Here is a 68,030-nt window from a genome sequence, read left to right as displayed (position 1 = left end):
CCTTTTAGAATTGTGCCCATCATTAAATGCAATGTTTCCCACTGTTTGAAAATGATAAGTTGTCACGGGCCTCTGATCCCAACAACTTCAAGCTTGCCGCTAAATCTCCTTGGGGTCACACTTATATACAGTCGCAAAGGTTGTTGTAGATTGGACAAATGTTTCTTGAAATGTAAAGAACACACATCCACGGACAAAGCAAGATTATTTGCATATATTAGTGAAATTGGTAACAACATTTTTACTATCTGTGCTTTTCTTTCAACATTTTTGTTTATGGCACACATTTTTCAATGGAATGCAGAAAGACATATGTTAGGGCTGAAATATGTTCTTGCTAAAGTGATACAGGCCCAAACGTGAGCCGTAACAACATGTACTGCACACAGGCTGAGGCTGCATTACACTTTGCATGCTGGGAATTTGTTTGAAACACATACTGAAACTTGACATGCTTTTGTTTAGAAATCAGCAGAAGGTTCAATGTGGCTGGCTTTGATTTGTCTCCTCCATAGTTACCGAATGAGTAACAGTTCATTCATTCAGCAGGAAGTTTCTAAAGCTTCCACAGCACTAATTCAATCATCTGTTGTTTAATAGTTAAACTTCCATTTCCAATCAATTTCGCCTGTGTTTCACATTTAAAGTCGATCAATCTTCCTCCTCGTTTTAGATGTTTAAGACAAACAATCTGTAAGAAAAGTTTGAATATCAGTGGTAAATGAAAGTAATAATTCTGTTACTGTAACATTTTGAGAGGCAGAGGAATGTGTATGGGCTGAATTTATTGGTCTACAGATGGAGTTAGTGTGAATTAAATGCACCTCATGTTAGTTTGACAAGACAAGCTGCTGTAGTGCAGGCACTTCTCAAGGCTTTACCCATGTACTGTTAGCACCTAATCTATCTGTTCATGTTATTTCGTATGTGAGCCATCATTTAATGTATTTTAAGATCAACCAAGTGAGGTTTTATTGCTTGAAAATGCTCTAAATATTACTGTGATTTTTCATTGCCATCCATTCATCTATTGCTCTTGAGTTCTGTTTTTGCAGCACAAGAAAATTAATTTAGCTGGAAACTTTCATTATCAGAGAAAGAATTCTGGCTTTGATGAGGAAAAAAAAGCATTTGTACAGAGTCATGTATTGTCCTGGAAATGTATTGATTGTTGTACATTTTGGAGTCTGCCAGCTGTGCCTTTAACATATCCATTAGCCAATAAAATCTTTTTCTTGATCCATTTTTATCCCAGAGTTATCAGGTAATGTGGCTTTGTTGAGATTATGATAACAACCAAGATCAAAAATAAATTTCAAGCGCAGACTTGTACCAAAGGGTATGGAATTGCATAGGACGGTAAACAAAATAACAAAGATGACTATATGCAAAACAGTTCCCCCAAAGATAGCGAGAGAGACTTTCACAAAGTCAAAGACAGGGTTTTCTACTGAGGCTCATTCTATTCCCAAGTTATATCCTTTTTAGGCTTAGAAAGAGTCCTTCCCTGTATTTGAAAACAAGTAATGGAATATTCCTAACTAGTTGGCAATCATCATGACAACAGCCCCACCATCAGTGACTCCCACACACTGACAGCTGAAAAATGAAGACGGATAATACATAGCTGGTAACACATGACAATGCAAACAACTTTATGGTGACAGCAGCTACAGTGAAAATACATTTAGTTGAACTTAAATCCATAGTGCATTGACATTGAGACATCTTCCATTTGTGGAATCTCAGACGTGCACAATGGATTGAGGGTGTGCTGAGAATGCAGAGGATACACCGAAGCACCCTTAATGATTAACAAGAAAGGATTCAGTCCTGTAAAAGACCCTTTACCATGAAACAGCCCTTTCGGAAGATTTGGTCAAGTGCCTCCTTAGAAACCATAGGATCCTTAGGATAGCACCCAGTTGAAAATAACTTCCTTTTAATTGGAAGAACCTGTCAGAGCCTGACCAAGGAAGGCACCCATCTTCCTCTGCAAGTTGGGTTGAGGGGACAGCAAGCAAGAAAGAGAAAAAATGAAAATTCCCAAGCAGATGTTTAGTGACTCTGGCTTCATTTGGTCTCATTGAGAACAGCACCCAGGTGCACATGGTACTTTTCTGTGTGGGTGCTGTTGTCTGGGCTGCCTTTTCCTTTCTGAAACATGTTTATCAAATGTAATGTCACACATGGAGGCTCTGAAACTGACAGCAACAATCTTCACCAACCCGCAAGACAACAGGCCAGTCCCACTTCATATGGCTGACATCAAGTGCGAAATAATGTCTGAAAGTCAGCTTATCAGAAGCCATCAGTTTTAGCATCCAGTTTGACTTTGGTTTGAGGACATGATGTTTGGAGAACATTTAAAACACAGCTCTGTACAACTTGCCTTGTGCTAATGTCAGAATAAAAAATATATTAAGATTAAAAAAAAAAGATTAAGCAATGTCAGTCATTTTGGTTGATATACGTCTGATGTTTTACAGCTAAGAAGGTTCAATGCAGTTTGAAAGCATATCAAATCAAAGGAATAGAAATGGTACACAACAACCTTAAGAGCTCTATGCAGTGGTCCAAAACTAAATCACAATTTACCTGTTGTTCATTTCTTTTGATTAAAGCTCCACAGTCCAATGAACAACCCCCTGTATGGAAGTTTTTCTGTGCCATCAGAGTTTGAATACAAATTTCTAATATTGAATTTTTAAGGCATCAAAATCAGACTTTGAATTTGAAAAACCAACAGTGTAAAAAAAAATCAATTTCTAAAAACAAAATCAGAGTAAAAAAAATTCTGTGGAAAAAGAACCAGACTCAACATCCGGGTAAACAGGGAGAAGCAATCGATCCCTGTCTCAATTTATCCAACGGCAGCCAATCAAGTTACGCTCCATTGGACAGATCAGCCATGTCCACCAACGCGGGTGATGGTGCTTCAGTGAGTGAGTTTACTTTATTTGCCATTTGTGTTAGTAAAATTGAGTAATGGATATTACTAATATCTATTGAGCTGATATTAGCTTGATTGGCTGCCGTTGGATGAATTGAGACAGGGATCGATTGCTTCTCCCTGTTTACCCGGCTGTTGAGTCTGGTTCTTTTTCAACTGAATTTTTTGAAGTTGAATTTTTTTCCACTGAATTTTTTTTAGATGTTGACTTTTTTTACACTGATTTTCGTTTTTAGAAATTGATTTTTTTTTTTTACACTGTTGGTTTCTCAAATTCAAAGTCTGATTTTGATGCTGTAAAAATTCCATATTAGAAATTCGTATTCATACTCTGATGGCACAGAAAAACTTCCATACCCCTGGCATATTCAGGAAGTACTATTATACCAATCAAAAAGAAGCCATTGCAATTTAGTCACAGCCCTGGTCCAACGGGTTACAGGTTCCAATGGTACCGTACACGGTGGAGGATTTACAGTCAAAAGTAAGGCCGCACGGAGGTGGTCTGGCCATAGTAAGGGCTTTTAGACTGAGGAAGCTGACACTCACTGCACAGCCTTAATGAAGTAAAGAAACTTTGTTCAAAGTTCGTGTGTTGAAAAACTACCCAGTTCATTTAGGTTGTGGATTCTTCAACAGGATTTTTGCCGTTTTATCACTCATGCTGTTAACTCCAGAAATACATAAATCAACTGAAAGTGGCAGCAACAGCAGCAGCCAGTTCATCCCATCAGCCAGCTCACCCCAGCGTCCCCTCAATCTCCAGCAGCAACGCCACGGTACTGTTCCAACTTTAGCGTGGAAACCAACACAGCCCAACCCGCTACGCCTGCGGCTCTTCCCCCTGCAGCCGGAGCTCCAGTCCCGCCAACCCGGTGGAAGCGGCTCGGACGGCAGGCTGGTCCCGAGGCAGAGGCTTTCACCGCCGCACAGCAGGAGCTCACCGGACGGCCCTCCATGTACGCTCTAAGGTAACCTCGTCCCTTAGTATTTACGAATGTTGATTTTAATATACGCATTGTCGTTGAGATACTTTGGTGCTGTGCTAAATGACGTTCAGACTCACTACAGTCTAGCTTAAAAACATTGCAAGTGAAGGGTTTCACCGATGTAAACAGAATACGCAGATCAAAAAACGACAGCCAAATCAGTTTACGAATAATTGCAAGTTAACCTTATAATCGTCCGATGTATAGTCGACTGTCGATAATTAAACGTTAATATTTATGACAAATTATATTAACATTTCCCACCATTCGCTATTAAGCGCCACGTTTTGTTTTGGTGAGTCAAGCTAATCGAAATAACATGCGAGGCGTTCAATATTTTACATTTTGAAATCAAGTGGTAGCAGTTCTAATAGTTGTAAATGAGCCGAATTGTTAAGTAGACTGTCTGCTATTCAGACAAACGCTACAACACGTTTTTAAAGCTCATATAACTTCCCCGGTGACACAGAAAGTCTAAAATTGTTCCAATTTCCATTGGTAGATTCGACCGGCTGAGCCGTACTCTGAAGCTACACTGTTGGGCTACATTCACTGGTAGCGATGCGCTAGGCTAGTTGGCTAGCTGTCTAATTAGGTCATAATGAATTAGAAGTCCTGCTTGATGCAAACAACCATAGATGCGATGCACAAACCATCGCTATATTTCCTCCAGTCATGCACTCATTTTACTCATATTATCAGGGGAGTTTTAGCACACCACAGCTCAGATTGTTATGGTATATTATTTGTGCCAGTTACAATAGCGATTTCAACGGAATAGTCTAGAATGATCTCCTGGAGTTGTTACAGCATAGTGGCTGCTGTCTCCTGTCAGTGATGGGGTAAATATTGTTGGGGGAGGGGAGGGGGGGGGGGGGGGGTCCTGTGGAGTGATGGTGCAGCTACTGTCGAAGGGTAGCTCACTGATGACCTATGGATGATAAGCTAAACTGCTGGGAACACTGAAGCCTGTTTGGTTCATTTGGTCCTTTTAGCTGATTTGTCATCACTGAAATGAAACGAGAAAGAAAGAAAAGAAAAAAAATGTCGTCACTGGTAGGTTTGTGGCTCCTATGGTAACATTTGGGCCTAGCAGTCATTGAGACATAATCAGAGCCTTCTGTGCAAAGCAGGCCAGCGTCTAAAATGAAATGACACACATAAAATGCCTTTAAGTAACTTCAAACAATGCAGACTTATGCATCGGTCTACAGAGAGCAGGATGACCTTGATTGTTGATGTTTTTGCAGCTGTGCCAGTATGTAGCCTGTGTGATGGATGCTACGCATTGATGAGAATAACAGTCACACTTACTGCTTCCTCTTCGGGATTAGGACATGACAGGCTACTACATGCACTTGACTCTCATTTCTCCTCTCCTCGACTTCAGTGCTGGAAGCAGAAGCACCAAGGGTGGCATTTTTGATCACTTCCAACAACCAGTAAACAGACACCCAGACAATAGGCTCTCATTTAAATGATCTTTGCTAAACAATGATAGTAGCCAAGTGAACCAGAGATAAGGCAGCTAGTGTTATCCCTGTCTGAGACAGATAGATGGATAGACAGACAGACTGTCTGTCTTTAATAATTGTAATTATGATTACAATTAATTGAATTCCAATTGGCTTGAATTGGACTTTATTATCTAAGTGCCTTGAGATGACATTTGTTGTATTTGGCGCTATATAAATAAAAATGAATTGAATTGAACAGATAGATAGATGGACAGACAGATAGATAGATAGTTTGGGATGTTAGTTACTTAAGGTATTTTAAACAGGATTTAGACAAAACAATTGAAACACAATCTCAAAATTTGCACTTAAAACAAATGACTATGACATTTCAGAGATGACTATGATTAGTTAACCTATGCATGGTTTTGGATAGTTGCAGACAAACTCATCATGTCATCAGCGTTCTTTCGAGCAGCAGCTGGCAGCTGTTTGTCTTTCAGAAACCTGGGATAAAGTCACGGCCCACCGCCTGCTCGGCATCAAACAGCACACGGGCAAAGTTAGAGATCAGCATGTGAACATTTAGTTGCTAAAGAGTCAGATGTGTTGCTCTCAATACTTTGGAGACTAAAAAGTTACTTCAAAGCAGGTGTTTTCCTGCCGACGTCGCACTGACTACAGAACAATGCTGACAAATACACGATGGCCTCAGCATCTGAAGTCCCTTCAGCTGTTAACCCTTCCACACAATATGGTTTCTGGACTGCATAATTTAATAGTAGACCACAAAACGCTTGATGCGTTACAGATTGCAATGAACATGTCGACTAAAAACGGGATGTGTGATATTAGCGAACCTAGTGGGATAAGAATGTTGTAGAGCTAGGCTTCCACTTAAGCAAAAGTCACATTGGGTAAAAGATCATAACAGCTATTGTGAGCTAATACATATGTCGTATATGTCTTTGGTTGCAATTCTGAATTGCATTCACTCTATCCCATTTGTAAAATGGTGCAGAGTGTGCTCTGGTTCAGTTTGTCCAGTGTCCAATCTCAACTTTAATTTAAACTGGATACAGAAAATATGTTTGAAGGACTATTTGCCTGATCATTTTGCTGTCTCTAAATGAGTTAATTGAATGGTTAATGCCTGCAGGGAGTGCTAAGCGTTTTCAGCATGACTTTTTGCACTGCAAATTTTCTAAAATGTACCAAATCTGTCAGGTAGAGCAGGCCAAAAGTTGGGGCTAATAATTAAGAACATGCAAACTCTGCAGATTATTACCAGTGTTTTATGATAGAATTGAATATAGTTTTTGTTAAAAGTAAACCGGCATACAACATACCATTTTACCTCGGGTAATAATTAGGCCAAGCACCCTGAAGTCTGAATGCCTCCCTCTGTGCTTAAATAGTGTATGTGCCAAACCCTTTTTCCCATCCCAGGCCCTGCCATTGGCTCGACCAAAGGAGAAGGTGCCCCTTTCTTTGAGGGATCAAAGAATGGTGGATAAATGTTAAATGTTCAAAATAAATCTTCATCTAGGCTAAGACCCATTTGGACCCGTTTCCCACAGAAAACAAACACCGGGAGCCACAAAACCCTTTTGACATCTAACATGAACATAACGCTGCATTTATCCTTTTTTACCTTTATACTATGTATAAAAAATTATAGTGTGTTGCATTTATGAACCAATGAGAGAAAACTGCATGCAACAAAAACATTTTGAGCTCTGAGACACGGTTGGCGTCCCGGAGAAAGCTCGATGAAGGGCGTGCCGGCGGGTGTCGCACATTGCCAGTTGTGACGCATATTTTGGGCGACGAAAAATTAAACACGTTTTATTTCAATGTTACAAGATCAGCATAATCTTCACATTTAGAATTACATTTAAGAAACTAACAGACTAAAATAAAATGAATTAATTCAATTCAATTCAGTTTTATTTATATAGCGCCAAATTACAACAAATGTCATCTCAAGGCACTTAAATAATAAAGTCCAATTCAAGCCAATTGGAGTTCAATTCATTGTAATCATAATTAATTTCAAAATAATCCAATTAATTCATATAGAGCCAATTCAAAAACAGTTTCCTAGCTAAGGAAACCAACAGATTGCACCGAAACTTCTCTTCAGTCCAATCTCCCGTCCTGAGCGTGCCTGAGGTGACTGTGGAGAGAAACGACTCCCTTTGAACAGGAAGAAACCTCTGGCAGAACCAGAACCAGGAAGGGTGGCCATCCGCCTCCACCAGCTGGGGTTTGAGAAGACAGAAAAGAGGGGGGGGGGAACCCCACTGTAACACTGTAACAGGATATCTGTTGGAACAGGGAAACACGAGTTAATGACCACAATAATGTCACATATACATAATATCATTTGAGAAATTAAACAGGGGAAAAAGAGAGTAAAGTGAGGAAAGGTGTGACAGATGAGGCCCCCCAGCAGTCTGGGCCTATAGCAGCTTAACTATGGGATGTTTCAGGATCACCTGAGCCATCCCTAACTATAAGCTTTATCAGAAAGGAAAGTTTTAAGCCTGGCCTGATGACTGAAGGCTCTGCCTCCCATTCTACTTTTAGAAACTCTGGGAACCTCAAGTAAACCTGCAGTTTGGGAGCGAAGTGCTCTGTTAGGAAAATATCTTATAATGAGATCTTTAAGATGTGATGGAGCTCGGTCATTAAGAGCTTTATATGTGAGGAGAAGATAATGTCTCAGACAGACAGCTCATTTCTGACTCTCTTCATTGATTCATGTTGGAACTGGTCAAAGTAAAAGTACTGTTAATTCAGAATAATGTGATTCAAGTAAAATGAAAAAGTAGTCATCCAAATAATTTAAATCAAATCAAATTTATTTATATAGCACATTTCATGTACAAACAGTTCAAAGTGCTTTACATAAAATAAAAGAATTGCAGCAGGGAGTGGAAGAAGCATTAAAATACATAAAGGAATATAAAGAGAAAGAAATAAAATAATCTAAATGAATTTAAAAACTAGCAACAGTCCAGATAAATTAAAAGATATGCAGATTTCATGCATAGACACGTGAGAAAAGAAATGTTTTTAACCTGGATTTCAAAATGTCTCCATTTGGTGAAAGTTTAATCTCCACTGGCAGTTTGTTCCACTTGTTGGCAGCATAACAGCTAAATGCTGCTTCTCCATGTTTAGTCTGGACTCTGGACTGGACCAGCTGACCTGAGTCCTTGGATCTAAGAGCTCTGCTGGCTTTATATTCTCTGAACATATCACAGATGTATTTTGGGCCTAAACCGTTCTGGGATTTGTAAACCATCAGCAGGCTTTTAAATCTATTCTGTGACTGACTGGAAGCCAGTGAAAAGATTGTAAATCATATTATTTGTATGTGTATATTCGTTGACACTAAGTAAAATACTTTAAATCAAACTGTAACGAGGAGCATCATTCTTCATGCAAGAGCCGATGCAGAGTGTAGCATCATTCTTCACAAAACAAGCTATTGGCAGCGAGAGCCGGTAAGATTGGTGCTAGATATTAGTCCGCGGCTGCCAAACTTTCAAACCAGGAAGCACGAATGGCTGGGGGTGATAAAATATAATTGTAAGGTTGGTTTTACTCCCTAAATCTCTCTATCAACGTAGATATTTGCATCGATAGCCTGGCAAGACAATTGATGTGCTTTGAGTGTTTATTGAATTGGGCAAGACTGTTTTCTTGTGGCAGGCTACCAAAAGTGGATCACTTGCGCTAGCTTAGCAACAGCGACCAGTGGTTTAACAAGGGCTGCATGGAATTTAAAAAAAAAAAAAAAAAAACATCTGTACACATTTCTTACACACTGGTTGACTCGGAAATGAGGTCCAATGTCGAAAATACCGGAGTGTCGCTTTAAAGTTCTGCAATATCTGACCCAAAGGGAGCATATACAAGTTAAACCGAAGAGGTCAAAGAATTGACCCCTGGGGGACTCCACAAGTCATGTCCGTTTGTTTTGGTTGACACAGAAGACACATAATGTAGCTGCTGTTTCTCACTCTTTGTAAGGTAAACATGCTTTCAGTATGAGGACTCGTCTGTGTCTTCATTTCCCACCGTTGATTCTGATATTTTCATCTGTTTCTTTGTATAGAGATTTAAAACTACTTCTAGAAGTGCAATTTTTTCAAAAACTTGCTCAAGTAAATGTAACTCGTTACTACCAACCTCTGGAACTGGGTACAGTTGTACGATACACATGTATTTTATAACTTAGAATGTTTGTAGATTCAGGCATACTGTGCTGTTGCATAATCCAACTTGAAGTTGCTCTGCAGATGTGCAGCTTTGAAATGATTTCCAACACTGTCTGCTGAGAAGGGACTGATTTCCTTGCATTGTGCCTCCGATTTGTGAGGTGCAACTGTGGAATGGGGTTTCAAAGTTGCTGGGCCTCTTGGCTGGAAGCAAAGGTAGTCACAGAACTCCAATGGTGTAAGGTGTTTGGTACAGCTGGTAAGACAAAATTAACCACTGCTAACGTTTATGCTGCTCTCACTGAACTGAGTCTGCAACACCACTTTCTTATTTGACAGCATCCACTAATGAGTGCTAAATCTCTGGGATTTTGGACTGCTGTGTTAAAAGTTATACAGTTTCACAGCCTCTGTGTTGTCAGGAAAAGAAATGTTGCGGTTCATCTGCTCTTCACTTTTAACTTTTAACAGTGAGACATAATGTGTAGCCACGATGCTTGTGGGTGAACCAGTTTAGCACTGCACCTTTAGTGTCCCTGGAATTGATTTTAAAATCTTGTTGTTTACTTTTAAATGTGTCCATGGACAGGCTCCATCTTGTTTATCTGAGCGTTTAGATATAGAGACCTGTGATGTGCAAATCAGCTCCTGGACATACCTGGAACCAGAAACAAACTGTGGAATAGCCTCCCTCTCCGTATTAGATCTGCTTCCACTGTTCTCTGCAGCTCTTTCTCTCTGCCTTCCCATTGACTTGAGCAGTTTTACAATCCCAGCTCATTTTTGTGATGTGATCTTTTTTTTTTTTCATCAGATAAAATCAGATCTGATTGGTTTTACATACTCAGTCCACTTGTTCCAGATCTTATAAAAAGATTTCTTTATCTACTTTCAGGGAAAAAGAAATCTTCTCCATAACATAAATCTCATAAACAATTTCAATCCATTTGTCCATGGTGGGAGGTTCCACTTTTAACTATATCCTAGTGACACTAGCTGCCAACAACACAGTAACAATTTTTTGTCTGATGTGATCATTTTTATGTATGTATTTTTGATTATTTTATCATTGTTTTGTTTATTCTGTGAAGCACTTCACAGAGCTGCAGTTGTGTTTAAGGCAAGGCAATTTTATTTGTGGAGCACAATTCGTACACAAGGCAATTCAAAGTGCTTCACAGCTACATAAAATCACAAGAAGGCAATAAAATCATTCCAAAACAACATAAAAAATAATAATGAATTAATTAATTTAAAAGTGTAGAGTGCAGATAAAATACTGTCAGGTGTCATATGCACAGCTAAACAGAACTGTTTTCAGCCTGGATTTAAACATTGTCAGAGTTGAGGCCTGTCTCACATCTTCTGGAAGACTGTTCCAGATGTTAGGAGCATAAAACTGAAACACAGCCTCACCTTGTTTAGTGAGGCTGCGTTTAATTGTGCTATGTAAATAATTGGGACTTGACTTGAGCATTTGGAAGGTGTTAACAGCTAAAACATTAGCTTTCTGGTAACATGTGGGCACACAGCAATCACAGTGGCAATCGAAGCTTTACACTTTGTTCACACACTTGCTAACATTAATATTGATCAGCGGCTGAGACTGGACTGTCAATGCAAATATGTTCCATTCATGATGTCAGGATGCTGTTGTGCAGACCCTGGGAAATCCATGGCAACATTAGCACTGAGAAAATATTTCTTGGGCTTACTGTATGCTTTCATGTAACTGAACTTCCTGTATTAGGAACTTATCACTGCCATTCTTAAGACATAGATGATAAAACAAGAGCTCCAGTGTAATATTGGATGTGGTCTGACCCATGGTTTGTTGAACATGAGGATCAGCCTGCTGATTGGCTGCACATTTTGAGTGGGACTCTTCGCCCCTTGTTTTCAAAATTTGGCAACCTACATGCTGAAACTGATTTTAGTCTGAGGGGGTAATGGGCGCCTGTCTTGCGTTTGTCCTCTGTGTTTTTGTAAAGTTGTAAGAAATTGCTCACAGCACTTGCAGGGATGTTTTTGGATACCTGTGCATTGGTGCCATCAAAAAAAGTCAATAGGAATTAGAGTGAGTTTGAATGGTCGTGTGTCTCCGTGTGGCCCTGTGATGGACTGGCGACCTGTCCAGGGTCCACCCTGGACCTTTCGACCAATGACAGCTGGGATAGGCTCCAGGCGCCCGCGGCCCTGAATTGAATGAAGCGTGTAATGAAAATGAATTGATGGATGGATTATTAATAGTGGCACAGTGTAGTGGGGATAAGTGATTATAAAAAAAAAAAACTGTGCTTCATATAGATACATTCTGTACACAGAGTTGCAAAAGCTGTGAAAGAGTCATTTAAGTAGAGCTTTCTGAATGATTGAATGAGGTATGAATGGATGATTCTTTGAAGGAAGAATTTCCCCTGCGGTTTGACATGGCTAGATGATGGGAAGTGACAGATTCCTGACAGGCTCTGAGCAGCTGTAACCAACTCAGCAATGCTTTTACAATAACTTTGCCTGTTGGTTTTTATTGATTCAATGGAATTACTGTAGCTCTGTTCATAAAAACTGGTCAACATAGACGGTATCTGGACAGTTTGTCATGGACCTGAGGAAACTAGTGCTGTCAAAGTTAAAACAACATCACTTTAACACTCTTTAAGATCTTATTGCTATTAATGCAAGTGAGTGTAAAATTAGAATTTTGATCTATGGTTCATTCCAGCTGACACTGGAAATGTCCCACAAGGTTTATTGAAGACCACAATACAAATCAGGAATAAGAAATGTCTCTTTGGATCAGTGAAATCAGTGGATCAGTAAAAAGGTACTCGCATGAGAACTGACACAAAGAAAAGAGAATAGGATTGAAGCGACAGCAGTATGTGGCATAACCAGAGGTGGGTAGAGCAGCCAAAAATTGTACTCAAGTAAAAGTGCTGTTACTTCAGAATAATATGACTCAAGTAAAAGTAAAAAGTAGTCATCCAAATAATTACTTGAGTAAGAGTAAAAAAGTGCTTGGTGAAAAAACTACTCAAGTACTGAGTAACTGTTGAGTAACGTCTGATTTATTTGTTAACACAAGCATTCAATCAGACAGACAAAAATACTAAATAATCATCTTTAGGCAAATTAGAGTTCATCCAATTGATAAAATAAATGAATGAATGAATTAATTACAAAATAGCTTAAATTAAAATAATCCAGGTAAATTCAAGAACTTCAATAAAAAATAAAAGAGACTTAGGAAATGTTTAAAACATATGTAACCCATATGTAACCTAAAAAACAAACATTCACCTATCCATGGGGGAAAAAACTAATTTAGGAAACTTAAACCTACATGTTTCCTCAAGTTAGATGTTGAGTTTCTGCTGAAATGTGCGTTTGTTTTGGTTGCCACAGAAGACACATAATGTAGCTGCTGTTTCTCACTCTTTGTAAGGTAAACATGCTTTCAGTATGAGGCCTCGTCTGCGTCTTCATTTCCCACCGTTGGTTCTGACATTTTTCATCTGTTTCTTTGTTTGTTTGCTACGACTGCTAATGCTAAAGCTAACCCGTCCCGCCGCTGAGATGGAGTACGGTCATGTGACCAGACTGCACGGCTGCGTCTGATTGGTGGAACACAGTCAGGTGGTAGAGCCTTTGGCGGAAGTCTCTCTCTCTGTCAGAATAAAACATTCAAATGAGGCGTACGCGGGGGATAAAAATAATGAGGCGTAGAATACCAAAGAGGTAAGAAGAAAAGTAACCAGCTCATTGTAGCCTAATGTAGCGGAGTAAGAGGACAGTTTCTGCTGCACACATCTACTCAAGTAAAAGGAAAAAGTATAGTGATTTAAAACTACTCCTAGAAGTACAATATTTTCAAAAACTTACTCAAGTAAATGTAACTCGTTACTACCCACCTCTGGACATAACCTATGGCTTATTAAACTGAAAATGGTATATTCCACAGCAAAGTTTAAGAAACACAACTAATGTCTAAAAACTCTAGCCTTGTCTGAGCACTTAGTTAAGTTAAGTAACTTTATTTATACCCGAAGGTAGATTTGGTCCTCCGCTTTTAACCCATCCAGGTTGGCACCTGTTGACACACACTCAGAGACAGATGCCAACCTGGAGCGGTGGGCAGCCATGAAAGCGCCCGGGGAGCACGGGGGCACCTCAGCCGTGACAAGGAGGTGGACTGACACCCCTCCAGCTATCAGTCCCACCAAGCGAGAGTGGGAATCTAACCGCCAACCTTCCGGTTATTGGACGACCGACTCTAACCACTGAGCCACAGCCGCACTAGGAAGGAGTTTTTAAAAGGATTAGAAAACTTAGTGATTAGTGGTGAAGTAAAGTGTTTGAAGTTTGAGAACCCAAAGGATGCCATCACTCACTTGATGGCCACAGTGTCTCGTCGGTGCCTTAGGTCAGTGTTTCCCAACCTTTTTCGGCCTGAGTACCCCCTGAGCCTTCTTGTCACACCACGAGTACCCCTCACACATACAACGCGTGCGATGATTCTCCAAAAGTAGAGCAACACAGTGGTTATTACATGAAAATCATTTTATTTAATATCCTTAACTTGAACATAAAATTCTCAGGCTTTCTCTCTTTTTTTTAACCTCAGGTGAATTCAACATAAGAATAAAAAAAATGTTCTTGAAATATAAATAATGAACCAAAATAGTACAAATACTAAATCAAAATAATCTTCCTTTGTTATCTAACTTAAACAAGTAACATTTCTCTTTTTTTTAAGAATACATTAACAGGCCTAACTCATGTAACATTCATCACAAAACTGGAGTCTCCTTCATAAACAGTCCTCCATAAAAGTGTGACGCCTTAATAAATAAAAAATAAAATAAAAACTCCCCGTGCGCTGCGTACCCCCTGCAGTACCTCCGCGTACCCCTGGTTGGGAAACACTGCCTTAGGTATCTATTGGGATAACAACATCTTGTCCTATTCAACAGATCTAAGGGTTCTTATAATGTAGGTATCCAGGGAAGTTGTGCTTCAATAACTAAGGCAGGAGCACTTTACTGTGTATATAACATTTATAACATTGTGTTATTGAAGGGGTTATGGAGTCTGGAAATTTAAACTGCCAAAACATCCTGAACAGAAAAATGTTGAAAACATGTTCAACAGTACAACTCCTCTGTAAAATAAACCCTAGTTTTGAGTCTTTTAACATCCATCCATTCAATTTTCATACCCCTTTTATCTAATTCAGGGTCACAAGGGAGCTGGAGTTTATACCAGCTACCGTCAGGCCAGAGGCAGGGTACTCCCTGGACAGTTCGCCATTTCAACTGTGGGAGGGAGCTGTAGTACCCGGAGATAAGCCGTGCATGCACAGGCAGAACGTGGAAACAGGTGTTAAACACCACACCACCATGCATCTGTCTTGCAGCATGTTTTAAACAATACATTTCAAACGTGCATATGCATTCTATGTTTCTATGCAAAGCTTTTTTTTGCTTGGTTTCATCAATATACTTCACATGGTGGGTGAGGTGCCCCCTTAATTAACTTATTTCACTGCAGCTCCAAATCTCTCCTGCAGGTATATGCATATACATGTTAATGCTCCAAAGTTCCATCTTTTTGCATCTTTTTGGAACGACAGTAAAGCTCGATTGATACAGCCAAAATTGCAACAAACTGCTCTCATTCACACATGGTTTTCAATTCAATTCAATTCAGTTTTATTTATATAGCGCCAAATACAACAAATGTCATCTCAAGGCACTTAAATAATAAAGTCCAATTTAAGCCAATTGGAATTCAATTCATTGCATTCATAATTATTTACAAAATAATCCAATTCATTCATATAGAGACAATTTAAAAACTATTTCCTTGCTAAGGAAACCAACAGATTGCACCGAAACTTCTCTTCGGTCCAATCTCCCGTCCTGAGCGTGCCTGAGGCGACTGTGGAGAGGAACGACTCCCTTTGAACAGGAAGAAACCTCTGGCAGAACCAGAACCAGGAAGGGTGGCCATCCGCCTCCACCAGCTGGGGTTTGAGAAGACAGAAAAGAGGGGACAACAAACACTGTAACACCATTCAAAGGATATCTGTTGGAACAGGGAAACACGAGTTAATGACCACAATAATGTCACATATACATAAAGAGAGTAAAGTGAGGAAAGGTGTGACAGATGAGGCCCCCCAGCAGTCTAGGCCTATAGCAGCTTAACTATGGGATGTTTCAGGATCACCTGAGCCATCCCTAACTATAAGCTTTATAAAAAAGGAAAGTTCTAAGCCTGGTCTTAAAAGTGGAAAGGGTGTCTGCTTCCCGGACATTTACTGGCAGCTTATTCCACAAGAGAGGGGCCTGATAACTGAAGGCTCTGCCTCCCATTCTACTTTTAGAAACTCTTTTGTCAGATGACTAAATGCATTGGAAGTTCTGATTGAAAATCTGGCCATTACTACCTTACCACATGGTTGACTACATGTCAATTTTTGATTACTTTTGAACAAGCAGTATTTATATTAAAGTTGTGGGAATTCCATGGGTCACCTTCCTCGCTTCTTTGCCATGTTGCACTGCAGTGTTAGTGTAGAAGCCCAGAAGGGATTTTTGGGTGGAGAAGAGAACACCAACTATTTTGAACCTTAACATATATTCTGTTATCCAAATCTGTCATAAAGATCACTTCAGTTTACACCACATTTCTTACATTAATGACACAATTTCCTTTTGAGTCAAGGGTGCGTTAGTGCAGCTGCCAAAGCTCAGGGCTCAGCTTCCTTCCAATGAGGAACAAAGGAAGATGGAGTGAAAAGAGATTCTTCTGGGATACAAGTCTGTTTTACCTTGTTGAGCTACTTAACACAGATCAAATCCCAGCCAAGTTTGATTTAGTCCTTTGAGTGCACCTGTAATCCTTCAGATTTTTAGCAATCTGGCTAGCCCTCTGCCATATTGATTAGGATACTCTATTGCTGGAGCACAGGCCAAAAATGACTACAGGAATATTGAGCCAGAGGCATCATGTATAAACACACCAAAGAATGGCAGCTTTACATCCTACCTCTTCTTAAACTGAAATTAACACCCACCAAATGCAATTCAGTTATGAGGTATTAAATGAAAAGATGTAACAAAATGTATTGATGTACAAGAGTTAAATTTGCAACAATTTTGTTTGGCGATTAGACTCCCCAAATCATCTCGGTGAAGCAGAGACATCAACAAAGACAGGGGATAAGATAGGAGCCCCCAGGAGTCTAGATCCTGTGGTGGATGACATCACTTCAGATTTAGCTCCATTCGGATCAGGAGAAGATGTAGATGGGGAGGAAGCATGTTGCTTGAAGGTCAGCATGAAGGGGGAATGACAGAACAAAGGAGATTTTTAGAGAACTGTGATCAGACTGCCCCTAAACGTGGCAGGCAACAAGACTATTGGACCAGAATTGTGATGACAGATTGAGAATGAGATTAGTTTGACGGTGCGGGAAAATGAAATTGACAAAGCATTACAGGATGAAAAGCCCAGAAACCAGAGAAACGGCCAGCCATTTATGGTCTGATGGCTTTGTCATCTTGAATGAGCATTTATATAATTATGGACCTTGGCTATAAAAGCTCCTTATGTGAAAGTATTAAAGTGTGAAAAAAAATGGATATGTGTCATTCGTTCTTTATTATCAAGAGTTATTTTTTAGCCATTAGTTGACAAATATTTTGTGCGGCCCACGAACCCCCAGTGATTTTTATATTTGGCCCACTTGACATTAAAGTTAAATATCTCTGGTTTAATTCATATGTGCGTGTGTAGCATATACGCTCGTAAAATATGTATTGTATTAGTAATGTATGGCTGATATGTAGGGATGCTCCGATCAGCATTTTTGGGCGCTGATCCGATCACCGATCACAGGAATCCTAAATCTGCCGATACCGATCACAAAATCAATGGGCGAATAATAAAAATCCTCAATGTTGTGTATTTACAATCTAGCCTTGTGCACCACTTAAAGTGTTAAAAAAAGCATATTTGTACTAAAATAAATAATAAAGACATTTATGTACCACCATCAGCTTTTTATTCATGTAAACATTACATGCCCTTTCAAGAGCAATAGATAAATAAAAAACCAACAACTAAACCTTAACTGACGGAATAAGCAACCAAAATGTATTTGGTTGCTTATTCTTACTTGCTTATTCCCTCATAACGATATATAAGAATAAGTACAGCTTTTAAATAACCTTTTTAAATAACCTTAACATTTTTAAAAAACATTGGCACAAACCAACAACTAGACCTTAACTATGAGGGAATAAGCAAGTAAGAATAAGCAACTGAAATGTATTACATACGTCCGAAGGCTCCTGCTAAAGCGTCGGCTGTGTGTGAATTCTTGGCAGTGCAGTACGAGGTTGTGTCGCTGGGAGTTCGGGTCGATGAAATGCGCTGTTAAACTTAACATCGACATGTAACATGCACTCGAACTCCAAATATCAGTTGTAAAACTGATTGATGTGACATTGTCTCTCAAAAGTGTGTTGACGTGTGTGTATACTGTCTCGTACAGCTGAGGGAGACATACATCCGTTAGGTATTTACGTCCGGGGGGGGCATAGCGTGGCTCCTCCAGGCACGATAACAACCGTCGGAACCCCGTGTCCTCCACCACAGACAGAGGCTGCTCGTCAAATCCAATGAATTCCATAAGCGTTTTTGTTATATCCCTCCACCTTGTACTGTCCCTACGGCTCCAGGCGTTCAAACGTTTCACTGACGGTGAGCTGCGTGACAGTTGGGGTTTGTTTTCCTCGCGCTTGTTTTTCATAAAACAGTCGCCGGTAAGTTACTTCACGCGCGGGAAAGAAAACCGTTTAATTCATATATCATATCTCATTGATAATTTCATATAAAGTCACGTGGAGAAAAACAGTCTCGGGTAAAAAAAAAACAACTTTTTTTCTTTTTTTTTTAAATATGCGATCGGCTTTCCTGATCGGCACTTCCAGAGCCCACCGATCATCCTGTTTAGGGTCCATATCGGCCGATCACGATCGGCGGCCGATCGATCGGAGCATCCCTACTGATATGTATACACAGGCTAGTATCAGAAGGTTAGATTCTACTCTAGGAGAGAGGAGACGAGTTGGAGATAGGTTGCAAGTAAAAAGGTACCATGTATTGAGACAACACAAGACAAAACAACATTAAACATTTAGAATCATTGAATAAATTAATGAAATGGCCATTCAGATTAGATAATCAGTAGAGGTGCACCGAATATTCGGCAACCGAAAATATTCGGCCGAAAACGCAAAAAAAAAAACACATTCGGCTTTCGGCCGAAAGACAAATGAGTGGCCGAATCGGAGGCCGAATAGTGGTGACGCAAAATTATCCACTTCCAGACGGCGGAGTCGACAGAACCAAAGTCATCTGTAAACTCTGCCAATATGCCGCCCATTGATTCAATGCGAGACTCCGGTTCTTTTCACAGATGTTTATTAACGCCACATCAACACCGTATAACTAAATGTTCAAGTAAACAAAGTAAAAGACAACATTAGTTGTTGTAATCCTTAAAGAAATAGCATTCTTAGCATTGTCGCTGGTACCAATAAATAATCAAAGTAGTACTGGCCACTTTAGCTGCTTCTCAACCAACAGCAGTCATTCCCCAGGGGCAATCTGCAGGGTCAGAACTAGGATTCTTTAACTTACACTTCTCCTCTGCATCACATTCACACAGTTACAGCAAACACCACGAAGCATAGAGTAATAAAATAAAAACAAACTAGCAGGTAACATCACGCTACAGGTGCTCCTCGGTCTCTGTGTGAAGCTCTCGGAGCTAACCGACGCTACTTCCTGTTTTACTCGTTTATACATAAAAGCATGTATTTCAAAATAAATTAAAAATAAAAACTCCTGCATTTACAGCCAAGTTGAATTGTCTTCTCACCGTAGTAGTTTCAGTCTAAAATATCACTTAAAGGCAAAACACACAAACTACAAAAAATGCTGCCACTGTTCCTGAAGGAGCAGGCTAGGACACTCAGATAATTTGTTATATTGCATGTTTTTACATTTTTGTGTTGGAGCGCTTTTATAATATGTTGTATTTTTTGTTGTATGAAATGAATGAAAAAAAAAACAGAATTAATTGAAAATGGGAATTAATGAAACTTATCTCTAGTTATTAGTTATAGTTATTAGTAATAACTTTTGAAGATTTCAAATAAACATTTATTTTCTTTGAAAAACATGTCTAAACATTTATTGTAAGGCGTAGATTTAAGCAATATTTAAAAATGGTGAAAAATGTAACTTTTGATAACTTAACTGAACTGTAATATTCGGTTTCGGTTTCGGTATTCGGCCAAGTGATTAATTATTATTCGGTTTCGGTTTCGGCCACAAATTTTCATTTTGGTGCACCTCTAATAATCAGTTCACTAGACAAAACAAGATCCAACGTATAATTGCAAAATAAATAATGGTGTAAATGTTCAACAAACATGTGGCTGTGGCGTGAAACCACATGCCAAAAAGTCCAGCCTTTGCACAGCTCTGAATGAGCAAAACTGTTTATACAAGCCCCAAAATCCAAGGGAAGGGTTCGTGAGCAGGGCTGGACTGGCTATCTGGCCGTTCGGGCATATCCCGAACGGCCCTCCCGCGATTTGGGCCCTCTGGGCCCTCCGAGGGCCGTAAATAAAATATACATATATATATATATTATATTTTTTATTGACTGCGACGGTAAAAAAAATGACACGTCGGGGCCCATTGGATGTTTCTCCTGACGCACAGAGCGCTAGTCCAATGAGAATGCCTAACGTTGTCAAAGGCCCGCCCCTCCCTACAGGCCCACTTGACCCAAGTCATCATCCTCATAACCCCAAGTTTAGCTGACTTCACTTGGCTATATTCGGCTAAAGCTCTGGTGGAAAGAGGACGCGAAATGGAGAAACAAAAGAGTGACCATGACAAACGTAAAGAAAAGAGAAAACAAAAACCAAGAGACGACGCAGTAAAATGCGCTAAAATCACCGATATGTTTTTTAAAAGCACAAGCTCGAGCTCAGGTTCGGTTAGTGGGGCCGTGGGAGATGCGGAACCTGGCTGCTCGACCTCAGGTTGGGGCAGCAGTGGGGCCGCCGGTACATCATCAACGAGCGCACAGGTGGTGGAGAATGAACATGAGGAGGCGGAGGAGATGGTTCCAGCTGGGGAACCAGGGGAGGAAGAGACGGAGATAGGAGACGTGACCCAGCAGGGAGAGATTTAGGTTAGAATTCATCTCAACACACCCGCTAGCCAATGCAGTGTAGCTATTGGGCGCTTCAGCGTTTCGTTTCCCATTGCCTGAAAGTTTGAAACCGAGACCAAGTTGTCATCCTGACTTCATCAAATCAGTCACAAAAATACCCATTTGGTATATTTTTTGGTTTTGCTGTAGTGAAAAAAATGACGTGTCCGAGAAAAAATACACAGACATAAGCACTATCTTAGGCTCTTTTGATCAGTCTTAAGCTGCATTACTGTTTATGCCTGGGGGGCGGGGGTTAACATTCCATTCAGTAAGCTCACTGACAGTATCTGTGGACTGGAGCAATTTTGAGCAATAAATAAAATAATTGAACCCAGGAAATTATTACTACATGTTTAATTTGATTCAGTAAGACTTAGAACATACAACAGTGTGTTTGTGGTGCTGGTGCTCCTTTTCTATACAGTGTTGTGTGTGTTGGTGAAATATTGCTTTGCTTATCCCTGGCTTGGGTCTGTGGAACCCATTTTCAGGTTTTGCTGAAGGAAAATGGTATGAATACTTTTTTCACAATGAGATTCACTGGCCAGGGCTCATCATCTGGAAAATAAAGTTAGTTATCCTCCTCTCTCTATCTCTTATCCTCAAAAACAAAGATACTCAGAACTTCACAAGCAGGATGAAGGGAACATGAGGGTGCACAGCAGCTTTTTTCCCCTCCTTTAGTCCCAGGTCCACTGGGCCAGAATATCTTCTATGTAACAAAAACATGAACACCTTACAAGGATTAAATGGAGGATTAATGATAATTAGACAGAAGTGTGTGTGTATATATAAATATACATATATGCGCGCTGGGCCCTCAGTGATCAAAAAGTGCCCGGGCCCTTTTCAGATGCCAGTCCAGCCCTGTTCGTGAGAGAAGTGTGTGTTTGTGTGTTGGGGCTGTAGAACGGAGTGTAAGGTGTGAGAGGGGACAAGTTTGCTGCAAGAGCCTCCTACCAGCCCATGGAGGTAGGTGCAAGTCGGTTGAGCTCAGAGGCTAGTTCACGTTTCTTTTAGCTCGCCATCAGGGACCTGGTCTGTATAATAGAAACAGGACCACTCAATACAAATTGTCTGTCTATATATAAATTACAATAATAAATAACTTGTAATCTATCATAATCAATCCATGTGTACACAAAATAAATAAGTCAATATGCAAATCATAATGTAATAAATAATTTGTATAAATTACTATTGCACATAAGATTCTGCGTTAAATTAAGACATTGACTAAATGCTTAATAAAATCATTTACATTCAATTAGAAAGTGCATAGTGCTAATACACATTCAATACATTTAAAAGTTTGATAGCAGACAGCATCTAAAGTGCTAATGCTTGGAAACAGTCAATATGACACAATGTTAAGGCTAAAAATGCCACAATGTACCTAGAAATAGTTAAACAGTATTATATCGATGTATTGTCCAAATCAACATGATAGGGATTAAGTTTAGATCATAATAAGTGCAAAACAAGTGTAGAAAGTTGGCATAAGTGTTAACAATGCTAACCGGACCCATTAAAACACAGGGAGCGGCTAATGCTAAACTAAGATGCAATCAAATGCAAAGCTTACCAATTCCATGCGTTTTGTTAAACCAACACTCCTATACAGCACTTTGGGACATGGTAGCTCGGCTCCTACGATTAGGTAATATATAGTATAAGTGATCAGTGCTCAATAAAGGCGAAGAACAAAGTAAATCAAGTTAATAGCCGTACCTGCAGCCATGGGCGTCAGTTTGATTTCAGAAGTGCTGGGGACAATTACTATAAACCTGAGTAAGGTTTGAAAAGTGCTGAGGACAATTACAAGCTAGGCCCATTACTTCCAAATTGAGGTTTCATGATAAATAATAGGCATTGCATTAGATGATGCGTATTGACGCGATACGTCCCCATATTAAAACTTAAAAGCCATCTGCGCGGTCTTGTTTAGGCCGTCGGAAACATCCTGTTTGGTTATTGCACAGCCCTTGATACACCAACAAATCTCAGACAAACCTCGACCAAGCAAGAGCACATCAGGAGACGTAGCCTGGCTACAAACAGCCCTTGCCCTGACAAAGTTTTCGAACATTGCCAGGCTATGAAACGACGGGCAAGAGTGAACGAGCAGCAACGCCTCTGTGAAATAAGTTTTCATTCATTGTCTATCTCGCCTGATATGCATCATAAACACTGACGAATCTTCACCTGCAACACCAGCGATGTCTTTCATCGCTCGTTACACTGTAACAGCCTGCAGACCGCAAGCGCAGTGTGTGGTAGACTTGTAGTCAAGACCGCCTAAACCGAGACCAAGACACTACCAAGACCAGAGGGTATCAAGACCGAGACCAAGACGAGACCAAGGCCAAGACAGACTGAGTCAAGACCAAGACAAAGTCGAGACGAGACCGAGACCGAGACCAAAAAAACAAAAAAAAAAACAGCTAGTGAACTAGTGTTACACCATAACTTGCATCAATTGAATAAATGCAGCATACGGTGGTACGAGGTTCATACCCAGTTTAAATTCAATTTAAGAAGGTATTATGTCAACTACAGACAGAACAATGCAGAGATTTGTACTCCAAGTACCTACAACATAGGGGGAAAAGAATCTGTAAGTCATCTGTTTCTATTCAACCACAACAAACTACTGTATCTTGATCTTAATGAGTGCAGGTCTTTACATACAAAATAACCTCATCCAATCCAGTGTGACACATATACATTTATCTATCTATCTATCTATCTATCTATCTATCTATCTATCTATCTATCTATCTATCTATCTATCTATCTATCTATCTATCCATCCATCCACCTATCTACCTATCTAATAATAACATGCTGTGGTAGCCCTACACGCTGGACTGGTTACAGTTAGCACAGGACAAGACGCCTAACCACCATAACCACGTCAAACATGATTGTACATTTTGTAGAATGGGTGTCAGTTGCAATTATGCTCAGGTCAACTCAAACTCAAGATTCATGACGAGACAGTGGTAGAGGAGTTGCGGCGTGTGAATCAAACTCGTTGCAAGGAGTTTCGAGCTGTCGCTAAACAATCAACATGTCAAATTCTACTTTCTCCTTCATAAGTGTCTCTGGTTTTAGGACGTTTTTACCTCACAGCTTTTATGACACAATGTCAGTCGAAAACAGCTGCTCTGATATCTGGCTTCATCGGCGAGAATGCCGCTAGTGCAATGTTGAGGCACCCGAATGGCTCATCCTTCCTTGCGTGTCAGCAACCATATTATGCCAAAATCAACAACAAACCACATGGTACCAGGCCTTAAAGTGCTCACTGACACGGTTTTGATACACAGTATTTCTACTCAATGAATTCGCCAAAATATCTAACGTTGGTGAAAACTGTTAAGTAGCCAAGAGCCACTGATAAGTTAACTACCTGTACTTAGCATGTAGTTACACTCTTAGCCAAAAATGTTTCAGTAAGTCTGCAAAGAACTGAAGCTTGCAAAAAAATATCAGTCCCTACATAATATATACCGCGCGTGTAAGAAGAGCATGTCATGATAAATAATACTAGCACATGCATGATCTGGTCATGTGAGATTGGTACGGATAAAGAGTTTGGAGCCAGTACCAACTAGCTAGCTTACCTCTCCGGGTGTCTCCGCTCCAGGTGTCTGGTGAACGTTGATGTGGTCCCGGCCCGGCTGTTTCGGTGAGAGACACTTTGCAAAACTGCAAATGTCTTTATGGTCCGTAAATGCAACTTTGATGATGCCGGAATTCGCTGACATTATTGTTAGGCTACTAGGTCTGACTGAGACTGAGCTACAACGTAAACGTAAAGTTTTGCACTGGCTCTACACTTGCGTCTTTTGATTGGATGAGCGCCAGTTTCTTAATCACAACAAAATACATGCATGTCATTGATTGGTTGCATTTGAAAGGCGTGAAAGGCGAAATAATTTAATGTTGCATTATCGAATGTTATGTTTTGTATCATGGACATTATTTGTTGCAAATCTCCCGAGACCAAGACAGTGAGACCAAGACAAGACCGAGGGATCCGAGACCAAGACAAGACCAAGACCAAAGACGGTCGAGACTGTGACAAGACCGAGAACACGTAAAAGTGGTCTCGAGACATCCAACTCTAGTGTGTGGGAGCCAGTGACGGACTGGGGTAAAAAAACGGCCCTGGCATTTTGCAACCACAAGCGGCCCCGTTGACCAGCATTTGCCAAAAGCCGCCCCCCCCCCACCACCACCACCACACACACACTTCACCGCATGACGCATACTGTAAGCATTTATTGACGCGCAATGTCATACTACATAAATAGGCAAAGAAGATGGAATGATGAGGCGATTCACAATAGTAATTACTTGCAACACACAGACATATAGAAAAATGGTGACGCGCACCTTCAATAGAAACATTGGTGACAGCGCACCACATCAACATCCAAAACTCAAGTTTCAGAAACCGAAATTAAGCTTCAAACTAGAAAAAACAGGCACCGGGCATCAAACTTGCCTGCACGCACGCACAGACAGACAGACAGACACACACACACACACACACACACATTCGTCCACTTGTTTTTTATGTCCACTTCGCTCCTGCACCCTGTGTTTATTAAGCAAAAGTCCCTTCTTTAGATCCCTGTCCACTCGAGAGAGACCCAGCTAATACTTCATGACAAGACAGTTATGGTAGTCAAACTTCTATGCTAACCAGAATTGTATCTAAATACAACGCAACATGGAGATACTGTAAAATTGTCAGCTAGACAAGCCGTTAAATCGAGAACCCATTACCAAGTCATGAAGATAGGAATAAGAACACAACAGCCCTGCCATAGATTACCAGGCAGTTACCACAAGCTAAACAGGTTTACACATCGTGAAAAGTGTGCCTTGTATTACTCTTTAGGTTAGCCAGACTAGCCACAGACTAGCTTATGACAGTAGGCTACACACTGATTTAGAAAAGTGAGTGACAATACAGACAGACCCTACGTGAAGGAGATACGATGAAATATAAAAAAAAAAAATAGTGCCACGGCGGACACAATGATTAGTGGAAATCCTTCGGCCCCTACCTTGTCTTCTTCGTAGCGTCTGTGCAACACATCTTGTTAATATCCATATTTGTGTAGTTGCTATCCCGTTGTGAACATATTTCTTGGCGATTGCAGAGACAAATCTGTTCAATTTGTCCCTCTTTTTCTCCGCTCTCCCCTTCTGTCGTTTAATACCTCCTCCTGGTCCTCGATTCATTTTTTTAAATTGTTGTAAGTAATCCATCCGCGACATCTACCGTCCCCGTTTATCTCTTACTTTTACCAACAAGCTACAGAATGTTGAATCTTCTACGTTCAATTTTTTTTTTTTTTTTGGCGGGAGCCGGTAAATGAAATTCCCACAAGGCAGTGCTTTACTGCAGTTGTCTCAAACACATACAAAATATAGATAGATATGCATTTATTTTATTTTAAACATTTTTACATCGTACGAAGATATATTCAGATAAAATAAAATAATGTAATGTAAATTAACCATAATAAAACACATCATCAAGGTCGCACCGTCAGTGTGTAATGTATAGCGATTTCAGTGGTATATATAGCGAAAAGGTGCCATTGAAACGTCAGTAACAAAGAACTCTTTTAGGGTGACGAGGGAGCGTGATGACCGACCGGTCCGTGACTGCTCAGTCCGTGCCTGGTGGGAGCGGAGTGGATTCAACATAGTTGCTATTCAGCAATGGGGGCTGATCGCAAGCGCATTCATACAAGGAGAGTGAAAGCAGAGCGGATCAAATAGTCTTTGGTTAGGAGAATGCCATGATATAAAATGATAGTTTTTAGAAAAAGCGGCGTTTGCACTTTCTCTACTTTTTGAAAGTGGTGGCACAGCCCCTTTACAGACAGCCGTTCCACTTCCTATTCGCCCCATTATAAAAAATTTGGCTGCAGTTCAGTTGATTATGTCTGGGGGCGCTGGCGAGCGAGTGCAGAATGACCATTTTCCATAGGGCTGGCGCTAATAACTCAAAAAATGTCCCCGCTAGCGGCTGAAACCTGAAAATAATACTGTGATTTCTGACAGAGGGATGTGGATTTATATCGAAAGTACAATAACCTGGGAGTTATAGCTTTCTGTTTTCTTACAGGTCTGGCATTTGCGAGTCAGTATCCGCTAGCATCTAGCTAACGGAATCTGAAGAACGCACGGCTGATTACGACCGGCTGCTTTACAGCACTCGTCCACAGTGCCAGAGTGCTAACCTGGTGCCGCTAATAACAACCAAAGCTAAACCAGAGGCTAGTCCGAGAGTATGTAAAAGGGCTGTGCTGAAATCTGTAACTATTTGAGCTAACACCTCTCTGCTAGCTCAGCGCTAGGACTGACCATGCCGTAAAGTGATGCCACATGCGTGACGTCACTCGGGATGCAATACTGACAATAAATGTGTATTTTAAACAAATCTAGTGAGTCTAAAAAATCAAACCAAGTGCCTTTTGAAATGATCATTTATCCTGCCTTTAGGAAAATTAAAATGAAAAAATAAAAAAAAATCTATCAAAAGCAATGGCTGCATCTAAGGTGGATTTCATAGTACCACCATAGAGTTCGGCGTGCTCTGCACTGCTTCGTTGGCGCCCCTAGAGTGCAGTACCACCCGGAAATAGCCGCCAGTTTTCCCTCTCCTCATAATACAGACTCTCTGGTGGTGGGGACAAATCTGCTCGTCAGACAAAGTGCCGGGGACGCGTCCCCACCGTCCCCGGCGGAAATGACGCGCCTGCCTGCAGCAAACAAATCAAGGCTTCTCTCGTATTTCCCGGCACTTCCTGACTGACGGTAATATAGCCTGCTAATTGGCTGGCTACGGTCACGTGACCTGTACGCAGAGTACGGGGGAAAACAAAGATTTTGTAGCCAGGATGAATCACTCGGTTGAAAAATATAATTGAGTAAAATGATATATATACTACAGATTTTTACCTGTGTTACACGTGCTTTAAAGCAGACTGCAAGAAAGCTGGAAAGAAAATGGTGTTCCTCTAATTTAGAAGAATCTCAATGAGCCTGAAAAGCTAATAATAAAGCCCTTTGCAAAGCTCGAACTGCTCAATATTTGTCATTGTTAGAAGAGAGACAATTCCAGGTTTCTTTTCAGCACCGTAGCCAGTCTGACTAAGAGTCCGAGCTCTGTTGAGCCAGGTATTCCTTTAACTCTCAGTAGTGATGATTTCATGAGCTTCTTTATCAATAAAACTGTTTCTATCAGAAAGAAGATTGATGGAGTCCTTCCCACTATTATCAGTGATGTATTATCAAGTACAGCAGCTTTAGAAGTATCTTTAGAACCTGATTTGTATTTAGACGGCTTCTGCCCAGTTGATCTCTCTGAACTAACAACAGCAATAGTCTCTTCTAAACCATCAACTTGTGTTTTAGACCCAATCCCAACCAGACTGTTCAAGGAGGTTTTCCCATTAATCGACACTTCCATATTGGATTTGATCAATCTGTCTTTGTTGACAGGATATGTACCTCAGACTTTTAAGGTTGCTGTAATTAAACCTTTACTTAAAAAACCTACTCTTGATTCAGAAGTGTTGGCTCATTATAGACCTATATCCAATCTCCCTTTTATGTCTAAAGTTCTTGAAAAAATAGTTGCAGCTCAGCTTTGTGATCACTTACACAGAAATAATCTGTTTGAAGAGTTTCAGTCAGGATTCAGAGTGCATCATAGCACAGAAACTGCACTGCTGAAAGTTACCAATGATCTCCTCTTAGCCTCTGATTGTCAGGATCAGACAGACAGTGGACCCACAGAGCAGACCAGAGGCAGACGAGGTAGATGTAAGGGAGTTTATTCCAAGTCGGTACACGGGAAGGCAGTCAGTAAGGCAAAGGTACAAAATCGCTAAGCAAAAAGGGATAATCCAGAGAACAAGCAAAAGTCGAAATAACCAGGAGTGTAATCAGTCACGAGGGAAAATAAATCACCGGAAAGCTACCAAAATTACGCAGACAATCTGACAAAGTGCTGCATTTGATACGGTCGATCACAGTATCTTATTAAAGAGACTTGAACATGTTATTGGGATTAAAGGAACTGCATTAGGCTGGTTTAAGTCATATTTATCTGAAAGATTTCAGCTTGTCCATGGAAACGAAGAATCTTCCTCATACACCAGAGTAAGTCATGGAGTTCCTCAGGGTTCTGTTCTTTTTACTTTATACATGCTTCCATTAGGTAACATTTTTAGACAGCATGGCATAAATATACATTGCTTTGCTGATGATACTCAGCTATACTTCTCTATCGATTCAGGTTAAACCAGTCAGTTGGTTAGACTACAAGCTTGTCTGAAAGACATAAAGACCTAAATGGTAAATGGACTTTGCTTGTATCGCGCTTTTCTAGTTTAGCTGACCACTCAAAGCACTCTCACCCTACATGCCACATTCACCCATTCACTCATACAACAGCCAAGCTCCATCATATCTTAAAGATCTCATTGTTAGATATTTTCCCAACAGAACACTTTGCTCAAACTTAAAGTTGTTTCTAAAAGTAAAATGTGAGGCAGAGTTATCAGGCCCCTCGCTTGTGGAACCAGCTGCCAGTTTGGGTTCAGCAAGCAGACACCCTCTCTAGATTAGGCTTTAAACCTTCCTTTTTGACAAAGCTTATTGGGCTGGTTTGTGACCCTGAAATCCCATAGTTGTGCTGCTAAAGACCTAGACTGTTGGGGGATCTCCCATGATACACCTCTCCTCACTCTGCTCTCTTTACTCTCCATGAACATATGACATTATTGTTGTCATTAACTCGTGTTTCTATTTCTCAGCAGGTCTCCCTGTCCTGGTGTTACGGTGTTTGTTGTCCCCTCTTTTCTGTCTTCTCAAACCCCAGCTGGTAGAGGCGGATGGCCACCCTTCCTGGTTCTGGTTCTGCCAGAGGTTTCTTCCTGTTAAAAGGGAGTCCTTCCTTTCCACAGTCCCCTCATGCATGCTTAGGATGGGAGATTGGATAGAAGAGTTCTGATGCAATCTGTTGGTTTCCTTAGCTAGGCAGTATGAATTGGGGAATTGGACTAATTTAAATTTCAACAAATTGGATTTGATTGAATTATGGATGTATGAGTGATTGTCAGTGAATTGGATTGTAATTGGCTTGAATTGGACTATGTATTTGAAGTGCCTTGTGATGTGGCACTATGTAAATAAAACTGAATCGAACTAAACTGAACTGCAGTGGGAGTGTGTAGCTCCATAGATTCAGCACGTGCAACAGTAAGATTCAGAGGCAATACCTTTTTTTAACACAACATTGGTATGATTCAGTGCAGTCTGTTAGGCTCCTAACATTTGTTTCACATGGGTATTTCCATTCAAAATTAAAGCAAGTCATTACTACAAATGTGGCATTAGTTAGCTACTGTCAAATGCAGTCCTATCCACCTCATACTTTATCTTAATGTAATAATGATAAATAAAGAACAAACACTTCGAAACTTCAGTCAGATAATTGTGTTTAATTACTGATAAATCTTTTTTTTATACACTACTCAAAAAAATAAATAAAAGGAACACGTTGAGAACACATCAGATCTCAATGGGGGGGGAAAATCATGCTGAATATTCCGATGTGGACTGGGTAATGTGTTAGGAATGAAAGGATACCACATTGTTTAATGGGAATTAAAATACTCAACCTACATACCCCGAAACCCCCGAAAAATCTAAATGAAAAAATTGATACAACAGGGTTGTCTATCTTTCCTAAATGTCATTGCAGCAACTCAAAATGGTATGCAGGGGCATGTATGCATGCCTGATAACATCGAGGCATGCTCCTTATGAAACGAAAGATGGTGTCCTGGAGAAACACAGGACCCAATGCACCAACAGTGGGTCCAAGGATTTCTTTCTGATACCTAATTTGAATCAGGATGTCGTTGTCTAGCCTGTAGAGGTCTGTGTGTCCCTCCATGGATATGTCTCCTCAGACCATCACAGACCCACCATCAAACCGATCATGCTGAATGATGTCACATGCAGCATAACGTTGTCTATGGCTGCGGCTGTAGCTCAGGGGGAAGAATAGTCGCCTACCAATCGCAAGTTGTTCAACTCCCGGATTACCTGAGTCATGTGACACTGAATCAATACATTCATGGGTGTATGAATGTTTTTGAATGCATAAAAGAAATAACGTTGTAGGACTAAGAGCTGCATGAGTGTGTGTGTGACTGGGCGAATGTGGCATGAAATGTTAAAGTGCTTTGAATGCTCAACTAGACTAGAAAAGCACTACACATGTACAGTCCATTTACCATTCTTCAGACCCTTTCACGTCTGTCACATGGACTCAGGGTGAACCTGCTCTCATCTGTGAAAAGCACAGGGCACCAATGGCGGACCTGCCAATTCTGCTGTTCTATGGCAAATGTCACTAGAACTTCATGGTGAGCACAGGGCCTACTAGAGGACGTTGGGCCCTCAGGCCACCCTGTTTCTGTTTCTGATTTTTTTTTTTTTTTTGTCAGAATCATTCCCACCAGTAGCCTGCTGGATTTGTAGGGTTCCGGTAGTGCTCATCCTGCTCCTCCTTGCACAAAGAAGCAGATACCGGCACTATGGACCTTAAGGACCTTTTATGGCCCTGTCCAGCTCTCCAAGAGTAACTGCTTGTCTCCTGGAATCTCCTCCATGCTCTTGAGACTGTGCTGGGAGACACAGCAAACCTTCTGGCAATGACAGGTGTTGATGTGGCATCCTGGAGGAGTTGGACTACCTGTGCAACCTCTGTAGGGTACAGGTATCACCTCATGCTACCAGTAATGACCCTAGTTAAATGGAAAACTTGTGAAAAACACTCAGAAAAGATGGAGGTGGGAAAAATGTCATTGGCCTCCACCTGTAAAATCATTCCTGTTTTGGGGGTCGTCTCATTATTGCCCCTCTTGTGCACCTGTTGTTAATTTCATGAACACCAAAGCCACTGATTAACAACCCCCCCAGCTACTTAACTGACAATACATGCCCAGTAATATTGTTGTAATGTTTTAAATACTTGAACGCAGTTTTTCTAGAGAAGATAATTGTTTTGTATATGGGATTATCGTCCATTGACTCTTTTGGGCTTTCACATGCGCGAGCATACCAACAAGAGGTAAGTGACATGCTGTTTATAAAGTTGTTTTGTAACGTCCCCATGCCAGTAATGTGAGAACCATGCATATGGTTTTGATGATAAGGCTTGTGACTTTATTGTCGGATGGTTTATAAAGTGGTGTGACGTTTCTGCAGTGTGCAAGTTGTTGTTTTACGTGGAAGGGTTAGCACTTGCCCCTAGCCACCACGTATTTGGTTAGCATGACAGGCTGCGCAAACAGCGCAATCGCAGCACAGGGAGTGCCGATTTGCACCGGTCTGTGTCCCAAGGGCGTAATTTTGGGTAGGGACGCTAGGGTCACGTCCCTACCAATATTCAGCCCCCTACTCAAGGTCTCCGCGGATCCTTAAAAAGTATTAAAAAGTCTTAAATAAAAAATACTTTTTATTAAGGTCTTAAAATGTCTTAAATTTCGCCGATTTTCGAAGAGTAGCATTAAATTTCATCTGGGCGAAATGAAAGAAATATATCGAAATATGTCTGGAGAGACGATTTTCTATCGCTCTGTGCACAATATGGTGACCGTTGACGTTTGAACTTTTGTGTGTGCGCCAGTACTTCCGGTGAAAACTTCAGGTGATTTGACAGCTAGCTCGTCAGGTTAGGGCCAGTGGCCGTAAACAAAGGTTAACTTATAGCCGAGAAGAAAGATGATAATATAACGTAGCTAAAAAAAGACTACCTTTCTTCAGTAGCCTAATGCTTACCGATTTAGCAAGCCTAGCAGCCTCATTGCTAATGCGAGCCGCCGTAACGTTACCAACCATACCCGACGTCAAGGAGTTGGCTGAGCAGAGGCAAGATTATGGCGGGGCTGGTATAGTTAACTTCATAATGGGTGAGTGCAGGTTTCATTCACTTGTTTTCATTCTTTCACAGGATTGATTCACTTAATTGGTTTATCCGATTGCTGGCCACCGAGCCATTATGTGTCTGGGTTTGTGTAGGTTACTGATCATGGTTGTTAGCAGTTGATAGTCAGGTTGTGTGATGTGTGTGAGAGTGTGTATTTTTTCTATGGGTACATGCCATTGACTGTATGAGCGGTCTGTGCTCGTTTTTATTTATTTGATTAGATTGGAGATACTTTATTAATCCCGAAGGAAATTAAATTTTGTCGTGTGGTTTATGCAATGCAAAGTCACTGTCCATAGTCTGTGCTTCACGTGAGTTGTCCAAAGTTCTGGTTTAAGTTAACTTGGGTAGTAAAATCGTTTTGCTAGTTGTAAAAGCACAGTAGACATAACTCGAAAATTAGGTTCAATTATGGATTTATTTTGCTCAGAGCCTCAGACAAACAGACAGACAAACAGACAGACAAACGGCAGCGAAAACACACTCCTTCGCAGAGGTGTGACAATTGGGCACGATTGTCCTGTAGTGTGTGGTGTTCCCTTGTGCGTTCAAATCTTATGCGATCATGTTGACACACTGATTCAGTATCACTGAAGCACACATTTCACACTGGACTTTTTTTCAACACCGAACAGCCTAGAGTGTAGTTTTCATATATATTTTTGCCGTGGTAATGGTCTTCATTTTTATTCTTAGAGGTCTTAAAAAGGTCTTAAAAGTCATTAAATTTGTTGATAAAAAATGTGCAGATACCCTGCATTATATGAGTTACATTACATAACACTTAGCTGACTTTTTTTATCCAAAGCGACTTATAAGAACACATTATTGGTTACAGTCTCTGGAGCAATGTTGGGTTAGTTGTTTTGCTCAAGGTCACTCCAGTCATGGATGGGGGTGTAAACAGAGGTAGCCTAATCGTGGGATTTGAGCCTGCAACCCTGTGATTTAAAGACTAACTCCCTAAACATTAGGATGGCTCGTTAACATATAGCATCTGCATGCCATTAACTTATGATTGGTAATGCAAAAAAAAAAAAAAACTGTTGTGGAGCACTTTTGTGTCCCCACCAATGTCAAAATCAAAGTTACTCCCTTGCTGTGTCCTACCGTCAGTATTTGACAACCTCTAGCAATGGAAATGCGCTTCAAATGCCCCGGAGTTCCCCTTTAAGTTAGTATGTGTGTTATTCTGCAAAGGGAAAGCCAAAAACTTACGTTTGATTGCACATGTGCTGCCAGACCTAACAATTATGAGCAGGAAATGTTAAAGAGAGATCATTCATCTGCCTTTCAAGCTTCTTCATTTCATTGTCAAATCAATTCAATTACAGCAAATGTCATCTCAAGGCACATAAATAATATAGTCCAATTCAAGCCAATTGGAGTTCAATTCATTGTAATCATAATACAATGAAATCCAATTAATTAATTTCAGAATAAACCAATTCATTCATCCATCCATCCATTTTCTATACCGCTGAATCCGTCGGTCGGGTCGCAGGGGGACTGGAGCCTATTCCAGCGGTCAATGGGCGAGAACCATTTCATTCATATAGAGCTAATTCAAAAACACTTTCCTAGCTAAGGAAACCAACAGATTGCACCGAAACTTGTCGAAACCAGAACCAGACTCAGGAAGGGTGGCCATCCACCTCGACCAGCTGAGGTTTGAGAAGACAGAAAAGAGGGGACAACAAACAGCGTAACACCATTCAATGGATACCTGTTGAGACAGGGAACATATGTACATAATATCATTTGAGAAATTAAACGGGGGGGAAAAAGAGAGTAAAATGAGGAAAGATGTGACAGATGATGAGCATGTACTGAGGAACTCCATGACTTACTCTGGTGTGTGAGAAAGATTTTTCATTTACAAGAACAAACTGAAATCTATCAGATAAATATGATTTAAACCAGCCTAATGCAGTTCCTTTAATCCCAATAACATGTTCAAGTCTCTGTAATAAGATACTGTGATCGACCGTATCAAATGCAGCACTGAGATCCAACAGGACAAGCACAGACACAAGTCCGCTATCAGAGGCTAAAGCCCTATTCGGACGGGACTAGTTTAATGGGGGGACCTGGGGTAAAGTAATAATAACCGGGAAATCTAGTCCCGTCCGAACGCGCCATGTCAGTAAAGATAGCGGAGTATGTCGGTAAATTTTGCCGAGAATTCTACCTCCTGTGAAACGGTCCGGAGTATCTCCCATAGGTAATACTAATCCCGTGCGAATGCGACTTTCGGTAATAAGTACGGAATATGTCGTCACATCCTTTTAAAGAGAGAAACAATTAGGTGTGTCTGTTTGCAAACATGGAGGTTCTGGATGAAGCGCTGCTTGCAAGCACGCATGGTCGGCGCCATGTCTGTTTACAGATGGGGTTTACGGAAGTGAAATGAAGACGTGCATGGCATCCAGGATGTGACGGTTGTGCGTAACCAACAACTCCTCCCATGTTAGATGAATATTACAGGGATTTCTTGTCCCGTCCGAATTGGTCATTTCTTCTCCCTGGCGTCGTCTGGTTAACCAACATTACCATACGTCCCCCCATTGAACTAGTCCCGTCCGAATAGGGCTTTTGTCACCAAGCCAACCTGGCTGGGTGACTGTCAGGAAGAGGAGGCATACTTGGGTTCTGCTTGCGGGCGGCTAATGTAACTAGCTACGCTAGGTGGCTCCTCACTGGCTAAAGGGACCTGGCTCACTATCGAGTGGTTTTCAACGGTGCAGAGCCGAGCGTCCAATTCCGATAACCTCGCCTCCAAAACTACAAAAAGACTACATTTGTTACATGTACCTTTATCGCTAAAGGAGGCAGAGGAGTAACTAAAGGTCTGACACACGGAGCAGGTGAAAGCAGGAGATAGAGGGAGAGAACTGGTTGCCATGCTAAGCTAGAGAACCAGACACACCGTTAAAAAGGAAAAATGAAGGCTAAATATCTGTAGGAGTGCGTGTTAGAATAGAACTATGCAAAATTGTGTGAGTTATAGGGAGAAATAAAACGATTATTTGTAGTTCTAGTGGAGCAAGCAATTCCACAGTACACAAACAAGGTAACAGGAAGTGATGCAATACGTCTTACCGCAAAGCGTCAGCAGGAAGCCTTCTGCAGCATAGACATAAATATAATGTCTTTATAACGTCTATGTTCTGCAGACCTCAACTGAAGAACCCCTCAAAACTGATCACACAGGACAGCTTTCCAAATACAGTGGAAACCGCTTATAGTGGTCACGGATATAGTAATCAACCGCTTATACAGATCAAAAGGCTTGGGACAGAATCATTTCTATACAAATGCTGTTTAAATAATTTGCTTATAGTAATCAAGAAATCCGCTTATAGTGTTCATTTTTGGCCATTTTATGAATGTAAACATGTGCAAAAATAAATTTAAAACTACGTGTAGCTATTTTATATTTTCTGGACGTCTGCTTCTGCCTCGGAGTCGCTAGCTAACGAGTTGACACCGGGCAGCAAGCGCGCAAATCATGGCTGCAAAAAGGAAGTCCTTTTCTCAAAATGAAAAACGTAGTCTCCTCGAGGCTTATGAAAAATTACCAAAAACGAGCCAACGAGATGCTGCGGCGAAGCTTGGCATTCCTCAGGCTACCTTGTGTAGTCTCATTAAGCAACGAGAGACAGTCATGAATGCTAACGGAGAAAGAAAACGACAGCGCCCGGGAAAAGCACCTGCGGTTGAGGCCGCCCTGGTGAAGTGGATCGATAATGCCCGGTCTCGCAACGCCCCGCTGAGCGGACCCTTGGTCAGGGAGAAGGCCGAGGCATTAGCAGCAAGCCTCGGAGAGGAGGATTTCAAAGTTTCTGTCGGCTGGTTTGAGCGATTTAAAAAGAGGGAGAACATTGTGTTTAAGAAGCTGCACGGGGAGGCTGCTGAGGCTGACACTGTGTCACGCGATGAGTGGCTCGAGCAACAATGGGTCAGGATGAGACAGGAGTACAGTGAGGAAAGCATCTGGAATGCTGATGAAACCGGGATTTATTTTCGGGCTCTACCTGACGGCACCCTGACCTTCAAATCTGACAATAAAAGAGGGGGGAAAAAATCAAAAGAAAGGATTACGGCTTTGTTCGCCTGCTCTGCCGCCGGAGAAAAGAAGGAACTTTTTGTCATTGGAAAAAGTCACAGCCCCCGCTGCTTCAAACACGTGCGTACACTGCCTGTTCGTTACGCAGCTAATTCTTCTGCTTGGATGACCGGGGCTCTCTTTGTGGAGTGGTTGAAGGACTGGGATCGCAAACTGGGCCAAGAGAGGAAGAGTATCCTGCTGCTTGTGGACAACTGTTCAGCCCATAACTTGAACAACTCAACACTGAGAAACATCCGACTCGAGTTTCTGCCGAAGAACACAACCTCAATTCTCCAGCCCTGTGACCAAGGCATCATCAGAACAGCCAAAGCTTACTTTCGCAAAGAGATGGCCCGCTCCGTACTACGCCAAATTGATGAGGGGAACAGAGCAGCTGCTGCAGACATCGCAAAGAAAATCAGCCTCTTGGATGCTATTCTGATGCTGCGGGACGCCTGGGCTGATGTGGAGGCCTCCACAATCAGGAATTGTTGGAGGAAAGGAGGTCTGGTCATGTCACCAGAGGAGGAACCGACAACTTTTGATACACCTGCTGAGATCAGCGCTGACGAGTTTGAGCAGTGGATCGTAAGTGATGACAGCACTCCGGTGTCAGAACCCGTGACGGATGAGGACATCATCTCGGAGGTACAAGAGCGCTTTGGTGCGGGTACCAATGCTGCGCGCAGCGAGGAGGAGGAGGAGGAGGAGGAGGAGGAGGAGGAGGAGGAGGAGGAGGAGGAGGAGGAGGAGGAGGAGGAGGAGGAGGAGGAGGAGGAGGAGGAGGAGGAGGAGGAGGAGGAGGAGGAGGAGGAGGAGGAGGAGGAGGAGGAGGAGGAGGAGGAGGAGGAGGAGGAGGAGGAGGAGGCCGTTGTCCCATCCATAGCTGAGATGAGGAATGCAGTTTGCATTTTAAAGACTGGTCTCCTGCATGGTGGTTTCAAAAACTTTGACCTTTTACATCGTTTTGAAAAAGAAGTGAACTTGGTGTTGGACAACACTCTGATCCAGGGAACCATGGATAAATATATGAAGTGATTTAATGCGGCGCAGCAAGGCCGCAACACAAAACAGAGGTAGCTTTAATTTTCTTGATGCAGTTCTATGTTGTTGTTCTATGAAACCGTTCGTTTCAAACTTTTATTTTCAGACATGTTAAAAATGCACTGGCGGGCGGCGGCACAGCAGAGCCGACGCATGTATTTGAGTTATGTCTGCGCACTGCGCATTGTAATTAAACTTGCATGGTACTGTAATAAAATTCAGTAAATACTGAAGCTATCCGTTTCATTTCATTTTTCTCATTGAAAAACGATACAAATGGCATTTAGATGATATTCTGCATAAAAAAATAAGTGAAATACCTGTACTGTAATACAACTTCGGTTTTAGTAATCAACCGCTTATAGTGTTCAAATTGGCTCTGGACCAACGTGATCACTATAAGCGGTTTCCACTGTACTGCATTTCTTTATCAACCAATGAAACAGTTCATTTTCAAAGATAGGCTTAAAGTGTGTCTTGCATGAGCATGTCTTCAGCAGTTTTGCACTCCACACTCATAATACAGTTTGATTTGGACAAATGAATTGAAGTTCTTGTTATTGTCCCAAAAAACATACAGGAAACGGCATTTCTTTACGTCCTTAAACAAATACCAAGGTGCTTATTACAGAAAGATATCCGCAAGTCTTAAAGACTGATCTTAAATGAGAATTCTAGTTTAATTCATCAAATGTTTAAGACAATTCCTTTGAAAATCCATATTGTTGAACTGCTGAAAAGATCTTGTGCTTGTCATCTTGGTGAATCACCAAAGTATCACCACCCATAAAGTAGTTGCAATCAAAGATGACAGTGTTTCCCACTCAAACAGGCTTTACTTTTGGCAAAGAGGAGCAATGTGATGGACAAGTTCTCACAGAGAAAGAAGCCAAGGTTTGTTAAAAAAATTAGTTTTCTCAAGTTTCCTTTTTGAAAAATATACCAAGGGTCTGGGGAAAAGTATTGATTAGGGCTGGGTATCACCAGGTACCTCACGATACGATATTGTCATGATATTTTGCCCACGATAACGATAATATCACGATGCAGCGATTCTGCGATAATCGATATATTGTAAGAAATTTCATCCACGATACATCACGATAGGACAGGACAGAATGGAAATTTCATTAAAAACATGAATTTAATGTACATTTTGATTACACATTATATCCAATTTACATTTTGCAACCTATCAAAATTGAACTTGCCTATGCCTTAATGCAAGAACAGAGCAGCATAGAACTTAAAAAAAAAAAAAATGAGATAATATTAAACAGGGCTTGAGAGTGTGACCAATTTGGTCGCACATGCGACCTATTTTCTCTACGGTGCAACTAAAAATAATCTGAGGTTTGCGACCAGTGCAAAAAGTTAGTCTAGAGCCCTGTTAAAATCATGAGCCTATTTCAAACTATCATTCATTCACAATCACAACATTATTAAAATGTAATCTAATCTATATGATGTACAAACAAAACAGATACACGCATAGATTTGAATACAAAAATGTTATGCTATCAGCAACAATACAACGTTAAATTAGAACAAATAACCTGCCTCAGGAGATAAAAGGGCAGCACAGATCGCGGGCTGCTGCTCCAGAAACCTGTCTAGCATCTCTGTGGCAGTTCAAGCATCAGCGGCTGTTCTGTGGAAGAACGTGGAAATCCTCCGGACCCTCGTAATGAGTCGAGCAACAGCTGTCACTTTCAGGGCATACTGTGAAGCGAGGTTAAGTACATGTGCTAAACACCGAATGTGTTTGTATCCAGTCAGCTCAACAGCAACAGTCATATTAGATGCGTTGTCAGTGACCACCACTGGATCTTTCCCTGTAAGCTTCCACTCCACCGTAGCCTTCCGTATGACTTCTGCTATGTTAGCACCAGTGTGAGACTGATATCACTCGAGTCTGGAGAACGTAGAACTGTAGTTCGCGTTCATGAATAAAATGAGCAGTGATTGTCACAAAAGACTCTGTGGCCCTGGAAGTCCTTTTGCTTTTGTCTCTGCATACAACGCAGGAATAGCTTTTTCAGTGAAATATTTTCCACAGGGTATGTCATATCTTGGTTCCAGTGTATGTAGCAATCGTATGAAGCCTTAATTTTCGACTACACTATATGGTCGAAGATCTTTACAAATAAAGCAAGCAATGGACTTAGTAATACTCGCAGCCCTGGGGGCTGCAGAATGAAGCTTTGCTTTCAATACGGTATCGATTGTAGGCTGGCTTACAGAAGCGTTAGCATTAGTGTCGTTAGCCGTCCAAGGACCAGGTGGCTATGCATGTTCATTGTGTTGCCCGTTTACTTGATCTTCGCGAGACAGTTGCAGGTTGCGAAGTCTTTATCAAGTGTTGTTCCATTCTCAGTATTGTAAGAGCCGAAGTGGGCCCAGACTTTAGATTTAAAATTTGACGGTGCATCTTTCACGTGTTTTTCTCTGTTTGCTAACCCTCCTTTCCATTTTCTCCTTCTTCTTTTCTACCTCAGTCAACTTCACCCACTCTCATTCATGCTAAGCGCCATCATGTGGAGGCTTGAAATAGTGATAATGTAAAACAAAATTCTGACAGGGTTTTGTGAGAGAATCTATTTAGAGTGGCAGTATGTTTTTTGTTTAAATATCGATATTTGGCGCCAGTGTATCGATAACGTCCCGCAAGACAAAATATCGCGATATATCTTAGTATCGATATTTTGGCACACCCCTAGTATTGATCGTGTATTGATCGGAGAGAGTGGCAGGGGGCTGAACAGAAGAGCTACATGCAGCTCTGCAATAGTAGATCTCAGTGTTGGAATAGCATACACTAAAACTATGTCAGTGGGTTGCTAAATATACTTGGGCGACTTTAAATATTTCTGAGCAGCTCACTGAAGTGTTAACATTTTGTGGTAGCCTTTAAATAGGTTTTGTTTCGATTTTGTCAGTGGCAGTCCTGGTTTTAAAATCAGTACTAACTGATACTCTTACTGGTACTGTTATCCGTTTATCTGAACTTTTTCTGTTACATCGAGCTAAAGCTGCTCTCTTTCTTTGTATCTGTGCAGCTGAAAAGACAAAGTCACATTCGATGCGGAGCTTGGGTCTTCTTCTTTTGGTGCCATCAGTGGGCCCTACCTCACAAGACAGTGGCCTCATGATCCCCATGTGCATCACACATCTTGTATGAAAGATAAATCTATGCAGGTGAGCACAGCCAACACAGAGCTTTTTGCCTTTATGTGTAATGCAACATCCAGCAGACTGCACAGATTTGAGTCATGTGACTTGTGAGGCTTTTCCCTCATAAGCAATATTAGAACAGGGCAGCCATCTTGGCTCTGCCCTCATAAGCAGTATTAGAACAGGGCAGCCATCTTGGCTCTGCCCTCATAAGCAGTATTAGAACAGGGTAGCCATCTTGGCTCTGCCCTCATAAGCAAACAGAGCAGCCATGTTGGCTCTGCCCTCATAATTAGTTCCTATGGGAGACAGCTGTGTGTGTAAGAAGACAGAAGTCAACTGACAGAAGTGCCCTCACTTTCTGCCCTTATCCTTGGAGTTTAATACTGGGGCGTATGCCTCGAACAAGCAGTCGCTGTTCGAAAAGTAAAAGCCGTATCTGAATAATTCTTGAACCGTGAGCGCTAGAAGGGACGGCAGAAGCCTGTGGTGTCAAGGGCGTAATTTTGGGTAGGGACGCTAGGGTCACGTCCCTACCAATATTCAGCCCCCTACTCAGGGTCTCCACGGATCCTTAAAAAGTATTAAAAAGTCTTAAATAAAAAATACTTTTTATTAAGGTCTTAAAATGTCTTAAATTTCGCCGATTTTCGAAGAGTAGCATTAAATTTCATCTGGGCGAAATGAAAGAAATATATCGAAATATGTCTGGAGAGACGATTTTCTATCGCTCTGTGCACAATATGGCGACCGTTGACGTTTGAACTTTTGTGTGTGCGCCAGTACTTCCGGTGAAAACTTCCGGTGATTTGACAGCTAGCTCGTCAGGTTAGGGCCAGTGGCCGTAAACAAAGGTTAACTTATAGCCGAGAAGAAAGATGATAAAATAACGTAGCTAAAAAAGACTAGCTTTCATCAGTAGCCTAATGCTTACCGATTTAGCAAGCCTAGCAGCCTCGTTGCTAATGCTAGCCGCAGTAACGTTACCAACCATACCCGACGTCAAGGAGTTGGCTGAGCAGAGGCAAGATTATGGCGGGGCTGGTATAGTTAACTTCATAATGGGTGAGTGCAGGTTTCATTCACTTGTTTTCATTCTTTCACAGGATTGATTCACTTAATTGGTTTATCCGATTGCTGGCCGCCGAGCCATTATGTGTCTGGGTTTGTGTAGGTTACTGATCATGGTTGTTAGCAGTTGATAGTCAGGTTGTGTGATGTGTGTGAGAGTGTGTATTTTTTCTATGGGTACATGCCATTGACTGTATGAGCGGTCTGTGCTCGTTTTTATTTATTTGATTAGATTGGAGATACTTTATTAATTCCGAAGGAAATTAAATTTTGTCGTGTGGTTTATGCAATGCAAAGTCACTGTCCATAGTCTGTGCTTCACGTGAGTTGTCCAAAGTTCTGGTTTAAGTTAACTTGGGTAGTAAAATCGTTTTGCTAGTTGTAAAAGCACAGTAGACATAACTCGAAAATTAGGTTCAATTATGGATTTATTTTGCTCAGAGCCTCAGACAAACAGACAGACAAACAGACAGACAAACGGCAGCGAAAACACACTCCTTCACAGAGGTGTGACAATTGGGCACGATTGTCCTGTAGTGTGTGGTGTTCCCTTGTGCGTTCAAATCTTATGCTGACACACTGATTCAGTATCACTGAGGCACACATTTCACACTGGACTTTTTTTCAACACCGAACAGCCTAGAGTGTAGTTTTCATATATATTTTTGCCGTGGTAATGGTCTTCATTTTTATTCTTAGAGGTCTTAAAAAAGTCTTAAAAGTCATTAAATTTGTTGATTAAAAAATGTGCAGATACCCTGTCATTAAACATGAACTTTAATTCTATATTAGACTCTATTGGATTTTCTCAGAGTGTTCACGGACCGACTCACTGCCTTAATCACACCCTTGATCTTGTGCTGACTTATGGCATTGAGAGTGAACAGTTAAGAGTGTTCCCTCATAACGCTGTCTTATCTGACCATTTTCTGATAACCTTTGAGTTTACATTACTTGACTATACAGTTTCTGAGAAGAAATTTACGTATAGAAGGTGTCTATCAGAGGATGCTGTAACCAGATTTAAAGAATTAATTCCATCATCCTTTTTTTCACTGCCATGTGCAGATATGACAGAGGACGACTACCTAAACTTAATTCCAGCAGCACTTGACTCTCTTGTTGACAGCACTATAGTTTCAATGCGTACAGCACTGGACAGTGTTGCCCCTCTGAAAAGGAAGGTAATCAGTCAGAAGAGGCTGGCTCCTTGGTATAATTCACAGCTGCGTGCTTTAAAGCAGACTGCAAGAAAGCTGGAGAGACAGTGGCATTCCTCTAATTTAGAAGAGTCTCAGTTAGTCTGGAAAAATAGTTTAATAACATATAAGAAAGCCCTTCGTAAAGCTAGAACTGCGTATTATTCATCATTGATAGAAGAGAATAAGAATAATCCCAGGTTTCTTTTCAGCACTGTAGCCAGTCTGACTAAGAGTCCGAGCTCTGCTGAGCCAGTTATTCCTTTAACTCTCAGCAGTGATGATTTCATGAGCTTCTTTATTAATAAAATTGTTTCTATCAGAGAGAAGATTGATGGAGTCCTTCCCACTATTATCAGTGATGTATCATCAAGTACAGCAGCTTTAGAAGTATCTTTAGAACCTGATTTGTATTTAGACAGCTTCTGTCCAGTTGATCTCTCTGAACTAACAACAGCAATAGTCTCTTCTAAACCATCAACTTGTGTTTTAGACCCAATCCCAACCAGACTGTTCAAGGAGGTTTTCCCATTAATTGACACTTCCATATTGGATTTGATCAATCTGTCTTTGTTGACAGGATATGTACCTCAGACTTTTAAGGTTGCTGTAATTAAACCTTTACTTAAAAAACCTACTCTTGATTCAGAAGTGTTGGCTCATTATAGACCTATATCCAATCTCCCTTTTGTGTCTAAAGTTCTTGAAAAAAATAGTTGCAGCTCAGCTTTGTGATCATTTCCACAGAAATAATCTGTTTGAAGAGTTTCAGTCAGGATTCAGAGTGCATCATAGCACAGAAACTGCACTGCTGAAAGTTACCAATGATCTCCTCTTAGCCTCTGATAGCGGACTTGTGTCTGTGCTTGTCCTGTTGGATCTCAGTGCTGCATTTGATACGGTCGATCACAGTATCTTATTACATAGACTTGAACATGTTATCGGGATTAAAGGAACTGCATTAGGCTGGTTTAAGTCATATTTATCTGATAGATTTCAGTTTGTTCGTGTAAATGAAGAATCTTCCTCACACACCAGAGTAAGCCATGGAGTTCCCCAGGGTTCTGTGCTTGGACCGATTCTTTTTACTTTATACATGCTTCCATTAGGTAACATTATTAGACAGCATGGCATAAATTTCCATTGCTATGCTGATGATACTCAGCTGTACTTATCTATAAAACCAGATGAACCCAATAGGTTGGTCAGACTACAAGCATGTCTTAAAGACATAAAGACCTGGATGACTCAGAACTGTCTGCTTCTAAATTCAGACAAAACTGAAGTCGTTATCTTTGGACCTGAGCGTTTCAGGGAGAAATTGTCTAGCTATATAGTTACTCTAGATGGTATTTCCTTGGCTTCTAGTTCTACAGTGAGGAACCTTGGAGTTATTTTTGACCAGAACTTATCATTTGACTCGCATATAAAACAGGTTTCTAGGACTGCCTTCTTTCACCTTCGTAATATTGTTAAAATCAGGAACATCTTGTCTCAGAGTGATGCAGAAAAACTAATTCATGCATTTGTTACTTCAAGATTGGACTACTGTAATTCTTTATTATTGGGCTGTCCCACATATTCTCTGAAAAGCCTTCAGTTGATCCAAAATGCTGCAGCCAGAGTTTTGATGAGAACTAACAGGAGAGATCATATTTCTCCAGTTTTAGCTTCTCTTCATTGGCTCCCTGTTAAATTCAGAATAGAATTTAAGATTCTTCTCCTTACATATAAAGCTCTTAATGACCGAGCTCCATCATATCTTAAAGATCTCATTATAAGATATTTTCCTAACAGAGCACTTCGTTCCCAAACTGCAGGTTTACTTGAGGTTCCCAGAGTTTCTAAAAGTAGAATGGGAGGCAGAGCCTTCAGTTATCAGGCCCCTCTATTGTGGAATAAGCTGCCAGTAAATGTCCGGGAAGCAGACACCCTTTCCACTTTTAAGACCAGGCTTAAAACTTTCCTTTTTGATAAAGCTTATAGTTAGGGATGGCTCAGGTAATCCTGAAACATCCCATAGTTAAGCTGCTATAGGCCCAGACTGCTGGGGGGCCTCATCTGTCACACCTTTCCTCACTTTACTCTCTTTATGTATATGTGATATTATTGTGGTCATTAACTCGTGTTTCCCTGTTCCAACAGATATCCTTTGAATGGTGTTACAGTGCCGCCGCCGCCGCCGCCCCCTACCCCCCTTTCTGTCTTCTCAAACCCCAGCTGGTGGAGGCGGATGGCCACCCTTCCTGAGTCTGGTTCTGCCAGAGGTTTCTTCCTGTTAAAAGGGAGTCGTTTCTCTCCACAGTCGCCTCAGGCACGCTCAGGCCGGGAGATTGGACCGAAAAACAAAAAGTTTTCAGTGCAATCTGTTGGTTTTCTTAGCTAGGAAATTGTTTTTGAATTGGCTCTATATGAACGAATTGGATTATTTTATGAATTATGATTATTATTAATTAATTGAATTCCAATTGGCTTGAATTGGACTTACTATCTAAGTGCCTTGAGATGACATTTGTTGTATTTGGCGCTATATAAATAAAAATGAATTGAATTGAATTGAATTATATGAGTTACATTACATAACACTTAGCTGACTTTTTTTATCCAAAGCGACTTATAAGAACACATTATTGGTTACAGTCTCTGGAGCAATGTTGGGTTAGTTGTTTTGCTCAAGGTCACTCCAGTCATGGATGGGGGTGTAAACAGAGGTAGCCTAATCGTGGGATTTGAGCCTGCAACCCTGTGATTTAAAGACTAACTCCCTAAATATTAGGATGGCTCGTTAACATATAGCATCTGCATGCCATTAACTTATGATTGGTAATGCAAAAAAAAAAAAAAACTGTTGTGGAGCACTTTTGTGTCCCCACCAATGTCAAAATCAAAGTTACTCCCTTGTGTGGTGTAATTTGTATTCTGCTCCTATGTATGTTTTTTTTTTTGTGGCAGTTTTAAAATTGAGTTTTCAAATTGATTTGATGAGTCGGCCTGTTTATAATGGGAGGTGATTTGTGAGAAACCTGTGAGGCCAAGCTCAATGAGGTTGACTTTGGGTGAAAGAGGACAAAATAACCTAGGTTTTTATTTTAATTTGTCTAGATCAGCCAGATATTTTGGACGTGAGAGGCAAATTTTTTCGAGGAATGTTTCTTTTAATGAAATCAGAGTGGGAAACATAGTGAGAGCAGCATGAGATGAGTTTTTTATTTTCAGTTGTGTGTTTTGCCTTATTTGATATTTTAGACTGGAACTACTACGCTGAGAAGACAATTCAACTTGGCAGTGTTTACAGATGACTTTGGTTCTGTCGACTCCGCCGTCTGGAAGAACTTTAAAATGAAAATGGCCGAGTAAAAGTTCCGTACCCTTCTCCGTGTTTGGTGGATCCGCCGATTACTTTCTTTCCCGGTTCTGCAGCAGACAGCAACAGACTTTTACAAAATAAAAGCCTGTGAGCAACAGACTTTTACAATAATAAAATAAATAATAAAACCTGCGCTAATGCGGGATAAAATATTTATCGTCGTTAAATAATTAACGAGTTAACGCGATAATAACGAGTTAACTCACCCAGCCCTAGAATAAATCCATATGATTTGTTTTTCAAAAAATTTTGATATATTTTGCTTTGTGTCTAATCCTTTATGTTAAGTAGTCCCATCTGACCAGAGCAGCTTTTTTAATCATGACTGTACAGCTACCAACAACTTTATCCCACACGAAACATTTGGTTCATTTACTATTTATGTTGAGCGTTTCTTTGTCTTTTCAAAGATACAGTCCAATTCATTGTCATATAATCCTAAGCCATTCATGCTAAATTCATTCAAATCCAAAGTAGTCCAATTCATGCCAACTCAAAAAGGTTTGCCTCGCTAGAGAAACCAACAGATTGCATCCAGATGGACAAAGTGCATGGTGCATCTCACCATGACGCTCAAATGCCAAATTCCTTATAAAATACTGGATGTTTGTGCTCAGGATTCTCATCTGAATTTTAGGTGTTCCACAAGTTTCTGACTGAAAAGTTAGTTCCCACTGGGAACGAGAAAAACAAGAGGAATGGAAGTGTGAAACGTCTTTTTGAATGTCTGCACCTCAGAAACTGGAGACGATAGTAGTTCTTACAGCTACTTGTGGGACATTTTTAGCAGAATGTCATTTCTGCATCATCATTGTCATTGCCGTTAGCACCAGCTGACAGAAACTGAAATTAAGCAACTAGCAAGCTAGACTGAGGGGAACAAAACAACACTAAACAAAGTAGTATTTCCATTTTACTACTGCCACATACATTCATCTGACAGCTGTGACAACGTCAGGGGAAGATTAAGGAAAACAAAACAAAAAACAAATAATCTTATCAGGGTGCAAAATAATGTTCATCACTTGTCAGCCATTCGACAAAAAAAGAACATTTTCCCTCAAATGTGTGTTGAAAAAAAACAATTAGTCCTTAAAAGCAAACTAGATATATTAAATTACTTTCTATTTCTAGAAATTTACATCAAAGAATCATGAACAAAGTAATAGAAAATAATCTGCTCTTTCCATCCACCCAAATGCAAGCATATGTTCACTTGGAGATTTGTGTGTGGAGAGGAGATGCTCAGCCCAGCAGTTGCTCCATATGGACATCATTAGAAGCCAAATCACCACCATGAAACCTGGCAGTCATCATGTCATATCACCATAACAGATCATGTTAGCATGCCAAGTGTGCTGTTGTGTGAAACATCACCAGTGAATGGAAGCAGAGAAAGCTGGAAATCCACTGGTTAAAGCTCGTTGGCACTGATTCACCATCGCCGCTGCATGGTAAGACGTGAAGCTCCAACAGAGAGAGACTGACCTGTTGTTGGGTAAAAGAGGGCAGAATTTAATGTGCAGTGCAGAACTCAGATCTGCCTTTGACTCATTTTGGTATTCCAGCATTTTTGTTGAGCACGTTCACCTATTGTTTGGATGACAGGGCATACGATGTGGTCTCACCAACAAAATCTCTGATCTAATTGTTTGGTACATTCAGTATGTTAGGCTTGGACTTTTTTTTCCACAATACTTTTTTCTTGTAATCTATTAAGCAAGGGCAGTATTCGAAAAAGGCTGTGATCAGTGAGGAGTTTCCTATGACCTCAGGCTACTTTTATCCCGTTTTGATACTCAAAACATGACGTCTGAAGTCTGAGTGCAAACTGTGTCGTAAGGGGAAGCGTATTTGCTGACATCTCTCTATGATCTCATCCCATCTTTCTCTGAGGACTGTGTGAGAGTCTGCCAACGGCTCTTTCTACACGTAATTTGGATCGTATTGCTAGAATACTCCTATTTTAATGACGTCTTTGCTTGACTACAGATCAAATTTTAGTAAAGTGGTGTTATCTTTTGGGAACTGTAGAGTGGCCATAGTAAAAAAGCTAAATGCACATTGCTGATAATATTGTATTTCTGTAATGTTCTTTCCAGACATGTTGGAGTGACAAAACTGGAGAGAAGAGGAGCACGCACCAGCACTCTGCATCTTGGGGCAGCACTGACCAGCTCAGAGAGGTGACACTACCCTGACCACAAACATATTTAGGCCACACACTCTTTTTGATTCGCACAACTGTAAATCTGCACTTTTGATTATGATGATATTGATTGTGAAAATCAATTGCCTGAAACATTTTTCACTTTTAAATAATGTGAATGATCAAAAACTCATTCAAATAGCTTCCCTAAAGAGGAAGCAATAAGTATCAAGAGTTCATGTGGCACACAACAGACGTTAGTGTAGCTTGTAGTGTTGTTCCGATACCAAAGTTTTGACTTCGATATGATACCTGCCATAAATACCTCGATACTCGATACTGAACCGATACCATGGCAAAAATCTACAAAAATCTGGAAAAGAGATGAATAATGGTCCAGCTCGGTCTCACTATGGTTTAATTTTCAGCAGCTTGCTCCTTTCCTGCTGTTTGAGCAAATTACTGCAGAGCAAGTATGAGCACAATCTCTTCTGTTAGCATATTGGCTTTTGCTTAACAAGCTACTTTTCTGTCCAATATCAACGTTTGAACAGTGAACACATGACTTACATTTAAAATACTATTTTATTTTAAACAAAACAAAACATGCCACTGCATAGTGTATGCCATTACACTATGGTGGACAAACGTACGTCAGAGCATTGCAGTGAAGTATTTCAACCTTTACACTCTTCAACGCTTCAATTCACCTCCCGATCAGTAGGCGTCGCTACATTAGACGACCTAATTTCGCGACGTCTATCGTGAAAGTGGTTGATTGATTGTTTACCTTCCGGCTCCGTTCCACTCCTCACAGTGAACAATGGCGACCGAGAGAGAAAGTAGTAGTAGCCTGATTACAAATGTATAAAGCTGGGTATCATTCACATTTTCAACAACAGCCATACCAGTGCACCACTCTCTTTAGTGTAAAAAAGCTAGAAGTAATAGTAATAGTAAAATAACTTTACTTATATAGTGCTTTTCTCATTTAGTTAATCACTCATATAGCACTTATGGCGGTTTTCCACCAGCTCGCTTCGGCTCGGCGCGCTATTGCGTGTTTCCACTAGCACGCCGTACCTGCAACCGGGACGATTTTCCGTATGACCTCAGCCCTGGTTCCAAGCGGGCCGAAGCGTTACTAAAACGTGACGTCAGCAGACTGCCTTCCACTGATTGGGCGATGAGTGTCGTCACTGGAAGCGTCATAACGCGGATAATAAAAGCTAGCGTTAGCAACCGTTAGCTTACCTCCAAACTTTGTCTTTTTGAAGCTCGTAACAAAACTCTCCGGTACTTTTCAATACTGTTTTGTCTGGCGACCAGGAGTCTTCTCTTGCCTTCAGTGCGACAAAAAGCCACAGGGTGAGCAGCAACACGCGCAGCCGTGTTACGACGACCCCGCCCACGTCGAGGAGGCACGAAGTATACTCGTTTATAATGGAAACCCAACCAAACCGAGCCGTGGCGAGCCGTGCCCAGCTAGTGGAAAAGCGCCATTAGTCTATCCAATGTTTAAGGGTTTGCCGTGCTTCTTTCTCTATCGCACACATTCACACACCGACAGACATATTTGAGGTAATGGAGGATTCAGTGTCTTGCCCAAGGATACTTTGACATGGGGTCAAGGAAAGCCGGGAATCAAACCACCGATCTTCTGACTGGTGCCAACCATAGGGGAAATTGTGAGCTGGTGTGAAACTCGTCCTGTAGTTCACAAACACAGGGGGGGAGTAGGGATAACTGCCCACCTGCAACAGCACACAATTTCTTTATGAACAAAATAGTTGACAGTACAAAAGTTGATTTTCTGCCCAATCCTTTAGGTCATGTATCTTTGCCAGAGGTATATACAGATTACTGAAGGAGCATTATCAATATCGACTCTAGCAAAGGGAGCTACCCTCATTCCTTACACTCTGTGGAAAAGACCATCATGCACCACAGATGAATATCTTCAATTTGAAATAGAGTATATTTTATTTAGCAATCATAAATGGGAAATGTCTTTCCTTAACTTTTCCAACACTGATATTTCAGAGCTCATCATTTTTTCAAGCCTGTTTGACACAGTCAGTCAAAGTCAAAGTCAAAGTGAACTTTATTGTCAATCCAACCATGCAATCAGTGCAAGTAATTACATAAAGGATCGAAATTGCGTTTCCCCATACTCCAATGTGCAGCAACATTATAACACACACAAAATATGCAACATACAGTAATGCACACAGGTAAGACAAAATAAACAAACATGTACAGACAAATGGACGGGTGAATAATTAGAGGTAGATAGTGATGTGCAAAGGTGCAGTAAGTAAAGTGCAGAATGACAGTGGGTGTGTATTTTCATGTTTATAGACTTTCTTTAAGTGAGTTGAGTAGTCTGATGGCCTGTGGGAAAAAACTATTGCAGAGTCTGGAGGTCCTGCACTGCATGCTGCGGTAGCGCTTACCAGATGGTAGGATGGTGAACAGTTTGTGTGCAGGGTGAGTGGGGTCTTTGGTGATGTTGTTTGCTCTCTTGAGGCAGCGGGGCGGATACAGTTCCTGGATAGATGGTTGTGCCGATCTGGTGATCTTTTCTGCTGTCCTTACCACTCTTTGTAGGGCCTTTTGGTCGGCAACAGAGCAGCTGCCGTACCAGACTGAGAGGTTGCTAGTGAGAATGCTCTCAATAGCATCCCTGTAAAAGGTGGTGAGGGCAGAAGGGGGGAGGTTCGCTCTCCTCATGTGGCGAAGGAAGTGGAGGCGTTGCTGGGCCTTTTTGACCAGGGAGGTGGTGTTGGTAGACCAGGTCAGGTCATCTGTGATATGCACCCCCAGAAACTTGGTGCTTTTCACAGATTCCACAACACTGCCGTTTATGATGAGTGGGGTGTGTGGCATGTGTGTCTTCCTGAAGTCCACAGTCATTTCTTTGGTTTTATTTACATTGAATTGTAAATTATTGATGTCGCACCAGTTGATGAGTAGATTTACCTCCTCTCTGTAGGCTGAGTCGTCATTGTCGCTGATGAGACCCACCACTGTTGTGTCATCTGCGAACTTGATGAAGTGGTTCGAGTTGTATCTGGCACAACAGTCATGAGTCATCAGCGTGAACAATAACGGGCTGAGCACACATCCCTGGGGGTCCCCGGTGTTCATGAAGGTGGTCTTTGATGAGTTTTTGCCAACTCTTACTGTCTGTGGTCTGTTTGTAAGGAAGTCCAGTAACCAATTGCATAATGGGGTGCTGATGCCTATTGCGCTGAGTTTATTCACCAGGTGTTGAGGGATGACAGTGTTGACGGCGGAGCTGAAGTCGATAAACAGCATCCGCACATAACTGTTTTTGTTTTCCAGATGTGTCAGGCTGAGGTGAAGTGCTGTTGCTATGGCATCATCAGTGGAATGCTTGGGACGGTATGCAAACTGGAATGGGTCAAGCGTAGTGGGGAGACTGGATGTTATATGGGCCTTGACCAACCTTTCAAAGCACTTCATCATGATGGGAGTGAGTGCTATGGGCCGATAGTCATTCAGTGATGAGACTGATGAGACTGGGGATTTCTTGGGTAGCGTTATGATGGTGGTTGCTTTGAAGCATGCTGGTATGATGGTTTGGCTCAGAGAAGTGTTGTAGATGTCCGTGAGAACATCTGTGAGTTGGTAAGCACAGTCTCTGAGCACCCGTCCCGGTATGTTGTCAGGAGCTGCAGCTTTCCTGGGGTTCACCTTGAGTAGGGTCCTCCGTACGTCTGCTGGGTCCAGGTGTAGTGTTTCATTGTTCATGCAGGGAGGGATTTTTGTTGGTGTGGAGGTGCTGTTTTCCTCAAACCGGCTGAAGAATGTGTTGAGTGTGTTGAGGAAGTCAGTGTTGTCCTCACAGGTTGGGGGTGTTGGCCTGTAGTCAGAGACTGACTGAATGCCTTGCCACAGGCGCCTGTGGTCCTTTGTGTCTGTGAAGTGTGCCTGGATTTTCTGTCCATAGGCACGTTTGGCTGTTCTCACGCCTTTGTTCAAGTCAGCCCTGGCAGATCTAAGGGCGTCTCTGTCTCCAGACTTGAAGGCAGCATTCCGTGCTCTCAGGAGCTCATGTACCGCCCTAGTGAACCAGGGTTTGTCGTTGGCTCTTGTGGTGATGTTTTTGATGACGGTCACATCTTCCATGCATTTGATATGTATCCAGTCACTGACTCTGTGTACTCCGTCAAGTTGACATGATGGTTGGAAGTGGCAGCTTCCCTAAAGACAGTCCAGTCTGTGCAGTCAAAACAGTCTTGGAGAGCTGAGGTGGCTCCCTCTGGCCATGCTCTGATCTGCTTCACAGACGGCTTGTTCCTTGTCAATAGTAGTCTGTAAACTGGGATTAGCATAACAGAGAGATGGTCCGAGTTCCCCAGGTGGGGGTGGGGAACTGTTCTGAATGCCTGCTTGATGTTGGTGTAGACCTGGTCAAGAGTGTTCTCTCCCCTGGTCGCAAAGTTCACATGTTTGTGATAATGTGGAAGTACTGTCTTCAGTTTGGCCTGATTTAAATCGCCAGCGATTATGTAGACAGTGTCCGGGTTAGTGTTCTGCATTGAGATGACAGACTGATATAATATAGATAGTGCTTCCTTAGTGTTCGCACTGGGTGAATGTACACAGCTGTGATGTTTATGGCTGTGAATTCTCTTGGCATGTAGAATGGTCGACATTTAAAGCTGCAGTCTGCAACTCTTTTTCAAGCATAATGCCTGGAACTGGCCGGGGATTCTGAAAGTAGTACATTAAATACCCCAATACAAAAAAAAATGAGTTCTCTAGGTCCCCTATATGTCCCGCTAGGTCCCTCCAAAGCCAGCAGGTTTGTTTACAAAATTGCAGACCGGACCGGTAAAAGGTAACCAATCAGGTTTACGAGCTGGGCTCTGCTGCCTGTCAATCACCAATTGTGCACGCGCGATACAAGGTAGGCTCGTCCCCACGCTTATTTATCTGGACTATTGAACTTCATTACGGGCTAGTCTACTTACTGTGTCTTCCATGATCGCAAATGACAGGTGAGTTGATGAATGAGGAGTCGTGTGGGTGCATCTGGTGTGCACGTAGACGTGCACGAGTTCTCATGTGTTTTGAAGGGGCGGGACAGGAAGTTGAATAACTTTTTATTTTTCGGTTAAAAAATAAGCATTTCTTGCATTTTGCGACTACGGAGGTCACCGTTTTCAACTTCAAGCGTTCTGATAGATCATGTAAACTCTTAAAATGCCAAAAAGTAGGACTTTACGTATGACAACAACAAATCTTGCAGACTGCAGCTTTAAGTGTAAGAAATTCAATGTTCTCAGAACAGTGGCTTGAGACAATTTCGGCGTTTGTACACCAATTGTTATTGATATAGATACATACGCCTCCTCCCCGCGATTTACCGCTGAGAGCATGATTCCTGTCCGCCCGAAATGTTGTTAATCCGTCCACCTGAATGGCGTTGTCTGGAACGGTGTTATTGAGCCACGTCTCTGTGAGGATGATGGCGTTGCAGTCTCTCACCTTTCTTTGTGTTGATAAATTCAGTCTGAGGTAGTCCATTTTGTTTTCCAGCGAACGAACGTTGGATAGCAGAATAGAAGGAAGTGCTGGTCTGTATGGGTTGGCTTTTAGCCTGGCGCTGATACCCGCACGACTGCCCTGCTTTCTCGGTCTGGCACACCGCTTGCGGCGGCTCCAGTGTCGGCCGGTGGGGGGAGAGGAGTTCGCTGCTTTGCAAGCCCCTGGATCTTGCCGTTGTAGAATGCCTAGCTCTCAGAGTGTTAGGGGCTCCAAAGCCAGAGTAATTCCAGAAAGAACATCGGAGAAGTTGGAGTTTCGTAGCCCAAGTAAAGTAGTCCTGTTATAGACTATTCTCGTACAAGACTGTGACGATACAGACAACATATTTAACAAAAACGCACATCGGTATCGGGAGCTGGAGTAGCCGCTGCCTTACGTGGCGCTGCCAGTGGCGCTGAAAGGATCGGATAATTGGCTAAATTACAATAAGACTGAGTTATTAAGTGCATGTAGACACCTGAATCTGACAAGAAATTGGATCGGATCAGATTACTCGCAATCGGATTAAGACCCCGAGATAACTGGGTTGAAAGTCAAATTAAACCTGCTTGTAGACGCTGAAGCATGTGGTGAATTAGACTTTGCGTTCTTCGCATGCTCCAGATTTTTTCCCGGGGTTGTGACCCGGAAGTCGAAGGATACGATATTCCTGTTGTTGTCGCCGTCGGAAAGAAACAAACAACGCGATGGAGAATGCTCCGTTGGGCATCGCGTTTGTGCAACAAGCAGCTCATCACAGACAAAATGTAGAGGGACGTAGCTTCATCTTGCTCTTCGTTCGTCATCTTTCTCCAATGCCTGAGTTTGATCCCATTCATTCACCGCCATATATCCAAGGATAATTACCCTTGCTCAACTCATTCTTATTGTAATTTAGCCAATTATCCGATCCTTTCAGTGCCATGTGACCCCACTGAATGTAGTGGAAAGATTGCTGCCCTTCATGTGAGTGACCCGAGTTCAAATCCTGACCTGCCCCCTGCATGAAAGGAACTACCTCCAGTAGATGTCCTTAGCCAAGACCCCCTTCCACTACCTGCCGACCTGGGATATGAGTGTAAGTTGCAATTTATGGTGAGCCGAGTCCCAGCTGGCTCTTCTGCAGTAAAGGGAACAATACAGGCCGGCCAGATGACAACTCAGCCCAAGTGTGCACATGTACGTGACTGAGTTACGGCTGCAGAGGAGGAGCAGAGCTAACAAGGTTTTACAGATGGCAATAGACAAGCTACAAGGAGGGGAAGGACAGAGCACAAAGCTCTGTAGTACAGCAGCACAGAGAGTTCGTTTGCATCAAGAGGGATTGGGCAGCCTGTAGGATGAGACAGAAAGTCTCTCAGACAAACTTTATTTTGGCAGGTATGTAACCATTTTAGCTGACAAAAATGTTTTACAGTACATCTGTGAAGTTTTTTTTACAGAAACAATCAACAGGCCTACTTAAATAACAATTTGAACAGTTTAGGTGTCCTTCCACTCAAATAGATATCTGCCTTATCAGACTAAGGCTACCTTTACACGGAAACGTTCTGAAACCAAAACGCAAAAGTGGCGTTTCGTTTTCACTTTTAAATCTGCATTTAGACGAGCGTTTTAGGGTTAAAATCTGCGTGTATACAGAAACGCAAAAGTGTGTGACGTTTCATATTTATCGACACAGTACACACGCCAGATGGCTAGGTGGCAACACTACCAAGACCAATCTTTCGACTTATCTACTAATTTCTATGTGACGAGAAACGCAGTTTTTCGTTTTTCATCCTTTACACGGTGGCGCGACAGTGGAGCGTTTTCAAGAATTCCACTCTGGAGGGCGTTTTCATGCCCCCAAAACGCCGTTATCATCTCAACGATATAGTGCATCCGCAAAAAGGTTTTACGTTTTTAACCCGTTTTCGTTTCCGTGTAAAGTGCCCCTAAAGGACTGTAAGCCCTGTGCCAAGAGACTTTCACCAATAAGCAAGTAACGACTTCAGTTCAAGTTACCTAACAGTTGAAAGAAAACAAAAAACATTTTCATTGTTAGCAAAGCAAAAAAGAGCTTTAAACAGAGATGTGAAAGTACCATTTGCCACATTCTGGATTTCAGTTTGCCAAGTCTTTTTTCTCTTCAAAGCGTTTGTTTTATGTGGAGCAGAAGATTTTCAGCATGGCAGATGGAGCATTCTCACATGAATGCAGCTACAATAACGTAGTTGTTGTCATGATTGATCATCTATCTGCATACTGGGTTTGTTTGCGGGATGCAGTTGCAAGATGGCCAGCCTGGCAATAACTGTTTGACTGATGAAAGTTCCCTCTATTCCCAATACATTTTCAATTCAGACCACATTTACCTTAATACTGGGCTGAGCGGAAGCTGGCGTGCATGTCCTTGACTTTCTTCATGTTGTATTTGTAGTTTGTTGTTGTAATCATAGTGTCACATTTGAGATGAGCATGGTTTTTGTGCTGTTTTTTTGCCCTTTTTTAATTAAAAACCAATCCATTGTGCCTGCATCTCGCGCTGGCTAAAGGAGCTAGCATGCACTGCGGTCAAGTGTGACGGAGGTTTAAGCGGGCTGCGTTGCCAGGTTTAACAGAGCTTTAGGAAACACCATTAAGCCTTAATTAATACTTAATAAAAATACTTAATACTGTGCAGTATTCGCTGTATGTTATTTGAAAAAATGTATTGTTACCATATTGTTATAAGCTACTATGCGAGTGCGAGCCACCAATTAAAGCTTGAGGAGCCAAATGTGGCTCGCGAGCCGCGCAATGAGTATCTCTGGTGTAGAGCTTTATCTCCATCGCACACACACAGATGAACTATATGGGTTCAGTGTCTTCCCCAAGGACACTTCAACAAAGTCTGAGTGGGAAAAAATTCTTGCAGGACTATACTGTTTACCTGGTTCAGTGGACCCAGGGTAGAGATCCCAGAACAGGCAGTTGACACAAAGCTTTCAATAATACCTTTTCCATTAGTTCTGTTTCTACAGGAAACAGGGTCAGTGTGAGCCTGTGTGAGAGGACATGTCTGGACATGTTCTTGGCTCCTCGTGAACAGCAGTATAAAGTGTAAACCACAAGTCCTGCTTTTATGACAGGGCAGGGGAAGGTTATCTCAGTCCTGCCGGCTTCAATGGAAACGCTGACATCTGGTGGACTTCACTGGCCCAGCAGAATGAATCTCCATTTTGTAACTGCAGCTCCTTTTAGTGTTAATGGAGTGAGAAAGGAAACATGAAGCAAAAAGTGGAACAGACATTGTAATGGCATGGTATTTTTCCTAACCGTGTCATCACCTAGATGCCACCAAAGTCCCCAACAATGCCTTAACTGGTATCACGGCTCTCATGCCATCTGCAAGTGTTTTAGGTAACTGCATTAGACCAAGTCATGGTCTGCTATTCTCTCTCCTCTACTGTCCCGTGTTGATTCCTGGGTAAGTGAAGTCAACCTAATTCAACTTGTCAGCAAATTGAAGAAACTATGTTTGGGAAGGTTTCCTTTTTGTCAGATCCTGACCTAGAATCTAAACGAGTCACTCTTGGTCAAGAGGGTCAAACAGAACCTCATGAACAATGCACTGAGTCACATAGCAAAAACTGCTCAGGAGTGGCTCAAGAAACAGAACAAAGAGGACCAAAAAGAGAAAAAATCTTAACATTTTAGATTAGATTAGATCAACTTTATTGATCCCACAGTGGTGAAATTCAGTTTTTTAGGCAGCTCACAGGAAAGAAAGTATACAGGGCAAAGACAGTAGTTAAAAATGAGAGACTTACCGCACTTACTCTAGCACTAGTGATGCTCTTAGCTTTTTGGTTTTGGAAGGAAATGCACTTATGATTTCTTGTGACCTGAAGTTCTTTTGCCTACCGATGTGGAACACACTTATTGTAAGTCGCTTTGGATAAAAGCGTCTGCAAAATGACCGTAATGTAATGTAATGTAGATATGAATAAGAATAAGATTAGAAAGTATGAAAATACAAAAAAAGCCAATACTGAAACCTGAAAAATGCAACAACAAAAAAGCAGGCTAACATCCTCCTCCAGTGTCCAGCAAGCAGCCCAGGACAGAGCTGGCCTTTCTGACCAGCTTGCTCAGTCTCTTTCTGTCCCGGTCGGTGCTGCCCACTCCCTAGCAGACCACAGACCACAGAGCATAGCTGAGGCTACCACAGGATCAGAAAGTCCTCAGCCTCCTCAGATGTACAAGAACTTAGGCCTTTCTTGTACACACCATCTGTGTTGTTGGACCAGTGCAATTACAGTCCAGGTACCGTGAATTCCGGACTATAATCTGCAACTTTTTTCCCAGGCTTTGAGCACCGTGGCTTATAATACGGTGCGGCTCCCAATATATGTTTTTTTCTTTTTTTTTCATGCCGCCAAAAACATTTTGCCTCGTAACATTAGACCAATGAAATGAACGAATAGTTCACAGTGGTCCAATGAAATTGTACTATAAATAAATAAGACTGAAGTGAGTGACGTTCTGAGGCTGTTCAATCGGGACACTGAAGAAGATGAATTTGATGGTTTTTCAGAATCAGAATTTAGTGCGCAGGAGGAAGATGAAGAAGGCGATGGATGACATGGTGCTTCGAATCCCAGCTGGGGCCTTTCTGTGTGGAGTTTGCATGTTTGCCCCATGTAGGCTATGTGTGTAACGTGCAGGCTTGGAGACTCAAGTGCAGAGATCAAACACAATTTAATAAAGGTCATACACAGGGAGGCAATCCGCGGGGCAAAAGTACAGGCAGGGGTGGGCAAAGGCACCAAGAGTCAAAAAACAGTCCAAGTCAAAAAACCACTGGCAAAGGTATCAAACTGGGCAAGGCAAGAGCAGGGTCAAAAAACACAGGAAAAATGTCAAACACGGATATACATACACTTTGAGAACGCTAGAGCGCTTGGAACAAAGGAACCTAGACAATCTGGCAAGGTAGGTCCGGAAAGCTGGGAGTATAAATAGTAGTGAGAATGATTACTGATGGCCACCAGGTGTGGCTGAGACTGGTGGGAAACTTAACAGGAAGTGAAATAAGGATGACACAGAGGTTAACAAAATAAAACAGGAAATGAATCGAGTCCACAAAATGTCTATAATCTGTGAGCATGACAATGTGTGAGTTCAATGACTTTTTTTCTTTTTTACCAGCCGTGTTACAGGCACTGTTCGGGAAAAAAAGCATTTGCAGTATGTGTTTGTTTATGTTACCATATGCATTTAATCAAAAGTTTAAAAATCCTCGCGTGTAACATCTTTCTGTGTAAATATCTCATATTATTATTATAATCCGGTGCGGCCTATACAAGTACAAAATGGATTTTCTTTTTTTAAATTAGGGGATGCGGCTTATATTCAGGTGCGCTCTAAAGTCCGGAATTTACGGTACTTAAAAACCTCCACGTTTCAATGTCCGAGCCCTGGATGTTCTCTGGTGAATGGGGTAGGGCCTTTTTTCGGAAGTCAATCGCCATCTCCTTCGTCTTACTGGTGTTTAAACGCAGGTGGCTGCGCTCACACCAGTCCACAAAGTCCATGATGACTGACCTGCACTCCAGCTCATTCCCCTCAGCCAACAGTGGCGGATTCATCAGAGAAGTCCGAAGTGTAGAGGGGGAAGAGGAATGGTGAGAGTACCGTTCCCTGAGGGACCCCATGCTGCAGACTACCACCTCAGACACACAGCTACTGTGGCCTATTGGTGAGGTAGTCAATCGATAGTGTAGTCCATGATACCAATTGTCCATCCACACCTTCCCCTGCAGTAGGGATGGCTGAATGGTGTTGAAAAAACCCTGACTCACAGCGCTTATGGTGGTCTCCAGGTGAGTCAGCGCCCTGTGCAGCAGGTAGACCACTGCGTCATCCTCTTTGGCCTGTAGGCGAACTGCAGCAGGTCCATCGCTGTGCCCATCATGGAGCGAAGATAGGTGAGGACGAGTCTCTCTGTGGTCTTCATAAGGTCAGGGGTGGGTGAGGGGTCTGATGTAGTTCAGCTCCTTACCATGTGCTGTTTGGGTTGTGATGTGTGAAGATGAGGGGACAGGGGAAGCTGGCGACTTTGTTCCTGAATGTAAAATGTTTTGTCTTCTCCTCTTCTCCTTTTTTGATCTGAGCAGATTGCGAGGCTCCAGCAGCAGCTCCAGCACAGTAAACTAGAAAGACGCCCCAATAAAGGACTGATTTCCCCCCCCATCAGTGGAACAACATCACTCATACAGCCCCGACTAGCACCACCAACCACACCTACACAGCAGCCAGCCACATTCAGGTATCTTTATTGACACCATGAAACTTAAATTCTGTTTAAAAAATACGTTAGATATGTAGAATAAGAAGTTATGTGTGAATGGTAAATAGACTGTATTTATTTAGAGCTTTTCTTGTCTCATTCCCACACAGCACTTCTTAGTTTCTACAGTGTTCCAGGCTATGCAACGTTAGCATGTCCTCGGCTAAACTAAACAAATTGAGAATCGATAAGGGAACCGATAAAGAACCGAATCGTTAAGCAGAATCGAAAATGGAATTGGAATCGTAAAAATCTTATCAATTCCCATCCCTACACATTCACACACACTGATGAACGCATCAGAGGCAACGTGAGGTTCACTGTCTTGCCGAGTGACTCTTTGACATGTGGTCCAGGGCTCAAACCATTGAGCGTTTAATTGGCACAAGACCGATGGTCGTCCTGAGCTACACTAGGAGTGTTTGTGTAAAAGAAAAACACCTCGATGTGGTTGCAAGGTGAACTTACTTTACTAATAAACGTATCAGGAGCTTTTTGGGGCTCAGTGTCTTGCCCAAAGACACGATGTGAAGTGGGGAAGCTGGGGATTGAACCACCGTTCTATGAGAGAGTCAGTGGTACCATCTTATTTAACAAGTGGGAGTGCTTCATTACTGCTTCTGAAGAGACACTAATGTGAAGATGGAGCACTTTTGCAAGACAGTTCACTCTAGATTTAAGAACTAGTTTCTTTTATGGACATAACAAAAAGGCTTTTCTTCTCTGCCTATGTCAGCAGTTTTCCATGTCGAGGTCGGCCCAGATGCCGCTGTCCAACATCACAGTGCCAAAGCCCTCTATCTCTAGGGTGCCTAGCAGCATGGAGGGCATCAACCATGAGCTAGAAAGAGTCTTCATCAAAGACAACGGAGAGAAGGAGGAGCTCAAGGTAGGGCTTTCTTCTGCCTGACTGTTCAACCCTGAGAATTGCTTGAATTCTGTCTGTTGATTTGTTCTCCTCTGGGCTTCGTAGTCTCTGGAGGTTCCTGATGGGCGACGGGCACCATTCCCTCCCCAGCAGCGCAGCAGCAGTTCCCGCAGTATGGACACCCAGACTCCCTCAGCCCCTGGCCGATCTAGCAGCTGTTCCAGTCTGTCACCGTGTCCCTCACCAGCCTGCCCACCAGGATCACATGATGGCAGCCCTTACTCCACAGAGGATCTGCTGTATGACCGGGATAAAGGTAAGAGATGTCAAAGTCTTGTTGAAGCCTCAGTATGTGGGAGAGCTCCTCACATTGTTCCAGTGGACTGCCAAAAAGTCAAAGAAAAACTTCCTGAGGAATTGAATCATTCTAATGAAGCACAAATGGAACTGGCATATATGCCGATCATCCATGACATGAGCAACAGTAGGTCCTGCACACAGCACGGAAAGAACTCTCACTAGGCTGGAACAAAAGTCATGTCAGGGTTTCTTGGAGTATCTGCTGCCATGACTGTAGCAACAGATCATTTGAGACGTACGTTACAACATACGTTATTGCTGTTGTTGCTTACATCCAACCGAGGGCAGCACCCACGACAGCATGGGACATTATCCATGACACTGTTGCTAAGATACAGAGCCAGCACCCCGAAAGCCTTCATCGCAGTCACGTCTCTCTGTTCTCCGGTCTGACTGGCTTTGCACAGTATGTGGACACTGGATCTGTTCTATGCTAACGTGAAGGAGGCTTACAGGCCAGTGTCTCTTCCACCACTGGGCAGATCTAACCACAGCATGGTATGTGTGCAGAGACTTCCTGTTACCACTGGGTCTTTCAGGAAGTGTTCAAGGGATGAACTGAAAGACTGCTTTCATCACATAGACTGGGCTGTACTGCTGGAAGAACAGGAAATGGACATGGACAGGAGGATCAATACTAGGGATGTCCCGATCTGATCACGTGATCAGAAATCGGGGCCGATCACGTGGTTTCTGACTCGATCGGTATCGGACGTTTCATCCCGATCAGCGATCGGATATGTAGCCTATCTATATATGTATATTTATTCTCATTATTTTTTTTTATCAGAACTATAATATTTCAAAACAAATGGGAAAAAATAACAGCTTAGTATTTACTGTTATGTGGTGGTACAGTAGAGTCAGACCGTCTCAACCATAGACATAATGGCCCTCATTTATCAAACTTGCGTAAAACGAAAAACGTGCGTAGGTCGTGTGTACGTTCTTTTCTGCGCAAAGGTTGGCATTTATCAAATCCATCGTGAACGCAGGAAAGATGAAATCGCCACGACAGGTCTGAGGCCGGTGTACGCACTTTTCCATTTTGACTTGCGGTGACTGCAATACAGCAGCGTCACTATTGCGTGCTCCGCGGCGGCACTGTAACACCATTCAAAGGATACCTGTTGGAACAGGAAAACACGAGTTAATGACCACAATAATGTCACATATACATAAAGAGAGTAAAGTGAGGAAAGGTGTGGCAGTCTAGGCCTATAGCAGCTTAACTATGGGATGTTTCAGGATCACCTGAGCCATCCCTAGCTATAAGCTTTAAAAAAAAGGAAAGTTTTAAGCCTGATTTTAAAAGTGGAAAGGGTGTCTGCTTCCCGGACATTTACTGGCAGCTTATTCCACAAGAGAGGGGCCTGATAACTGAAGGCTCTGCCTCCCATTCTACTTTTAGAAACTCTGGGAACCTCAAGTAAACCTGCAGTTTGGGAACGAAGTGCTCTGTTAGGAAAATATCTTACAATGAGATCTTTAAGATATGATGGAGCTCGGTCATTAAGAGCTTTATATGTAAGGAGAAGAATCTTAAATTCTATTCTGAATTTAACAGGGAGCCAATGAAGAGAAGCTAAAACTGGAGAAATATGATCTCTCCTGTTAGTTCTCATCAGAACTCTGGCTGCAGCATTTTGGATCAGCTGAAGGCTTTTCAGAGAATATGTGGGACAGCCCAATAATAAAGAATTACAGTAGTCCAATCCTGAAGTAACAGATGCATGGACTAGTTTTTCTGCATCACTCTGAGACAAGATGTTCCTGATTTTAACAATATTACGAAGATGAAAGAAGGCAGTCCTAGAAACCTGTTTTATATGTGAGTCAAATGATAAATTCTGGTCAAAAATAACTCCAAGGTTCCTCACTGTAGAACTAGAAGCCAAGGAAATACCATCTAGAGTAACTATATAGCTAGACAATTTCTCCCTGAAACGCTCAGGTCCAAAGATAACGACTTCAGTTTTGTCTGAATTTAGAAGCAGACAGTTCTGAGTCATCCAGGTCTTTATGTCTTTAAGACATGCTTGTAGTCTGACCAACCTAAAGCATTATCCTTTGATGTAAAACATTCCCTGTGGTCCATATGGAGCACATGGTACTGTGTGCACAATCTGCATGAAGATAAACATTCACCTCCAAGGCTTTGATAAAACCATTTTACTCTTTTTTTTTTTCTTCCAAATTTTGAGTAAAATCATAATAGTAGAAGTAGTAATCAAATATATATATACAGTAATAATAATTATTGTAGTTTTTTAGTTTAACAAGTAAAACAATCAAATTAAAGGAATGAAAACCTCTATTAAAAATGTGGAAAAGCTGTGTTAGAATATGGTAGATAAGCAAGAAAGTAAAAAGTTTTCATCCTTTATTTGTAATTGGTTATTTCCAACCTTTGTGTTTAATCTGTATAATTAGAAGTTGACATAACATACGTGCTCAAGTGCTACTGAAACATCTGTGTCTTCCAGAAGAGCATTTCATCAAGTTCTGAGTAATCCCAAGCATGTTTTTCTGTGTTTAGACAGTGGGAGCAGCTCACCACTGCCAAAGTTTGCCTCCTCACCCAAACCCAACAACAGCTACATGTTCAAGAGAGAGCCGCCAGAGGGATGCGAGAAGATTAAAGCTTTTGAGGAGATGAGGTATAGACTTTTCTACTTTCTGAATTGAAACTCTGCTGCTTGAGAAATGTGTGGTCATCAGACACTGTGACTGTTTCTCTGCAGCTCCAGGCAGTCTGCATCAGCACCAGTTCCCCTGTTCTCCTGCCCTGACAAAAACAAAGTCAACTTCATCCCAACAGGCTCCGCCTTCTGCCCCGTCAAACTCCCCGGCGCCCTGCACCTCACTCCGGCCTCGGAGCCGGAGGAAGACGAGGGCGGCGCGGAGTGGAGTTCTGCTTCTGAGCCTCAGGGGGCCGCCTCACTCTATGGCATCCCCACTCAGGTCTCCACGAGCACCAGCACAGATGACCCCCCGGAAGAGTCCAGCTCGCCCTCAGAGACTGCAGAGCCCCAGACAGACACCCCAGTCATCAGCTAGGCCTGGGCAGAGCTGGCCTCTGTCTTCGGGATCCATACAAGCGACTTCCAACTACCAAAACTAACTTTCCCACCAAGACCTCCCTCTGCTCTGCCAGGAGAGCCATCTCTCTGTCCTGACTCCCGACACCCCACTTCTATCTCTGCATGACGTAGCAACAATGTTCCTTAATACCCGCCACAGCCACCACAAAGACCTGACACCTTAATGTTCTGTTCCCGCATCATGTCGGAGCTGTTTGCAGGGACCTGATGGTTAAAGGTATCATACGCAGACAGCGGGGGGAGGATGGAGCTCTATGGATGGGGGGGAGGGGCGTGCATTTTAAACTGGTAGTATATTTCTGATTCAAATTATGTGTTGTGTTCTGTTTCAACATTCACAGTATGAATAAGCTCTAAATATATATAAACACATATAGCTCTATAAAAAGAAAGAAAATGCTTGTTTAAAAAAAAATCCCAAACTGTGTATTACTATGTGATGTAATGAACAGGAGAAAATTGCTGCACTATTCCGGATTATGTTTACACCTGTCCAGGTCACATGTAAAACCCTCTCAAATAAATGCAACGAGTAAATCATTTGGCCAAAGGAAAAAAAAAGACAAAATGGCCACAATTGATTGCACGGCGTGTGCATCCGGCCTCGCTTCAGGTATTTCACAATCAGAGTCGATACTCAGGTAATTTGGAATGTATGTCCATATCTTAAACTATAACTATCTTCAACTCGACAAAGCAGAACTGATTCAGTGTCATGTATTAGTTTCCCTCATTCCCAGACAAATCATTTCTTTCTGTTCCAGAGTCCAGTCTGAGACTAGATGTGTGATAGTGGCTGCAGAGTAAAGGGTTGGAGGAGTGGGCTTCCAACCCGGGGGACGGTGGTGGACCACTGCACGGACCTCACACACTCGAACTGATTCAATCTGCATGTTTGTGTAGAACTGAAAGTATGCTGGACAGACTTGAATGATGTGCAGTGGTTGTTCTTTAAGCTTGATGAAAGTGTGACATTGCCTGCTAACAATGGACCAGAAGTGGATGAGCCTGCAGGTGAGCCTGCAGGTGAGCCTGCAGTCACATGAAGGCAGAATCAAACGGAAGTATTGTACTTAGTACGGATGCAGATCGGTGGTGCAGTTGTTACACAAAACATTTATTTGGGTTTATTTGTTGTTCGAAACCTTTTTTGAGGTTAAAGAAGCTGGGCCATTTTTAAATGTCAGTAGCTGATGGCTGTTACAGTTGGATTGATCTGAGTTAGACACTACAATCTACCAGTAATGCAGAGTTCAAGAAGTTAACAGTTTATTTTGCTCTTTCAGAAGTCACATATTGTTGCTTTACACCATATCAGCGGTCAAATAAAAAGATGTGTAACAAAAGAAATCATGTCAATTTCTAAAAAGTGGCTTGCATTTTTTTCACGAATTAAACACTAGCCACCGAGCCAATTCTCAAAAATATTGTGACACTGAAGTTTATGCACGTGTGGCACCTGCACTGCAATACTGTTGTTAAAATGGAGTTACTCTATACCAAAAATAATGGTGTGGCAACAGTTTTCTGCACTCTAAAGATGTGGAGCTATAAACAGATAAATGTTTTACAACCTGCATCTCCTCTCTGCATTCAGGTCAGGATTGAAAACTCTATTAAATGCATTCCTGAGATTTTAGAATCCAGACTATACAGTCAATGGACTCGTGCTGATTAATCCCTAAAGTATCTCAGCCATTTGATCTGATCAGTGTGAGAGGCAGATGTAGGAGATGATGAGTTGCCGACGTGGTAGCGCCTTCATGCACAGACGCAGCACACAGGACTGTGGCGGCCTGCCTTCCTCTCACTGTCTGTTACTACACTGTTTCCTGATGCTGCCACACAGCAACCAAGCCTTTTAACATCCCATATATTTTGTGCAAGGGTGAAGCATAATCCACATTTATTTTGATAACTGGTGTGCTAGTAGAATCCCTGCATTGACATTCCATTCTTATTTTGTATGTATGTGGCTTTTAAAGAGGCTCAGTGCTGTGTTGTGTTTTCTAAAGACATCTCAGCACCTTACCAAGAGCTAGAGCTTTCCCAATGCCCCACATATACTTGGCATTGGTAAACTAGTTGTGTGCAATAATGTGGAAAAAAACAAAACAAAAAAAGTGTTGTCTTTCCAGACGTTGCCAGTGTCTTTGACAGTGTCTCATCTTGCATTCCTTTGGTTTTGAGATTGGAGGCTGGAACAGCAAGTGTTCTGTTGCTAAAGCCATCAAGAAAACCAGCACTGAGGGTGACCAGAGCACATTACTGGCAGGTCAGAATGTCCATCAACCCACAACATGATACTCCTTGTGTAACCTGCAGTGTCAAAGTTCATGCACAAAGGCAATAAAATCTTGGTTGTTTTGTCCACCTCTTTGGAGTTTGTGTACATGAGTGATCTTAGTTACTACTGAACCTGCAACAGCAGTAAAAGGAATGATTACAGCTTTTGTCATCCCAACTAGGGATGGGAATCGAAAACCGGTTCTTGTTGAGAACCGGTTCCCAGTGTTTCAATTCCTTGGAATCGTTTGGCGATTTTGCAAACGATCCCCTTATCGATTCCAGTGGGCGCGAATGACGTCACCATGCAACGTTGCGTGGCGAGTCCAGCGCAGCCAGCAGCCAACAGTAAACATGGCGCCCAAGCGGTACAAACGCTCGAAAGTTTGATTACACATCCCTAAAAAAGACGACAACAGGGCAACTTGCAAAGTGAATATTTC

At 41.8% G+C, this 68,030-nt stretch overlaps 1 protein-coding gene across 1 annotated transcript; it reads left to right on the top strand.

Annotated features, from left to right (window-relative positions):
• Nucleotides 1-41,197: 41,197 nt before the first annotated feature.
• Nucleotides 41,198-67,674, top strand: glcci1a (glucocorticoid induced 1a; the record flags this gene model as incomplete). The annotated part of the gene is made up of 8 exons (XM_075449350.1): nucleotides 41,198-41,332; nucleotides 49,048-49,131; nucleotides 60,797-60,948; nucleotides 61,326-61,389; nucleotides 61,709-61,858; nucleotides 61,943-62,153; nucleotides 64,737-64,857; nucleotides 64,942-67,674. Coding segments are annotated over 8 exons (1,233 nt in total), but the record flags the coding sequence as incomplete, so codon positions are not given.
• Nucleotides 67,675-68,030: the final 356 nt, after the last annotated feature.

Source organism: Odontesthes bonariensis, chromosome 18 (genome assembly GCF_027942865.1).
Source record: "Odontesthes bonariensis isolate fOdoBon6 chromosome 18, fOdoBon6.hap1, whole genome shotgun sequence".
Classification (NCBI taxonomy): domain Eukaryota; kingdom Metazoa; phylum Chordata; class Actinopteri; order Atheriniformes; family Atherinopsidae; genus Odontesthes; species Odontesthes bonariensis.
Note: the sequence above shows the minus strand (reverse complement) of the source record. Positions and strands in the feature narration are given on the sequence as shown.